The sequence below is a fragment of the Hetaerina americana genome, unplaced genomic scaffold, assembly GCF_022747635.1.
Source record: "Hetaerina americana unplaced genomic scaffold, ioHetAmer1.1.p SCAF_148, whole genome shotgun sequence".
Taxonomy (NCBI): domain Eukaryota; kingdom Metazoa; phylum Arthropoda; class Insecta; order Odonata; family Calopterygidae; genus Hetaerina; species Hetaerina americana.
Window position 1 is genome coordinate 259650 of NW_027286603.1, and position 72089 is coordinate 331738.

General features: G+C 42.1%; 1 protein-coding gene across 1 annotated transcript; it reads right to left on the reverse strand.

The window, feature by feature from the left end:
- Window positions 1-24193: 24193 nt before the first annotated feature.
- Window positions 24194-39257, reverse strand: ple (tyrosine hydroxylase ple). Its single transcript, XM_071583729.1, has 12 exons — window positions 38871-39257; window positions 29868-29979; window positions 29513-29560; window positions 29285-29380; window positions 28988-29041; window positions 27645-27793; window positions 27021-27394; window positions 26704-26900; window positions 26476-26611; window positions 26218-26344; window positions 25844-26073; window positions 24194-25632 (listed from the first exon to the last, which is right to left on the reverse strand). Exons 1-12 carry the CDS (start codon window positions 38934-38936, stop codon window positions 25461-25463), a joined length of 1761 nt encoding a protein of 586 aa, XP_071439830.1. The 5' UTR covers window positions 38937-39257; the 3' UTR covers window positions 24194-25460.
- Window positions 39258-72089: the final 32832 nt, after the last annotated feature.

Here is a 72089-nt window from a genome sequence, read left to right on the forward strand (position 1 = left end):
GACAATCAGGGTTTTCTACGGGGCACTGAAAGTCTGTCTTCTTTGGAGTGGGAAAAAATATCCACTTCACCGCAAGAGAAGCGAGGATTATGAATATCAAGGCAGCGATGATCTCGCAATCTGTTACGCGGTGGGTGCTGGTTCTTGCAAACGAGATGGTGTCTTTTTTTGTTGGATCTTTACACTCTGAAATGAAATAGAAATTGTTGGAAAATTTTTAGGCCTTAATATAAGGAAATTTATTAGTTGGGGTGTGCAATTTTAAGCCATAGTTAAAACTTATCATGGACTCCGTGTCGGGTCTTCCATAAATTTTGTTAGGCTAAAGAAAAACTTCATCGTGTTTCCGGAACTACAATAAGCGTAGTCATCTAATATGCAGTTAAAGAAAGGAAAAATAAATGTAGTGATGCAATTTTGGATGAAAGAGGGAGACGCGATTTGGTAGTCATTCCTACCATCAATGTGGATCGCGCATTATGTGTTCTTGCGACCGAAGTGAAGAAAGGTTCAAGTTTAGTCTTGTTCCGCGTTAATGAAACCAAGAGCTTTATCCACAACCCTATATTGCTACTCCAGGTTACTCTCCCGACTATTAGTCATAATTTCTGCTTTGTCTTAGTTTTCTACATTTATTCTACGAAATATTCACTGGCACGTAGGAAGGTACAAAAACCGCTTCTTCCATTCGCAATTTAAAGTAATAAAAAGTAGCTTCATAGCATCAGTTCATTCACTATGGTGTTCGTTGATTAAACTGTATTCCCCTCAATCTGCAATAAAAATTACACTCTATGAGGTTTGGACTCATGGTGATAATGGAGCGGCGGCATTATGGGCACGGTGAGCACGTCGGGTTCCCTGGCACAATATGGAGGAAGAGTTAATGAGGTGATGATTATGATGGATCTTAGGCACGGCGTTGTTTAATTTATGTATTTCATATGCAATGACTAAATCAATGGCACACTTACATTTCTGGATTCAGGGCGGCAATCATTTGATTAACACTAGCAAAAATACCTCTTAGGTGACAGTGAAAATATTTTTAAACAGCGACATTAAATTCATATTTAATTAATTGATATACAGCTACATCTACGAGAAGTTATTACGGCAGAAAAATTACTTGTACGCCATATTGAATGATGGAATAATTGGTATTTGTTTAAACATTTCAACAATTACTGTTGGCGTACTTACTTTTACAACTTTATATAGGAGTGATATCCCCAAACTTAATTAAATCTTTGAATTTGATGGTAGATATTTAGGAGTACATAAACGCGGAAATAAATAAGAGCACTCATAAATTAAGGAACGATCCCACGTGAAAGTAGATCGCGATTCTGTTTAATGAACTTGACGTCCAAACTCTGGGATCCCCGCATTACAAAGGCTGCAACTTTCCCAATCCGCAATTAAAGTGAATTTATTTTCAGTCACGAAGTTATTATTATAAATAATGTTAAGTCTTAATTTTCACATTCATGGTTAATTAAGATGCTGCAATAACATTTACAAAAGTGTTTTTTAATGCAACGTACCTTGAGTTCCAGAACGTGTTATCTTGCATTCTGCTGTGACAATTGCGGGTTGACAGATGAGGTATACTATCGCTGTAATTATAGTTGGGAGCGCATATTTACATAAAGCAAAATGTTTTCCCCAATATGCTAAGCGTTTAATTAAGCAAATTCAAAAGTAGAGCATTAATTTTATAAAACTTACTTAAAATTTTGATAATGAGAGGCATTGCATCTTCTTGCCTTGAACTACAAATATGTTTCGTTTGTCAAAACAGCAACGGCAACAATGGGAAATTGTTCGAGTATTTACGATTCAAACCAAAGATAAATGACATGTAGAATCTGTATTGAGTCAAACAAGGCTGTTGACTACAGTATTATCTATATCTGCATGGTATCCTGCTAGCCACCGCATGGATGTGTCGCAGCGGGTGCTTACATACCAGACTACTTTTGACCCAAAATATTTTTCTCCCTAGTGCGTTCGGATAACGTTATTCTGATCCCTCATCGTTCGTGGGAAACATGACCTCTTCAATCTATCTGTTCTATATTTAATCTCTCATTTTTTAACGTGGTCTTTCCTACCGCAGTGTAATGGGGTTCATCGTACATTTTCAACATCATCGCTAAAGAGACATCATTTCTACATCATTCTCCCTTATAATGGATTGATTTCACAAAAGAAAGCCAACCTCTTCCCTGGGGAAGCATTTCGGATAGCTTTTTACTACACCAAAAACTTAAAATCATTCATGAATACTACGAAAGACAAAGTGGAAAAACAAAATAAAAGTGGCATCTATAAGTTAACTTGTAAGGACTGTAGTGCTATCTACATAGGCCAAAGGGGAGATCATTAAAACGCGAGCTGAGGAACATAAACGCTGTTTTAGGAAATGTGACTTCGCACAATTTCACTTTGCCAATCATCTGTGGTAAGAAAATCATGGAAGCGATTTCAACCCGGAACTGATACACCAAATGGACAAAGGAAGGAAGAGGGACGAGAGGGAAGAGCTGGAAATCAGAAAGAATTTGAAAAAGAGTCCTTTGGTCAACGATTTATTGTCTGAATACCTCTCCCCGATCCTGGAAGCATTGTTTTCCTTCACGGAAAGACCTAACTACCCCTCCCCTCCCTTGTGAACCCACCAATCGCCTTTCCTGACGCTTCCAACACCGCTCCCCTTCTTCCCATCAACGCCGATCACTACCCCACCTCTTTCTACTCCTCTCCTTCCCTCCCTCACCCACCCCTCCCCCTAATGAATGGCATATAAATGAACCCCAGCTTGACTACTTTGTACCTGATGATGAGGCCTAAGCATTGAAAATGGTAGTACCAAAATAAAGAACAGTGAAAAAATACATTGTTCTTCATTATATGAATACGAATATCTCTGCAAACCACAGCATTGTCGGCAAATAAAAGTTTTATAACAACCACGGAATTAGTGTTGTTCATGCAGAGAGGGAATGAAATAGGCCCGACAACAATTGGTGGGAGAAGAGCTGAAGTGACCTCTTCTCCCTCTACTGCATTATAGCTTGCACCCTCTATGGCTACCCTTTGTACACGACCATTCAGAAGATATTTAATCCAACCCAGGATATTTTTATCGATGCCATAGGCTTCTAGCTTTGTAAATAGTTCTCTGTGAGGTACTTCGTCGAAAGCGTTTGTAGTATCTAGAAAAACCACGTCCACTGAAACATTATTTTCTCCCAAACCCAAAATACCATGAACACAATTAACCGAGGGGCGCTTGTGGCGTACAAAATTGTTAGAGAGCTGGGAAAGGTCGATCAGTCGCTATGAAGCACCAGATGAACCCTGTTCATCTGTGCACCCCTGTCCCTTCACCAACAAAGGCGGCATGTACCTGCTTCACGATAGGAGAGATCATGTGAATGAAATTAGAGAGATCAAGTGCAAAAAGTTAGATTTAAAACGTCTTTTTTCCACAAAGGATAAGGGATCAGGATAATTAATTATGATAAACTTAAAAAAGGGTGTAGTGATGAAGTTTTGGAAAAAGAGCAATTCCCTCACGAACGCCTACTTCATCAGGAACATGCAAATGGAAAGTGTAGACTTGACTAAATACTTAGGCAACACCCTCACTCATGACCTCTTCTGGGTGAAAAATATATGGGGATTATGTGGACAAGCTAACATAAAATTAGGATTTATTAGAAGAGTACTGGGGAAATTAGATGAAAAGGTTAATTAGCAATGTTATCATTCACTAGTTAGGCCTCATTTAGAATATGCTGCTAGTATATGGGATACTCATAAAGTTGGATTGATTGCCGAATCAGATCGCGAGCAGCATAGAGGAGCTAGATATGTAAAACGTTGCTATGATAAACTTAGTAGCATAGCCAAAATATTAGAGGAGCTAGGCTGGGGTTCTTTCACGGAGCAAAGATTAAATTAAATATCAAATTTCTTACATACATTGGGAGGATGTCTCTTCAGCGATGGTGTTGAAAATGTATTATTAGCCCCCTTGTACTCTGGTATTAGAGATCATATCTATTAGTGAGGTTAAGTGTAGAGCAGATAGATTTAAGATGCCATTTTACTCATGAACCATAAGTGATCAGAATAATGTTGTCCGACTGCTCACTAAGAAGATTGAATAACAAGCAAAATGTTTAAGTACTACATCTACTGGTAACCTTTAACAATGAATTGAGGTAGCCTCTTCCTTTTTCAATGACCTAAGATATTAGCACTAGTGAAGAAAAATATTGTGTGCCAAAAGTAGTCTGTTGTGTAATCATACCCTGCCACACACTCTAGCAGTGGTTTGCAAGGTACCGTGTACTGCACAAGGGGAATAAAAATAAGAGAGGGAAATGAGATTGTGAAGAATTAAAGAGAATTCATATTATTCAGGGAAAGAAATGGATACCTTCATAAAAATGGATACCTTCCAAGTCTAACCCTACATGCATGGCAGACTTTCGACATTAACTTTAGGGTGGTAGATATCTTTGAATAGCCATGGCATGCCCAAGATTTATGTCTCCTTAACCTCCACCCCTTACTCAGAACATGAAAGCTCTAAGGGAGAAAATTTCCCTGGAAACTGCCACAATCAAATGTTCTCCCTGCAACAGTCGATCTCATGGTCTCCAGCCATCCAATCCCATATTCATTTCCAAACACATCAACACACCACTTCTCTCTTCATTTACAGCCCCACCCTGCTGAATCTCACTTTTTGGCAACATTTTAATTTATCTGATAGATTTTGCTGCAAACAGTTTTCCTGATAAGCTTAAACTGTTTGTTTATTAAGAGTTTCCTTAAAAAGGTATGTTTGCAAATATTATATATTTACACCTTTAGTTTTCATGCCATCATCCCATTGATGATTGCTTCAGGGTGAGAGAGTAGCTCATAGATTTTAAATTTAGTTTACTGTTGCGTTTTAGTTTAGTTTTAGTTTAGTTACTGTTGCGGCATCTCCCGCAGTTTCTTTGGAATTTGTCAAAGTGAAAACACCATAAGTGTTTAAAGTTGGCTTTAACCTCGTGGACTGTGGCGCCTCGCGCACGACTACGAATGCATGTGACATTGTATGTATGGTATTTCGTCACAACATCTTGTTCCTTTAAAAGCCCCAAAATTTCAGAGTTTAAGAGGACGCCTCGATAGCTTAAGTGGCTAAAGCACTCGACCGGATATTGAGGGATCTGGGTTCGAATCCCAGTCAAGGCGAATGATTTTTACACTCTGAAATTGTTGCATTGAAATGCACATTAGCGGATGACTCCGTTAAAAGTTACTGTTGCGGCATCTCCCGCAGTTTCTTTGGAAAATTTAGTTTATGTTAGAGACAATCATAAATAGCATTTAACTATCAAAGAACATTAGACTCTTAATTCCAAGCTGCAGCGAACTGTAGAGTATAGATTTTCTTCTAAAGATTTCTGGTGCCATCTTAAAAATATGAATTGCATTTTCTCATTATGCATTTTTTTCCAGCCATTTTTCTCTGCCATGCATTGAGTTTGGTCATTTTGGGATACAGATAGGCAAGCCCTCCACGTGACCTACTATCCCTACTGTGCATTATTGAGGCTGAAGGTGTTTTATGTTACCCATTATGATTCTGTGAATTACTAATTGAACCAAATAAAATTATTGGTTAGGATTTTGTCTTATTTTGAAAGGTTTCCTATTTTGGCTTTCACAATAAACATGAAATTTGATGGCATATAATTTACAGGCCATTAGAGACAAAGCAGTGAGTAGTTAATTCATTCTCTATGCTGTTATATTAATGGGTTTTGAATTGATATACAGCTACACTACTCATCTCTTAGCATAAGTGGAATCCAAACTCCCGTCACATCAACAAAGATGTTAAGAAGGTGCGAAAGGGGCAGCACCAAGAATGTATGCAGCACATTTGTCCATCTATTGTCTGAAGTTCATTTCACATATTTACGTGTAGGACCCAGTTTATATTGCAGGTGAATGAAGAAGAGTGAGCAACAAGCAGAATGTGTAAGTACTCCATCCAATGGTAACCTGTCACAATTAGTTGAGGTAGCCTCTTCCTTTTTCAATTACTCAAGACATATTAGTAGTGGGGACATTCAATGAACCCAGCTGGAACTCATTTCCTTAATTGCTTCTTGTTTCTCCCATTTCCAATGCATTGATTTAGTCAGGCCATGGCTCAAAAATCAAGTAAAACTTGCAGACTACAGCTGAACTGCTCTGCCTCCCTGGAAAATTAGGCCCCCTTTAGTAGTAATGCAGATGAATGTACCCAAGTGTAGTGCAGCAACATTCATTATTAATATTCATTATCAACTCTTGATTGCAAGTTAGAATCTGTAGGAATGTTCTTTGATTTTTCTGATGCATTTGGCTCAGTAAATCACAATTTACTATTGCAAAAAATGCATAAATATGGCATTAGGGGCAATGCACATGACTGGTTAGTCTCATATCTTCAGGGCCGTCAGCAGCACGTGGTTTTGCTCAATGATGGAAAAAAATTCATCTCTCCTGGTAAAGTTGTATGCCAAGGTGTCCCACAGGGTTCAGTTCTGGGTCCTATCCTGTTTCTCCTCTACATTAATGACTTACCTGAGAATATAAGAACCAACGAAAGGGATGATCCACTCCTATTTGCAGACGATACCAGTATCATACTCACTGCCTCTACAGTCCAAAGTTTAACAAACAATGCTAAACAAACCGTTCAACATCTGAACTCATGGTGTAGCAGGAATCAGCTGAATTTAAATGTGGAAAAGTCCCAACTACTTTTCTTTGCTAATAAAAACAAAAACATGGCCACTTTTGCAATTGAATCAAGTGGAAAACTAATCCCCCAAGCGCCCCATGCAAAATTCCTAGGAATAGTTCTAGACGGGCGGTTGTCCTGGTGGGAGCATATATGTCACCTGGGCAAAAAACTGAATACCATTTGCTTCCTTATTAGAAACATCAGGTTTACCGTAACAATGGATGTCCTCATGTCAATATATTATGCAAATATCTACTCCAGTATAGTATATAGTATCCTTTTCTGGGGTTCTTCTCCGCTTGCAGACAAAATATTTAAAATTCAAAAGCGAGCCGTACGGCTAATTGTCAAAGCAGAGCATAATGCTCCTTGTCGTCCATTATTCCATAAATTGAACATTCTACCTTTGCCATGTATTTATATCTATGTATTACTGGTGTACACCTTTGTAAACCTTTCAATGTATGACACAAATTGTGGTATTCACCACTATGGGACCAGGTCTAAAAATGATCTGCACCGAACTTACGTAAGAACTAGAACCACCGCACTAGGCCCTAAATCTATGGGTCTCCTTATGTTTAATAAGCTAAACGAGGACCTGAAATCCAGCACAAACATTTGTCTATTTAAAAGAAAATTGAGAGCTTTTCTTCAAAGGAATTTGTTCTATTCTATTAGGAATTTCATGGAACATGAAACTTAGAATAGGCATATGTATTTACATTGTGTATTATTGTATATATTGATGTGTCCTATACTATGTGTACAATTTTTTTGTATGATGGTCTCTGGACAAATAAAAATTATTATTATTATTATTATTATTATTATTATTATTATTATTATTATTATTATTATTATTATTATTATTATTATTATTATTATTATTATTATTATTATTATTATTATTATTATTATTATTATTATTATTATTATTATTATTATTATTATTATTATTATTATTATTATTATTATTATTATTATTATTATTATTATTATTATTATTATTATTATTATTATTATTATTATTATTATTATTATTATTATTATTATTATTATTAATATTGCTATGCTTTTATTGGTCATTTCAAAGCTCCACTTCCCCTCACAGTAGGGTAAACTCTCCAGGGTAAAATGCCATATTGCACCTGACTCCCTAATAGGCAGTCCCGCTGGGCGCTCTTGAGAGCAGTCCTTTTAAATTTAATGCTTTAGGCGATCCTTAGAGTAACTCTTTACATTATTAACATCGATGACAGTCATGGTACATACTAGACACTTGTGAGTGGAATGATGCAAGTATATCAAAGACAGCATTTTAAAGCATCAAATTTTTTCCAAACATTGGGAATAAAATGTTTTAGCTTTTTGTCACAATACTGTTGGCTGTGTGCCAACATGAAATCTTCAATGCCAAATGTATTTGCTACAAGATGGAAAATGTCAAGATTCATTTAGTTAAGTTTTAGGTACCCTTTTGTGACATCACATTCATAAAATCCCATGCTAGTCCATGCCATGAAGCAGCACATTGAACCAAGCTCTCCTTTCTTCTCTTATGATCTCTTTTGCCAACAGTACCTATTCATTTGGAGTGGCTCACACTTGAGTTAATTCAACTGATCAGGGACTAATTTGCTCCTAGGAGCAACATGCAGAGTATTGTGTCTTTCCGTTTCATACTCTAAATGCTTGCATAAAGAAACATTTTGGCATTTAAGCTCTCAAGACTTCAGCAATTAGAATCATCTAGAAAGATATTTGTCTCCTAATGACTAGAAAATTGAATCAAGTGCTTTCTCATGTCAAGCTGGATTTAGTTTTATCAAATTAACTGTACTAGACATGATGTGAAGTTAATGATGAACACAAATGGTGTTGTGCATTTACTCATTCTTAACTATCAGAATATGCATTTCAGCTCCTAAATCCATCAAACTATATTATTGAACCAGAGCAAAAGTTTAATCATAGCTAATATTTAGTTTAAACCGTGATCTACTCACAGTTTCCTGGGAGCATCTTTGGATTCAGATCACAAGTTAGCATACTTGAAGTGTTATGTTGAAATTTGGAGAATGAGAAAGGGAAGGAGTATAAGAAAATGCAATGCAGACTTAGCTGGGGTAAAAAGGCTGGAGTGCCAGAAGGCAGCTGATAAGATTCTGAGTTAAAGGATAAAGAGTATAAGAAAGATAGAAGTATCTCAAACAGGAAATTAAGAAAGTGGAAAATGAAATAATAGGAACACAGAAAAAGGTTTAGAAAACCATGGCTTACAAAGGAAATGATTAGGAAGATGAATGAAAGAAGGAAATATAAGAACATGAACATGGAATTAGGAAGAAAAAGTACATATGCTAAACTGTGAATTTTGGTGCAAAACAGTCAGGAAACAGCGAAGGAAAAATGGCAAAAAGAGCAGTGGAAAAATATGGAGAATGCACAGATAGAGCAAAATGGGTGCACTATACAGGAAGTTGATGGAATTGATAGATTTAAGAGAGAGTATTCTAATAAATGAAAAGGAAACACTTTGTTCCAATCCACCACTTTATTTCAGGTACGACTAGTTTCGACGCTACGGCATCATCCTCAGGTGCAAAGTTTAAAGTCACAATCATTGTATATATACCCTCTTCTGGAAAGGGTGGGGGAGTTGTGGGAAGAGGGGGCGGGGAGGGGAGTACGGGGGCAGGTACGAAGGAATGTGGGAGAGGGTAGGAAACACCAGGAAAAGCGTTAGTGAGCAGGGGGGATTGGAAGGTGGGTTAAGAAAGGAGAAAATTTCATTGGTCGGTATAATTTGAGTTAATGGCTAATGGGGATAAAGGTACGGGTTAGGAGTCAATGGGAGTTAGGGGGAAGGGATTAGAAGTTCTGTTTTTCTGTTATTGCTAGGGAGGCTTCCAGGAGAGGTGATGAGTTCTCAAACAGAATGTCATTGAGTAAAGGACGTTTCTTCGTTGTTCTCCGGATCTCCAACTCTTCCTTCTTGTCCATCCTCCTCCCTTGTGTGGTGGTGGATTGGAAAAAAGTGTTTCTTTTTCATTTATAAAAATGAACTTCCACAAAGTTGAGGCTGAAACTTTTGAGAGAGCATTCTGTTTACACTATTAGAGATGCAAGGGGTAAAATATAAATTGAATAAGATGAGGCTCTTACAAGATGGCAATAATATATAAATGCTTTACATGATAATGACAATAGGCCATTTGGTTATGAATATTGACAGGGAATATGATGCCAAAAATGATAGCCTAGGGCCATATATATATTATTATTAGGTAATCTACCGGTTAAGGTAGGTTATTGGATGGACAAAATTACTAATCCAACAATTTGTGGCCCCTAGCAAAACACAACATCCCACTCTACATCAGATCTCTCTTCATCTCTGAGTACTTTCTTCCTCCCTTCATCCCGACCCACATCCCTATCCTGTTCCTTCCCTTTCCTCATTTGCCTAACATTCTCCCCTCAATCACAGTCTTCAACATCCCACTGCCGGTCAGTACACCCTTCATCCACTTTTCCTGCCTCCATAGGATTTCTCTCAACAAACCCCTCTCTTCGCCCACCATACCACGTACTTCCTGAATTGTTTTCTTCTCTGTCCATTTCACCTTCTCCATTCTTCTCCACACCCACATTTCAAAAGCCTCCAGTCTACGTCTATCCTCCTGCTTCAATGACCACGTTTCTGCACCGTACATAGCTATGCTCCATATCAAAGTTTTTACGAGTCTTTTCTTAACATACTTACTCAACGTCCCTGTTATCAACTCCCTCCTTCTTGTAAAAGCCTCTTTGCCTAGCGCAATTCTTCTCCTTACGTCCCTGCTACTTTGAACCTGTTTGTCCAAAACGCTGCCGAGATACGTAAACTTTTCCTATACCTGCTCTAGTTTTTGTCCTCCTATTCTAATGTTTAGCTTAGCCTTTTTCTTTCTAGAAAATTGTATAACCTTTGTTTTATTAATATTGATTCTCATCCCAAATCTGTCGCACTGAATTTCCAATTCATTCAGCAATGCTTGCAGCCCCTTGGCTGACTGACAAACTAATGCTTGGTCATCAGCAAACCTAACTGATTTTACGAATTCCCCACCCACTTTCATTCCTACCTCCAGTTCTTCCCATGCCTCTTTGATCATGCCTCTGCATACAGGTTGAACAGCAACAGTGATAAAGGGCAACCCTGCCTTACACCTCTTCCTAACACTGCCCATCCGGACTCCCTGTTTCCCACCCGCACCTGAGCAGTCTGAGACATGTACAGGTTGCGGATTAGCCTCCGTTCCCTCCAATCTATTCCTATTTTCTGCAATATATTCATTATTTATTCCCAATCCACTCTGTCGAACGCTTTTCCGAAATCTACGAAACAGGAAAATATCTCCTGGTTGTGTTCTATATTCATCTCGATTAATAATCTCATTACTGCAATAGCATCATGTGTACCTCTCCCCTTCCTAAACCCAAACTGATCATCCCCTAAGTAATCATTTGTCCTACTCTATCCTTTTGTTTATGATCCTGAGGAAAACTTTAGCTGCGTGGGATATCAAACTTATATTCCTGTAGTCCTCACATGATGTAGCCTTTACCTTTTTCGGAATAGGAACTAAAACTGATCTAACAAAGTCTTCTGGCCCGATTCCTTCCTCATAAATACTACAGATCAGCCCATATAGCCTCTTCCTTTCACATTTTCCTAAACATTTTAAAAGTTCTGCAGGAATGTTATCCACCCCCATGGCCTTATTTAGTGTCATCTCCCTTAATGCCCTTTCTATCTCATTGTCTAGTATGCCTGGACCTAAGCTGTCTTCCTCTACGTCATTTTCTTTTTCAATGTCTAACTTTGTTGGTCTGAGTTCTTTACTATACAGTTCTTCTATATACTCCTTCCATCTCTCTTGGTTCTTTCCTGCGTCAACTATTACCTTACCCGCCTTATCTCTAAATGTTAGCATAGATCTTCCTTTCCTTCCTTGTCGATAAAGATTTCATTTTGCTGTACAGCGCACCAATTTCACCCTTCCTCTGCAAACTTTCCATCTCACACTGCGCCTACCATCATGCTTCCTTTGCTTTATTTGTTGTCCAACTCAATTTATTGTTTAATTCCTTGTACTTCATTTTGCCTAACTATGTATTTACATTCTTCCATTTTTGCCGCTCATCCATCTTTGTAACCATCTCATCCGTGATCCATGGTTTCCTAGTCCTTTAAGTGTTAATGGTTCGAATAGTGTCTTTTGCGGCTTTCAACAACCCTCTCTTGATCCTTTCTCATTTTTCTTTGATAGTACTTAGCTCTTTACCATCCTCCATGATTTCCTCTACCGCCTGTTTGTATTCCTTCCTTTTCAAACCGTTTAATGCTTCTACATTCCATTTTCTAACTCACCGCCCCTGCCTTACCTTTTTGAAATGGACTCTACATTTCATAACAACTAAATTGTGGTCTGAGTCCGCATCCGCTTCCGGGAAGCTGTGTGAATTTATCACACTGTTCCTAAACCTGTGTCTAACCAGGATTTAATCTAGCTGATACCTTTCTGAGTCACTCGGCATTTTCCATGTATACCTGCGTGTTTTGTGGTGTCTAAACCAAGTGTTGGTGATGACTAACCCCTGTCTCCTGCAGAACTCAACTGCTTTCTCCCCGCGGTCATTCCTCGACCTTAAACCGTAGTCCCCGACCTCGTCACCATCTGTTCCTTCGCCTACCGTCGCATTCCAATCCCCCATCACTATCAAATGTTTCCCTGCAGGAACACACGAGATTATGTCCTCTAACTGATCGTATATCCTATCGACCTCTTCTTCCTTATGGTTGCTCGGCGGCATGTATACCTGAATAATAACTAAGTTCGTCGGTTCTGCTTTTATCCATAGTAGTAGTATTCTATCCGTTACCTGCTCTATGTTGACTACGCTCCTTCCTACCTCTTCATTTAATACTATTGCAACCCCTCGTTGGCTCTCGTCCCCACCGCTGTATATTATTCTATACTGATCACTCCAGTAATTCCCGCTATCCTTCCATCTCACCTCGCATAGACCTAAAATATCTATTTTTCCCCTTCCCATCTCTCGCTTAACATTCTCCAATTTCCCTGTCCACATCATTGTCCTAACATTCTACGTTCCTATTCTAACTAATTTGGTCTTCTTCTCCTGCGTCTTCTGTCCTGCTACTGCTGGTTTTCCCTTGCAAGGGTTTCGAGGGATGACGACCGCAGAAGCCTTGCATCCCCCGCAGCTGGTCACGACACACGGCCGATTGGGCCGAACCCTGTAGTTGCCAGGACTCAAAATCTCTGTATAGTCCATCATGTTAATCTTGAAATGATAATTGAGGTGGTTTCTTATTGCCTTCCTCAATAGTGTTTTTAACGTGACACCATCACTTACTGGCCGCCCCTCTGGGGTCAGACACCATTGCTGCCACCTCACTGAGGAACAGACGCCGCGTGGCCTACCTTTCGTCTGGCTCCTAACCTTCGACCTATATGGCATGAGTGACCCTACCAGGAGCAATTAATATTGCTCCCGCCAGCACAGCTCTAGGGGTCATCGGAACGCACAAGCCCTTCCAACACGTCAAGGTTGTAGTCCGGGGAGGGAGGACCATAGATATCTAGCTGAAATAGAGAAAAGGCATTAAAGGAAGTGAAATTGAAGGAGGCTTAGGGAATGCGTAACATCCCTACAGAAGGGCTTAAGAGCTATGAGAAATGGGGAAGGAAGAGTTTTTATGAGATTATGCATTGCATTCATGAGAGAGGAATTTGACCATATGACTCTGCTTGATCAGTACTGAAAACATCCCAAAAAGATAAAAGCAGCAATATATGTAGGCTACATGACTATAAGTTCGTTTTCACACATGAAAAAAGTATCATGGAGCATTATCCACAAATGATGGAGAAGAGAGACAATTGATACTAAGGGACTGATCAGCTAGGATTTATAAAGGAGTTTGGTACATGTGATACCATAGCAATAATGAGGTCCCTGGTGTATAAAGGAACTAAAGAGTAATAATATGCCTATGAATATTTTGCAGAAAGTATAGGCAGACTGGAGAGATATATAGGCCATCTGGAATTTGCACATTGCTCAGACTGAACAGTATGCTTGTCATAGAGGCATTTATGAAGAGGTGGGAGTTGAAGACTAGACACCTTAATTAATGATTAAAGGGAAGAAAAGTGAAAACTTTGAAAGGGAGCATCATTTTGTATGGTTCAGGAGCTTAGTTGTGGAGGCAGGAAGATAAGCTGGAGGTCTTTCAGATATAGGTGTGATGAAGAATGGAAATTCCAAAATGGACAGAAAGGAAAACTAACCATTTTGATACAGGTCTTGTAATGGAAGCAAGATGGTTGGTTATTGGAAGTAGCATGAGGGCAGGACAAGAGGTGGATGCCCAAGTTACAGAGGGGAAATGAAGTGCTGAAGTATGTGAGTTGAGAATGCTGGAAAAACCGAGAAATGCTGGAAAAAAGAGGTGGAGGGAGGAAATGAATGAGTATTTTGGTTGAAATTAAGGGATGTAGAAAGCATGCAGTGCTAAAGAATGAGTTATTGTGAAATGTAGTATGAGGCCAAAGGATTTTTGTGCTATGTTAGCTAGGGCTTAGAGGTGTTGTAATATTTATCCTCAGGGCTCAAAAAAGCAAATCCTAAGCCAGAAGACTATTAACAGTACCAATTAAGAGTTAAATAGTTAATACCTTTATAGTTAATGAAACCACTAAATAAGAGGCTTACTTGAAATACAAAAGAGATTATAATAATTCAGTTAGGTGTGCAAAAAGTAAAGCTTATAAGGATTTTATATAGAATGCAAAAAATAAACAAAAGGCAGCATGGAGAGTACTCAATGAAGAAGTTGGTCATGGTAATGGAATAGAAAATCTTCCTTTCACCCCAGATGCTGTAAATAATTTTTTCTTAAAAGCTGTTGAAAACAATTTGTTCTCTCAATACGTTGATGCTGCCAATATTGGCAGTTTGCTGAAAAATCTTCAACTGAATAATTTAAATTTTAAATAGAATTTTGTTACTCCATTTGCTATTATATTAACTGTTACAGAATTTAAAAAATCTAACTAAGGATATTTTGGTCTGTCTAATTCCCTAATAAAGGACATTATTGTGTTCATTAAAGAACCATTAGCTATGTTAGTCAACTTATGTTTTGAGACAAGAGATTTTCCAACAGCTCTAAAATATTCCAAAACAGTACCTGTCTATAAGAAAGGTGATAAAGATGATTTAGCTAACTATCGCCCCATTTCGATAATCCCAGTTTTTGGTAAAAATTTTGAAGCTATTATGAAAGATCAAATATGTAATTTTTTTGAGTCGAATAATCTCTTTTCCAAGTAACAGTATGGCTTTCGATCTGGGAAATCAACAATTTTGGCAGTAGAGTCCATAATAATAATAATAATAATAATAATAATATTTATTCGTCCAAGAGACACAGTGCATAGTAATAATACTGGCAAGTGCATAGGATTTGTCAAGTACAAGATTTACAAAAATAGAAATTATTACAAAAATAAGAAATATTACAAAATTAGAAAATGCTACTAATTTATAAATTAGGCCTCAGGTATTCTTTGACACTATAATAACACTTTTCAATGAGCAATTCTCGAACCATTTTCTTAAACACAGGTACACGTCCTTCTCTTTTTATACATTCAGGTAGATAATTATATAGTTTTATACTCATAGACTTGGGGCCATTTGTAGCCAAGGTTAAATTAGTTGACCTCACATTTAGGTTGTAGTTTTGTCTCGTATTATATAAGTGGATGCTGTTATTAGTTTCAAAGTCAGCGCTATGCAATTTAACAAGTGTCACACATTGATAAATATATACACAAGGAACAGTTAACAATTTTAACCTTTTAAAAAGAGGTTGACAGTGAGCATAATATTTTTCATTGCACATAACTCTCACCATCTTTTTCTGTAACTTCAGGATACTGAGAAGGTGAGAGAGTAGTCCCCACAGTACAATTCCATATGAAATTCTTGAGTTGAATAATCCATAATATAATGTCATCAGTACATTTTGGCTTACAGAGTGTTTTAATATAGATAGTAAGTAGAATTAATTTTTTAATTTAATTAATTTTTTAATTAGGTTACTGTGTTTAAGTTACTACCATATGTTGTTAAAGAGTTAGTGTCAATTATGCTATGTGAAGACGAGAAGACCATTGCTTGAGTTTTTTCAACATTAAGGAGCAACCTGTTTCCTTCGCACCATGTAGACATACATTTCATCAGTAGGTCACCAGCCACAGCCAGTTCACATAAATTTTTACTGGATGTCATTACACTCACATCATCAGCATACATAACACATTTTTTTGTACCATTGATCTGCAGCTGCCCATTAAGAACATTAATTAAGATCAAAAGCAATACTGGGCCAAGCACTGACCCCTGGGGAACCCCTCTGTTGATTTCCAAGGGATTGGAGAGTTAAATATTCCCATCACTTTTGTAGGCCACCCTTTGGTGCCGATTAGCAAGATAGGACTTCAACCAGCTTAATGCCACACCCCTAATGCCCAATAGCTCACATTTTGAGATCAGCTTACGATGATCAACAGCATCAAATGCTTTGCTCAAGTCATAGAAAATGCCCAGGACCTTACATTTACAATCAATTTCTTGAATTATAAAATTTACCGCTTTGAAAAGAGCAAGATATGTTGACTTCCCCTTTTGGAATCCAAACTGGTTTTCAGATAGCACATTTTGATTTTCAAGAAATTCTAACAATCTTTTACAAAAAACACACTCTAGGATTTTACCAAATTGTGAAATTATAGAAATGGGTCTGTAATTATTCAAATCATTTCGGTCCCCCTTGTTCTTGTAGACAGGTAAGACCTTAGCCATTTTAAGGGTAGTTGGATAGATGCCCTCAGCTAAGGACTGGTTTACCAGCATTAGTAGCGGTGCTGGAATAAGGTCACCACAGTCTTTTAATAACTTGCAAGACACTCCATCAATGTCAGCAGATTTCTTTTTCCCTATCTTATCAAGATAAAGGCGTAATTCACTCTCATTGCAGGGTTTAAGGTACATTCATGCATAAGTTACTCTATTGGATGGCATGGGCCCAAGAGACACAGGATGAGGGGAATTTGGCAGAGACAGAAAAGCTTTGTTAAAAGCATTGGATATTTTACCTGGTTCAGAGATTATGTTGCCAAAGTTATCATTTACCTGGAGAGGCAATGTTATGGAATTTAGGTTGCTGTTGCTTTTTATGATGTCCCATGCTATTTTTGAGAAATTGGAGGCATTCGTAATCCGCTGATCATTATACTCTTTTTTTGCATGTTTTATTAGATACCTGTACTCTCTTTTTTGCTGGGAGTGGTGTTGATATGTTTTACTGTCACAGGAAGATTCTCTATGTAAGTACATTCTTTTCAATTTTTGTGACATAATGCGGATTTCGGGCGTGAGCCAACTTTTCATGTTACCACTCCTGATTTTCACTGGCTCGTAAGGAAAAGCAAGGTTTGGATAATGTATGAAGTAACTGTAGAAGACTTCAAAATTTTCATAGTTAATTATATCATTAATGCATTTGAAGAGAAGGAGTCAGTCTCTGTAACACTATGTAATCTTAGTAAGGCTTTTGACTGTGTTAATCATTCAATATTAATAACAAATCTAGAATATTATGGTATTAAGGGAATTGCACTGAAACTAATGAAGTCATATTTGGATGATCGCCACCAATTGGTTGAACTTGATGGCTGTCAATCTACAGCTCTTAAAGTAAAATGTGGTGTACCACAGGGCTCTGTGCTTGGCCCAATACTTTTCATCGTCATGATTAATGATTTGCCCTGTTATATAAAACCTACATCTGTTTTATATGCTGATGACCCTACTTGTGTGCAAAAATGTCAACATCTAGAAGATGCAAAGGTACGATCTAGCGCTACGCAAAGACAGGCTAAGGAATGGTTTGATGTTAATCATTTACATTTAAATACTAACAAAACTCAGCATATCGTGTGCAGCCTTAAACAAAAAATAATTCATGCTGAAACTGTTGAAATATTTGGAATTTATATTGATACAAAACTTAACTGGGAGACTCACATCAGTCAGATCTGTAATAAACTGAGTATGGCTGTTTATATTTTAAGAAAGCTCAACTTTCTCATTTCCAATGAGTATCGTTTAACACTTTACCATGCCTTCTTTCAATGTCATTTAAATTATGGTGTTGAGTTATGGGGTCATTCTGCACATGTTAAACAAATTTTGCTGCTACAAAAGAGAGTTATTCGCCCTCTTGCTAATATACCACCACATGATTCCTGCAAACCTTTTTTTATTAGGTACCGAATCATGACTGTATTTAGTTTATATATTTTTAATGCTCTTATTCATGTGAAAGTCAATAAAGAAACTTACCAATTAAGATCTAATATCCATAACTACTCCACAAGAGGTAAATCAAATCTAAATACTACTTATTGTAGATTATCGTCAACTTACAACTCATTTCATAATATGAACATATGACTGTATAACTATCTGCCAACTCACTTGAAATCTGACGGTATCCAGAGTTTCAAGAATAGAGTATATACCTGGTTACTTGCTCACCCACTTTACTCATTGGATGAATTCTTTTGTGATAATCTTCATCGCATTTAAGAACTTATGTTTAAATGTTAAAAAATATTTATATTGATGACATTTAATATGGTTGTACCATTTTTCAAAATGAATAAAGTATTATTATTATTATACTTTGTTCCTTGGGATAATGTATGCATGCAGATATTTGTTATGTTTATCATTAAGTTGAATTTTGATCAAATTATCCAATGAAGGCATTTTTCTCTCATTTTGGGAACATATTGTGATGGCTATCTATCATTGTCAAAACATTAAAATAATCCATTTCTCATGTGGGATACACTACTCAAGTAAAAACATTTGAAAAAATTAATGTACATTTTTCTTTTCATTATTTTTTATCATATACTTATTCAAAGTTTTGCTGAAGAAACAATTGTTTTTTTCTTCCATTCATGACCCAATCAGATTCTTTTTTCTCAAAAAACAGTCTATCTGTACTGAATTATTGTTTTCAATAATTGTCACCAAATGATTCAGAGTCAGCCAAAATGCCCCAGAAATTCTTGAAGGTAAAATTCTGTGCCTACTTAATTCCAGCTTCATTTATGATATTTGAGACAGAATTTAATATTGATATATATTAATGATATGATAGATATATTAAAAGGCACTTGACCATTGTACTCTACTGTTTTCTTCATCATAATAAATATGCACCTGAAAAAAGTAGCCTTATAATGAACAAAAAATGAATGAAATAATGCAGCATATAAAAATGAATCAATAATAACTTTTTATTCTGATAAAGAACGAAAATAATTTTTGAGATACAAGTCCTTGTTGGCAGATATAAATAGCAGTACGCAAGCAAGGGTATGCCAAATCGTGGTGGTTTAGGGCATTACTCAGTAATACATGCATGATGTGAAGTTTTACAGTGATTATTTCTGGCATTACAAGAGTTAAATCACATCTTGCTTGCATTCAAATGTAAAAGTATACATTCCTCCATGCATTCATTACTAGCATGATTGATTCACTGGTAAAATATAGTTTACAGTAAGCATTATATTTTTCATAGCCAACATCATTGCATACCTTTGGCATCCCTGTGCAAGTGAAGCTTATAACAATAAAATCAAAGACCAGGATTCTAATAGTCTTTCATTTATTCTCCACTGTTCATTCTTGGTTATTTGAAAGAGTGAAGAGGTGAATATGAAGTTAAAAAAGGAAGTATTTTAGATATTATGCCTCACACATGACTTGGAGAGCTGATTACAAAAATTTAAAAATGAGATGTAATTAATACCATTAGGCAAATTATGGAATACTGTGTATTCAGCACTTCACTTCCATTGGTCCCAATCTATTTCAAGGTCAGACTGTCACTTTGAAGGTGAAACTACAACTGTAACCTGTAGATGTGTGCTCATTAAGATGATAGCAGCTGGATGACGATAATGAAGGAAGAAGGATTTGGAAAAGGGTGCAAATTAAGGAATAACATGGAGATTTGGTGTAAAGAATGCTTCCAGATTATACAGAGTTATATTGTGTGGCAAGGGGGTAAGAGAAGGTGCGAGAATGAATATAAAACATTGAAGTCACTGGTAGAAATTTAAACCATGTCATGTCTTTAAAAAATTACTATTGAAAAAGATTGCTTCAAAATTTGAAAAGTTATTTTAGAAAACTAATTTTTATCCTACGTATGTTAATTTTTCAATTTGACCTACATTGCAGTAAAATTTTATCTAATTTTGGTAAAGTAAAAATGACTATCCACTACACCTACTTTTATATTCGTTGACCCTTGCAGTGAAGTTCATCAATGTTTGTCCAATGTAAACCTAACAGACTACATTTGCCAAAATTTAACATAGAAACACCATATATCTTAAGTTTCCACTGAATATTTTAAATTATAAACTCACCCAAGGTAATGGGTTTATTCCTAGCAATTTTGAGGCAGAAATGTGTCAAGAAGACTGATAAATCATAATAAGTTTGCATCCCAAATGATAGAAAAGCAGCTTTAAGTGAGGACACTAAGACAATACATTTGATTTTGCGAGCCGCAAAGGTAGTACTTGAGCTCATCATCATAAGGACAGAGAAGAGAGCACATAATTACTCAGGAGATTATCAGGTTGAGTTCAAAAAGGGGAGAGGAAGACATGATGCTATAGCAGTTATGAGTTACTGAAGGAAAGAAATATAAAATACAGGCAGGACATATACATATGTTTGCTTTCTGAATTTTGTGGAGGTCTTCAGCAGAGTAAAGTGGGTAAATTAATTGATACATTATAAAATATAAGAGAAAGATGGAAATAGAGGCAACTTATCTGCAATCCCTATATGTATATCCCTGGCTGCTCAGGTGTGTGTGGTGGATGGATAGTGTTAGGAAGAGGGGTGATGGTAATCCCCTCATGATGGGGTGAGAGGGATAGTGTTCATTATCACCTGTAAAAACTGGAGATATGAATGAAGGCAAGTGGGAAATTTTATAAAATCACTTGGATTTTGGCATGATCCAGCTTTAGTTAGTTATTCATCCAAAGGGTAAAAATCATTACTGAGCATGCCAGAAAATCAGTGCAATACATATGCCATGGAAATAAATGCAAAGAAAACAAAGGTTTTGAGGTTATTGAGAAATAGGAAGGCTCAGTTATACTTAAAAAAGGAAAGGCATAAACTAGAGCAGTTTGCTTATCTAATCTAGAAGGCATTTTGGATGAAAATGGTCACAGTGTAAGAGATTCTAAGAAGAATTCTATAAAGAAGCTGTTATAAAGTTGAGGGAATTGATTTCCCTTCTAGTAAGTAGGAGAAAATTAGAGAAAACCTTAATGAAGCATATGTTGCTTGGGGAGCATAGTTTTGTAAAACATAAAAACTCTGCTTTAAAGATGAGTGGAAACGCATAAATGGGAGATTTTTGAGATGCAAGAGTGAAGATTAATGGAAGGTAATATTTATTGAAGGGAAAACAACTGAGGAAAGTGCAAGACATAGTATCGAAGGAGAGAGAGATAAATACAAAGAAGGCTATAAAAGAGGATGTGGAACACTTCGATTGGTTTTGGGATTTTGTAGAGTAGAGGGGGGAATGTGAGTTAAGTGAGGTAATGAAATGAATGGAGGCCAAAGAAAATAACTTTTTGAGCAGTTTTATGAACAGCAATGTATCTACCCTATCAAATGGATAATATGTAGGAGTAATTGTATCATCTTAAATTGACAAGATGATAATTTAATGGCAATTCAATATTAATGGTTTAGGTGGAAATTGAATCTTTGTTTTAGCATTTCAATGAACTATACAACTATCCACTTAGATAATGTATTTGGCAGTTTCCTTGGAATCCTCCTTTGACAGTAAAATTCATCTGCTGGTGAAAAATGGGCTGATAAAATTAATCTGTTGGTGAATATATTGGATATTCACTTACTTTTTGAATTAAACAGATATTTTAACTGATGATTGATTATACTTCTATCATTAGTAAAGTAGTGGTCAAGAGACATGTACTTAATGGTATTATTTCTCATCATTGCTCACATACCATCTGTAAATGTCTTTCATGTTTTGCAAATCAAATTTCTTCTTTAATTTTATGCAATATTTAAATACTCAGTAATGAGTATGCAACTTTATGTAATTTATACCCGTTTGTAAATGCTTTTTATAATTGTGGAACCAATACATGTTTTTTTCCCTTTTTTGTGTAAAACGGTTATTACCATTAAATAAATAAACCTCACAGGTGACAAACGGTAACATGTCCCGAAAAACTATGTTAGCCCAAAGTCTTATCTACCTATGATATGCAGCTCGATTCTTACAACTACCAAGTATATTTTCATTCCTCTGAACACAAGTCTTCAATGTAATCTAAAACTTTCAAAATTTCATATGGTAGAATTTGGCAAGTAAAACACAAGTAATGAACATTATATTACCATCCAAACACTCATGTGAAAATGAAAAGAAATTTTAAACTGACATTGAATTGGGCAACACAGCAATGCCAGGTCCATTGGGTATAAATACATGGTATGCCTATTTTTTCTCACTACTTCAATTTGCAGCCAATTTTGAAAATATGGTTAGTACTGTCAGAAAATAATTTCCCTGGCATTAATTGTTGCAGTGTGATATCTGAAATGTAGAGCCAATATTAAATGAATAACTTTCCTCTCACTCCACATCTTTCTATATAATTATTAAACATCTGCCCAAGGTACCTGTCAACTATAAAAATCAATACAGCTTTAGTCTTAATGAACAAAGACTGTAAATGCAACTCCACCCAAAGTCCAAACTTTGAGGGGTTGAAGAAGTTTCAACAATACCCCAGGATTTCCCCTGATTATGGCGACTTATTTATTGAAGGGAATAACTGCAATTGCAGGTATGCAGCTTTCAAATAGGGAATCTGTTTATCTTATACTTGCAATGTAGTATACGAGATATTACATTCCATGAATTAGAAAGCCATGCATTGTACAAGTTTATTATTATAATTATTTAAGAATTAACTCGAATCCATGAATAACCAGGATTGGAAATTGTATTCTTGACCAGAAAATAGTAAATGCAGAGTTTTATTAAAAGTTAAGTTACTTGAAAGGAAAACTTGATTTTAATGTTTGTAATCAAAACAGTAGTTTGCTTTTAAAGAGAGAAGTTCTAAATAATCATGAATTATGATGGAGGTAATAAAAGAGTTTGACCAAAAATATGATTGTATTCAACAATTGGCTAATTAAATTAATCTTCTATGTATCCTATTCCTTGGAAGTGCTTCCATATAACAAATTCCCCTATCCAAATGTTCCACCAAAAGCAATTGGCCAATTTACTGAAGAAAAGACTGCTTAGGCAGTATAATCAGGCCACGAGTACAAATGCAGTTAGGACTAATTATCCACTACTTTCAGTTCAAGCCAAATTTCACATCTTTGCTAGAAACTAACTCTAAAGGACCTGTTACTTAAAATTGCAGCATCAAATTACTTTCCTGTTGTTTGATTTTAATAATATTCTAATAATCGATGCATAATATAGTAAATTCAAATATGCCAGAGTTAATGGGCACAAGAGTCCTTCATAAAACCATCTGTTGACATATTTATCAAATTCTTAACTGTATTGGCTGTGTTGTATGTGCCCATGTAATTTCTTTGCATTCTCATTCTTTTGAAAGACCCAAGACTTTTTCAAAAGAGACTTTCTTCTTCCCGAAACTGAAGAGGCCCATGAAAGGATGATGCCGCGATTGACTAAAAGACTTGAATCGAAACCGAATAAGATCACAGAAATGATTTTTTGAAGTGCCATGAGGATCAGAAAAAACGTTGCCATGAGTGTATAAAATCTCATTGAGATTACTTTGAATGGGACAAAATAGATATTCACAAATAAATAATTTTTGAAAAAACAAGTCAATACTTTTGAACAGACCTAGTGACTTCACAAATTGTTGTGATCACATTGATAAAATTATCTGAAACTAGTTTCCAAGGTAAAATTACTGTAAGATGCCACCATTGATCATCAAATATTTGCTTAATTCAGTGAACCAGAAACTTACACTTAAAGCCCTGGGCTTACTTCCATTGCTGCATGCCTGCACACTGCTAAGAGCAGACAGACCTTGAGGCAATTTTTCCAGAGGAACAGAGGGTTATAAAGAGACAACATTTTGCAATTTGATAGTCTGAATATATTTTCATGTTCTGTACAGATTGAAATGAGTACATTTGAAAACACTCTGGATTTTTAAATCCCTAGTAGACAAGGCAAAGTCATAAATATACAACACAGTCATGACTAAGATGAACCTGTATGCATCCACACAAAAAAACCTCAGTACATCGTCTGATAACATCCAAGCAGAAGTGGATTGGCACACAACAAACCTTTATTTGGTCAAAGCCATCTAATGTTTAATTTAGGGTTGTTGACATCTATTTACATGCATTTGTGGCACAGAGCCATGTTTTTAAGTGCAGCGGTGTCTTAAGTGCATTTCTTGTATGCTGACAATTGTGGCCAGAAAGCAAGTTACTAAATTATTTTTTAAAATGTTTGGGTGTTTGGCCCATGCTTGATGTTGGCATGGATGTCACTATGTTGACATAAGCAAAGACTATCATGTTTTGACAAGATATTGACATAAAAAAATAAAATAATACTTATTTGGAGTAATACTCATTTTGAGTCATATGTACATGTGAAAAAATGGAGCTACCTCTTTTTTTGGATATAGGTCTTTTACATTTTTGGTAGAATTAACTTAAATGAAAGGAATACTTAAGAAATAGGTAGGTACTTAAATAAGATGAAGAAATGAAATTCATTCATATGGGAAATATTCCATAAACTGGATGAAAGAAGATAGCTGTACAAGAGGTTTTGCAAAAATTCCTAAACAGGCCAGCCATGCGTTTAAAGATGGGAAAGCTCTAAAAGACAAAATAAATATTTTCAACAGCTAAGCGAATTCCTAAAATGAGGAATGGGTTCTTTCAAGGAGGAAGTGGTAGCATTAAAAATAATGCAGTAAAAATTTCCGGAGAATGTTACACCAATGGTGTGAAAACAAGTGGGTATCACAGTGAGCTGCATCCCATGTATTTGATTAATCATATTTTGAATTAAGTAAAATATGATGCCATTGGTCTTTAAGTAAGCTGTTATTCAAGCTCCGATTTGATAAGGAAGCCTATGGAAAAGAGTGGAAGTCTGGAAAATCTTCCCATGTCAACTTAAAAATATATGTACATGCAAATGAGAGGCAGTGGAAGGCTGCATCTGGAAGATACAAAACCAGTCGCAAAGGAAAACTGGTATTATTAGTTTGTCGCTGCGAATGTGGTCGTGGCAATTCTACAACTATCTGCGCAAGTTATCCTCCCATTGGCCTCTCCCTTCAGTCTCTACTTAAGCAACAGGTGTTGCCAAGTTTTAACACCCAAACTTCAATTTTTTCAAAGCATTGGTCAAGTGGAGCATTTCAAGGCTCATCTGCGAGATGAGGGATTCCAAACTATCAACGGAGTCTAGGATTTCCACTCTTTCTGTGTGTGGGTTGAATCTGACTTCAAATGGTCGGGACATGCAGGTAGAGGTCCACCTCCTGTTAAGAAGAAAGATTATATTAGATCGAGCAGAAGAATTCATTGAGGAGGCTGTCGCATCCGAGTTATCAGAAGCAGACCACCAGTTAATTGTTTGTATCAAAGTGCCACAAACAGGATCTTATGGATGTGGATGATGTGAAGGCAGGGTTGGAAGTTTGGTTTGAGGGTGGCGACTCTGCTGTGGCAATTCGTTTTTTTTAGGCTAACCTGAACTTCTCCTTGGCATCTTCAAAGCTGTCTGCAACATAGTAGACTGGTTGGTACTCTTGGTCTTGATAGGGTTGGACAGCAGTGCTTGCTGGTTCGAAGGATCGGTGTTCAGGCTTGTCGGAAAGAGCATGGAGGAGCTCACCATAGCTGGACAGGAGGCCAGCACCATAAGCCTTCACATCTCCACCCTCCTTGCAAAGTCCGAACTCAACCGTGAACCAGTAAACCTAGGAAAGAAAAAAATCGTGGGGTCAAGAGAAAGGGAAAATGATGGGATGCAATGTGGTGGACATAACAGTCCAGTGGACTTGAGTAAGTGGTCAAGTGGTTCGTCCACATCAAGGGAGTAAGAGGTAGCTGGCAATGCTTACCGTGGAGAGCTTTTCAATTTCTGCGTCAGATGCACCCAGGGAAGCCAGTCCAATCTCTTGGGAGAACTGAGCAAAGCTGGGGTCAGCGAGGAGTGGCATATGTCCAAGGAGTTCATGGATGCAATCACTGGGCGGAGAGGAAGGATGATAAATTTATGTAGTCTTCAACGCAAAGGTTTGATATCTAGTAGAAAGCAATTGGTGCAACCTAAGTCAGGATGTCCCCAATGTTTGAGGCACCGCAGAAAAAGTACTTACGGTTCTGGGGTGTGGTATGGGGAAGACGTGTGCCTGACGTACTGAGTGCTCTGGAAGACCCTGAAGGCAAGGCTTGCAAGGAAGTCCCTCGCAGTCAGAAGTCCCGCAGCAGGTCGCAGGGTGAAACCAGTGTGTTCTGGAAAAAAGGAAGCAGAGGGTTGCAGTGAAGGGGTGACGTGATCCACAGGCAAGTGCACGAATTCCTTGTGTTTAGGAGCTCATCCTTACTCTTCAGGAAAGCAGACATGTCCTCAAGTTGGGGAATGCGGTCCTCACGGAAGATTCCCTCTTTCATCAGGAGGGCAAACACACCACGGAATTGGGAGCAGGCATGCTTTGGCATCAGGTCAAGCACTTGACGGAACACACCGGTCCAAGTGGAAGTCTCCGTCTCAGTGTAGTCTATGCGGGGAATGGGCTGGCCACTGCAAGAGAGAGCGGTCGGGTGATTGGTGCAACGGATCAGCCAATATGTTGGCATCGTATGGCATTGCTAAGCCGCGTGAGGAAGTAAGAAGAAGTAATAGTTTCGACGTGGGACTTACTATTTGTATTGGAAGGCGATGGCTGCTATCTCTCGCCTCCTCTCCCTGTACACCTTGTCGGCGAATCCAGGGTGGTTCATGTCGAGTTCAGGTTCATACTTTGTCATGAGGTGGTTGCAATGGTCCAAGTCTGATGCATGTCTGGGGAACCAGGGATCTTTGACAGTGACGGAGTTACCCGCTGCGTTGGATGGCGGGGCAGGGGTGGGGTCGGCGAGAAGGGAGACTCCGGCCAGGGATGAAGACTGCCGCAGGGAGCGGAGCAGGTTTAGGAGGCAGGAGCGTGGCATCTGCACTCGCACGAGAACGTCAAATTGCACGCCCTCTGATTTGGATGGGCGGGATTCCACGTGGGTGGCCGTTCCCTTCAGGTTCTGTGGAAGCAGAAAGGCGCCTTGTTACAAGTTTGGGCCTTCGACTGTAGACTATCAGTAATTTAGGCAAGCGACTATGGAACTAGAGGAATGGAAGGCTGTTCACGATCGCAGTGTGGGTGCTGCGAAGTTGTGATCGTGTTGATGCAGGTGCAAGTGTTAAGTGTGTGTGGACAAGAGTGAAGCAGTTTTCCTGCAGGCAGTTTTGTGGGCGATTGTGTGAACGAAGAAGAGACTAAAAGTATCGTACCTCGATGGTCTTCAGGATCCGGGCGAGAGAATTGATTCCGTCGCGCATGCGAAGGACTAGGGCTGCCCACTGCATCAAGTCTCCTTCGGCTTCATTTCCCTCCTGGATGACCTTCGCAAGGAATGCTTCCTCTTCAGTCATCCCCTCGTCTGGACAAGAAGAAGAACAGGTAAGTTGCCAGTTCACTTTTGAAGACAGTTTACTTACACGAGTATTACTTTAAGAAAATGGCAGGAACAAAGCAGGGTTTCAAAACCAATTAGGGAAACTTTCACATGAAAGCGGCTGTTTGCACACTTCCGGAGAGGATTCTCTCGATTCTAAGATCGCCATTGTCCGAGGAGAAATTTCCAAGTCGCAGCCGCGTGGCTTTTTCAAGTTGTGAGAGGTTGCTTCAGGGGGTTGCTGAATGTCTAGAACGTTAACGAAGTGAGCGAATGATCTCATGGGTGCAATGTGGAGTACTTTTAAGATGGCCGGGATCATGAGGTAATAATATCATTCGGGATGAGGGAGAGTTGCTCCACAAAGCCGCCCACAGCGTGACGGAAATGCGGTATAATATGGCTTAAAGTTGCGGAAAGATCGCGCAGCTGAGTGTGGTCCAGGGGGGGGGAATTGAGTGGTGGAAGTGTGTGCCGTGCTCTGGAATTGCAGAAGAAAGCTCCCTTCGGTTTGGGGCTCCGGGGAAAACGTGGCGTGGAGACGGAAAGGCTCGCACTCCGGGAGATGTAAAATGGGGGATTGGAAGTGGACGGATTACGTGTGGATGGGGAGGGGCGGGGGAAGTGGGCGAACTGGCGCGCGTGACAATGGATCGTAATGGCCACCCCGTTCTTTTAAAAAGCCACCCCCTCCCACACCGAGCTCCAGGGATATTTCACGAGGGGTCGCCCCACCCTGCCACTCGCCAACCCTCTTCAAAAAAACGTGCCGACCTTTCCCAACTTCCTCGCTGGGAGATCACCCCACCCGTGAAGACGCAGTGTGGCAGGGGCGGTCGATAGGCACCCTTCCGCCGCCCCTGCGCGCCCAGCAGTCTAGGTGTCTCCCTCCCCCCAGCCACGCGCCCAAAGGTCTGGAGGCGCAGTAAGTGGTTTCTTAAAAGGAGCCCCCGGCAGCCCCACTTCGCCCAGCCATGAGCCACGTGGGCTTAAGATCATAATCCCGCGCCACTTTTGCCACTATTCGCCTTCAGTGGGGGCCGAAGCGTGTGGACGGCTATTTAAGGCAATTAACAGAATTCCTCCAGATATTGCAAAACTGATTAAAATTTGTGCTGAATGTAAGAACGATGCGGGGGAACGTGTGACGGTAGCCAAAGAAATAAAGACATCCCTTACCAGATTCATATTCCTGTCCTGCAGGGGCAGCGTCTTTGTCTCCAACGGCATGCTCTGCGCAACAAAATGAGTACTTAAAAAATGTACAACAGAAAAAATTGCATTGCAAATAAAAGTTTAGCAAATACCTTTCGGGGAGTAGGGGAATAGTAGGAGGAAGGGAAACTTGAATTTGTTTGCGAAGCAGGAAGTATGAGATCTGCTCTTGATCGAGCTGAGACTTACGCAGGCCGGGAGGTAAAAGAAACAGAGGAATCGGGAGCAGTGTTAAGGGTATTCAATCGAAGGAGCTCTTACCGTTGGCATCTTTCTCAGCTGGAGCGTCATGGGCGTCTCCATTGGCGAGGTTAGTTTCCCATTCTCCGTGGAAGACTTCGTCATTAGACGGACACACTGCGTTAAAGAAGCATGAAAGGACAAGGAAGCGGGTAAGTGAAATGAAGTTTAAGCGGACGGGTTAAAAATCATAAGTAATGCATGAACGAAATCAAAGGTGAAATCGATAGAAAGACCCCCGCTCTTTACCTGTCTGTTCTTCGTCGGCTGGGATCACATAGGACTCGGCAGAAGAGTCTGTTGCAAGGCAAAATTAAACTAGTTAAATGTCGCGAATCCAAAGTAGCGAAATAATAAAATAAGGACTTTCCAAGACGAAATTAAGAACTATGCATATTTTTAAAGGCTTTAAGGTAGACATTTTTTTTGAGAAAATGAAAAAAATGCTCGGACTAAAAATCTAGACTAGTTTTTAAATGAAATGTAATGCCGGTTCTAAGAGAAATAAATGTTTTGATGCAAGTGCTGTTGTTGTAGGCTGGTTCACACCAACCGCAGCAGGTTCGCTATAGTCGACCCTCGCGGAGAAGGTCCAAGATCTTACCATTGCAGCGCTGGCGCGCCTCTTCCAGTACGGACTGCTTGGTTTGCTTCACGACCAGGGTCTCGAATCGGGCGTCATCAACAAGTGATCGTCGCCGGGCCGGGTAGCCATTCTGAAACGAGCAGAAGATAGGAAAATTTCTTAGACCAGCTTTTTTGTCAAGGGTCTGCTGAATTATATTTTAATTCGCCGGATTGTTTAGCACAATGGGAACTTTTGAAAGTTCTCGACGGAAGTGGCAAGTTGATGGCAGTTGTGGGAGAGTCCCCAAGTACTAATGCGGGAATGTCAGTAAATCATCTGATTTTTCCCTTCCCACGAACCCAAGGGGGATTGCTCTTGAGCCTTTCATTCGGGCCCGTACCCCGGATGCGATGGCGGCGGCCAGAAGAACCAATAATGTGAACGGATCCCGTCTTATGGCGTCGAAAACGAGTCAGGACCCCCAGCGCAGATTTTTAGAATTCCCCCGGGGAGATTTATGTTCTCCTGGGATCGCCACCGATGATTGGGGCGGGGAGGGGGGGGGGGCAAGGCAACAGGTTGAGACTGAAACAGTTTCAGTCTCAAGGCGGGGCCAAGCGAGCGGGCGAAAGCGCTCGTGGATTCCGTCTGACCGCCCCTCACCCTTTGAAAAGCGCCCGTCGCATGCGTTGTGTTGCCGTTAACCACCCGGTCGCACATGAAAGTTATTGTTGTTGAGAAATAGGAGGGGTAGAATAAGAGTCTTCGAAAAATCTGTAATGAGATTTGAAAACAATTTGATTAACTCTGCAATCTATTCACGAACCGAAAAACTTAAAATTTCGAACTTTCTTTTTTTTCATTTGGGTGTTGAGCGGAGGGAGGGCGTGATGAGAGCTATTTCACGGTGCTAACGAAATTTGCGAGGCGCCAGCGGCAGTTTGACACCGAGACACGCTGCCACCACGGGCCATCGAGATTAAATTCCCGTTCCATTAGTCCGGGCCTTTGAGGGGTCCTCCCCCCTCCTCCCGCCGCACACTTCCGTGCAGGGTTCGGGGAGGAGGGGGCGAGTGGGGAAGGGGTTAAACTGGGAGGATCGCCCCGGGCGAAGAAAGGGGGTTTATTGTGGAAGACAAAGGGAGGGGAGCGGAGGGCCGGGGCGAGAGGAGAGGGGGCCGCTCCCCTGTGGATGACACTCCGGAAAGTGTCTCCGAATCTAATTTCCCATCTCTCTCTCTCTGCCCTCCACACGCCGTTCCCCTTTCCACGCACCCTCGCATCGCCCCCCCCCCCCCGAGGCAAAGTGAGGACCCTCTCCATATCACTGCTTAAGTGGAATATACCGAAATAAACGCACTTCAAAAATGTTGCGACTGGCCCTCCTGGGTTTAATTATTTCGCGCAGCGAATGGCGTGCCAGTTTTCTGCGGATCTTATGTAGAAATGCGAGGCAGGAATGGTGGTCCTACTGCAGTGAACTTTATCGCTAGAAAGCAAACCAATAAGGCAAACTTGAAAAATGGTAATGTTGCACTTTAACCTGGAATGAACTGTCGCGCGGCTGCAAGGGATGCTACGCTCTAATTATTCTGGATGCAAGTAGAACAACAAAAATTGTGTTTTTGGCCATCCCGTTTCGTTTCTGCACGAGCATGCCGTTTCCGGATCGACGAGCGAAATTCAACTGAAGGAAATTACTCAGCCAGCCTCCCGTACTTAGTCTCACCTTGAACGGAGGCGTCTGGTTATTTTCAACTCTTAGGGAAAAAGGATTACACACTATTCTGACGTCTGAAAGAATTGACGGTGCTCTTGAGAGAGGACCGACTCTGGAGGATTGTCTCCGGCGCTTGTCCGCCCGGAATGTGCAGCACTCTAGGAACGGGGGGGGGGTACGTGAAAAGGGGCGATTTTGGAAGGGGGGCGCAGGATGGAAGGTGGCCTTAGGTCCAGGGAGGGTTGCGGAGGCAAACTTGGCTAGGGGTTAAGGCTCAGGGGATCGTATCGTTCGACGGGGGATCAAGCGTTCCAAATCCCTCAAATCCTCACTGCGTGCCTCGTTGCCGCGCGTAGGATTTTTTATACGGACTGCCGTCAATCTTCGCGAAGTGCGACTGGATCACTGCTAGTGGAACTCAAAAGCGATGGCCTCAGTATTTGAAGTCATATTCCAAGTTCGAGACACTTGCAGGTGCACAACCTCAAGTATTTGGATCTTTGTACAACCCAACGGGTCGGACCGAAATGCGTCTTGAGACGCGGACTTGTTTGTGAATATGCGCAGCTTTCACTGTCGCAGATATTTGCAGTGGCTGCCTTTAAATTCAATGGATCTTTAAGCTTATGATGTCAAACTCTTTAGAGCCAAGTCGGCCGTCGAAACTAAAGTGAAAATTGTTTTCCTTGGAATGTACAAAAAGCGCGGCGAATGGCGGGAAAAGATGGCGAATGCGGGTAGAACTCTCTTGACGATCCGATTTGCTTGTACGATGAAGTCCTCCTGAATTGTTTGATAACTTGTACCGTTATGGACTCAGCAGTCTGGAGGTATATAATTACGCATGGATTCTAAAAGGGAATGCACTATACGTCAACACATTCGCGTGGCAGAATTGCAAATCATTTTCGGCATAGGCTTTGTAACGAAGCAGAGTTCCATTTCAAAAGTGCCACTGTAGCCTCCGAAATATGCACATGTTGCAACCAAAATCATGTTTATTGCTCGTCGACTGCGCCTAAATAAAGAGAAGCCCTTCGAATTGTGGAATCGGTCCATAAAGAGTTAACTACACCACGCTTTGGCACCGCAACGTATTCTCCCAAAAACCCCCCACCCCTTTTGCTCAACGTCTTTTCTAAAGCCCTTATCGATCGCGTGCTCGTGTTTTATTGCGCCCCGCTACCCCCCCCCCCCCCCCCGCGTTCCCCACGCGCTGGGAACATTTTACGAAGAAATCCCGCATCTTAGGAATGGTGACCTTTTTTGTCAGTGGTGCGGGGGGGCTGAGTAGAGAGGATTTGAAGGGGTGTGGGGGGGGGGAGAATCCCCAGGGAACGGATTTCGGTGTCGGAGGAATCGAAAGGTGGGGGCGGGGACGCGCACCGAGTCGGGGAGGAGGGAAAAGGATAGCTAAGACGAAGGGAGCAAAAGGGGGGGGGGTTGACGACGGGGGGCTAGCTCTCGGGAGAGAAGTTTCCAGTCAAATGACGATCTCTCTCCTCCTCGTGGCGGAGGGTGGCTTAATGACGACCTTCCTTCCTGCATCCCACTCGGTGTGGTCCCATTGAGATCTCCCCCTCCCCGTTCAGTTCCCCTGCCTCGCCCACCCACCGAATCTTCCGTCGTTCGATCGAAAACCTTTCAATTCCGAGCCATTTGGAGATCGCTGGGAGACTGGTTGAGCTCCGCCCGCGCGGCATCTCTCGAAACTTTAAGACGCACGTACTCTTCACACTCACTCGGCCCCCGAGACCTTTCCAGCCGATGTTTTCCGAGAGGCTGCCTATGAACTGTCAAAACATCCCCCCCGCTAGTATTTATAGCCGATTTTTCGTCGGAGGAAAGTATTTCAAAGTGTAAACAGTGCGGCACAAAGCCCGCTTTCGCTCCTGCGGAACGCGCGACAATCCATCCGACGAGCGTCGGGCGTGCGACGAGGGACGACCCAAGTCGTGCGAGGAGAGCGAGCTTTTCTTCGATTGCCTTCGTTGCCCATGAACTTTCAGCGCGCAATGCGTGGCAGGTCAAATGAATGATTGGAAAGAATTCATGCATAAGGCATATGTCGATTTTAAATATTTCTCTACTCGAATCGGTTGGCGAGAAGAGGCACTTTTCACGGAGGGAAGCCTTTGACAAAATAACTGTAAGAAACGGGTTCCACAGAAAGGTGTCCCACAGGTGTTTCAAAGAAACTCGTCTCACACAGGCCTGGCTCGCTCCGAGGCCCTGGAAAATTTCTGGCCGACCTTTAAACCCAGCCGTAGAGACCTTTTATAATTCCACAGAGGCAACTAGTTCGACGCTCTGCACCCGACCTACCCTTCTGGGAGAGCCTTCCGTGGAAGGGATTCTTTTTTATCAAGAGCACTCGATTACTCTTCCTGCCGGCGTCGCCCCCCCCTCATTTTCCTGAGACTTGATTGATGGCAAGCCGAGAGAAACTGTTAGGAGCGCCCCCCCCCTCTACGACGCGCCAGCGAGTGCAGTTCAGGATTTTGCCCATGGGAGCTACTTCAGACAATCACTTTGTACCGACCAGGAATGTTCTTTCCCCGCGGGAAAGTTAGCAGTGTACGTTTGACGAATATATGAAGACTCAGGACAATTTCCTCGCCGTTGCATTAAAGCATGTTCAGGTTCAATGCGATGACAGGAAAAGAATCGTCATGGCGTAGCTTTCCCACTTGGCGCTGAAAATATTGGCACTTTTGTTCACCTGTACGTGATAATACGGTGGATGAATAGGTCAGGGAACTTGACTAAAAGGGAGGCAATTTCACGATTTAATAATTTATTAATATGCTGGTTTAAGTAAACAGCCAATTACGGAACCGAATACCTTGTCAGTATTTCTCCACGAGCAGCCGAGTAAGGAAGTGGCGCGCATGTCTAACGGGTCTTCCGTCGCTGCGGGACTAATTCGAGCTATGATGAAATAGACGAAATGTGCAAATGCGAAGAGTCACGTTTTTCTCCGATATGCATTAATGAGCAATTTATTCCGGGAGACGCTGGGGTATTGCCTTTGCAATGGCATCGAAGTTTCGTGTCAGATTGTTTAGAGAAATATAGTTACACCTAACTGTCGGGATGTCTGTTTTCTTTGTCACGCATCACACTGATCCGAGCAGTTCGAGGGAAAGGAGGAAGCGTCCAGTTAGTGGAACCCTTTTAGTAAAACTCTGTTGGGAATCCCGTTAAAGTATGAAAGGATATCAGGCAGCGGAATCCGAGGAATCGAATCCTGCGAGGTCGTTAACTTGTCATCTCTTCTTCGGCACTGCGAGATAAAACGAGGCGACCGATGACATTTCGATCACAGTAATGGCAAATGCGGCGGACAGTTATCGCCCACGAGAATTATCTATGAATCCGCGAATACCGCCTTCCAATGAACTGTTTTATCAGTTCCCTTTCCGCTCGAGACACTTGTTACGGCACCAAAGGGCCGTCGCTGGAAACTGCGGAGATGGCTAACGTCACATCCATCTCTTTTACACCACCGCTCTGCCCCTTCCCGTCCAGTTCAGTCCACCTCCTTCCCTTTGCACTTCAACCCTTCCTCCCACTTTCAGTTCGCGTTCATCTGCCTTCGCGTGGCAGACTGAAATGAGATCATACTCTGGATTCGCAAGACTACCCAGAAAGAAAATTGCCAGCCCTGTGGTCCCAGACGTTCTCCATTTTCGAGGGAAGTATTGGAGACCATTGGAGCCAGATTGTCTTAGAATGAGAATGGAGGATGGGGTCCATAGTGGCGTCCTCAAGTTTCACGCTAATGCCGGAGAAAGAGAATGAAATAATAAGGGATTCATCGTGGAGGTGGTAGAAAACTGACCAAAGATTCGTTCAGATCTCAGAAAGATCATTCAGACAGTCAAAGTTAAGAAGTTTTAATGTACGCTGTGCGAGAGAACATTTAAATTTCCCGAGAACGGAATTGCCGTGATTTGTATTGTTTACCTTTGCCTACCAGCTCCGATTATGTTGGCACCTAACGCCAGGCGCAAATTATTGTGCGTATTAGTTATCAGTTAGGAAAATTCAATACTGCTAGCATGATATCTCTCTCTCTTCCGACTGTAAAATCCATGCTAACCGAGGATGGTTGTAGGAAGGATATATGTAGCTTTCTTCGAGATAGGATGACCAGCCTGGCGACAGTTTTGCAACAACGGTGTCTAAGGCCCCTGGAAGAAGGCTCTCCAGGCGAGTGGATCGTGGGTCATGCATCGGTCGAGTGGGAGGCAAGCCCTTTGAGATTTTAGAAGCAGCCCCCGTTCTCGACGCGTCCTTGACTTTCCCTCCCGCGGCGAAGCACCTTTCACTGCCACTTCCTTGGCCGGGACTGCGGACGGGTGGAGAAGGGGACGGGGTCCGCGGTCATTTAGCGCGGGCGTTGAATAAGACTGGGTTAGGTGAAAACTGGAATATTAATACGAGGATTGAAAAAAACTTCCGACTTAAAGGACAATCTGGGTTGCCGTGATAATGTCAAAACATTTTTGTTATGGCCGTCCGATGACGGGACCGCACCTCTCTCTTTTGAGTCGATGGCCAACCATCCACTTTCGGGGTCGCCTCTGGTGTCAGCGTGGAGCGAGTTGACCTCACTCCCAATTTCGTGTCCGCGGTTTCAATAAATTATTCCCGCTCCCCAGCTTATCCTCCTCCCGCAATCGGATGAATTGCCTCCCGGAAAGGACGACTGACTTTACGTTTTTGAGACTCCACAGCTTCCACCGAAGGCTTTCCAAAAGCCAAGCTTTATAAGTTTGGAAAATGCAAACTGTGAGCAGACTAACCAGTCAGCATTTAATTCTTGTACGTAATACACCTTTGCCCTCAAAATATGTTGTCATCGTTCCACTGTGATCGGAAGGAAGGAACCTTATTAGCACGGGCTGAAACATTATTCGTTCGAGAATTCTGATCAACTAACCGCCTCACAATTAAAAGGCAATCCACTTTGCAAAGGGAGAGAGCGACGTTTCTACCGTTTGAAAGCATATTGCTCTCAGTGGACAATGTTTCACTGATACGGCGGACTCATTTCGTCATTAATTTCAATTAAAATTGATAAGCTACGCTCGAATCTGCTTCGGTTTCCAGATCGCAGTTCCGATTGCCGATTTTCCTTTCTAAAATCCTCGACCTCCTCCCCCGGTCAGCCTTCCATTCCTCACTTATTTCGAGTGGCCTTGGGACCTTGGGAGAGTCTCTGGGAATCTGCGCTGGGATAACGGGGAAGAGGTATGAGGGGGGAGCGGCAGGGGGTGGGGCCGGGAGGCAAGTGAAGTTGAGACTAATAGAAAGGGGTGGGGTAGGGCGAGAGGGTGCTAACCAGGGTGAAGGCGGGAGAGGGAGCGGCGGCGCAGGAGGGAGAGGGCAATTTCTAAGCGAGGGGGTGGCAGGGGAGAGACGGTCGTGGGGAGGGGGATTATTACAATACGACTGAACGCTAGAGTGTACTCGATTGTGAGGGGAGGCGAGCTCCACAGGAAAAAAACCAACGATCACCAACACTTGCTACCAGAGCATTGCATTAGCTTGAAACTATATTATTCTTTTTTCCAAGGTTGCCTGCAACTTTCGTAGGAATGCAGTTTGAGCTGCAGGAAAGTTGAATCGGACAAGCTCCAATGGTGCCGGGAGTAATTTGGCTACAGTAGTCATTTTTGCGAGATCAAAAAGTCGCGGCGAGTCTAGGAAAATACAAATTACCAACATTGCAGCGATTCTAACGACGTGGAAAGAATGAACCACATTTTCCCCAAATTTGTTATAACTATATCGAACTCAAAAGAGGCAACACGTTTCGAGCGCCCACACCGAAATACTCCTCTGCGAGTGCCATAGGAGAACTAGGCCATTTTACTTTTCTCGATTTTTTCATCTTTGTCAAGGCTACCTGGATGCCCTCGCTCCCGTTTCCCTCGCATGGGACGTGCCCTTCCACAGAGGGCAGGTTTTTTCCTACGATGGATCAAAACAGTCAACCGAGCGTTGCTAGCCAAAGGCATTTGCCCGTGTAGGCTTGACGGGAGGGGGATATTGAAAGTGCGACATGCTTCTACGGAGGAACCTTTACGAGTGGAAGAAACACCAGTGGCTAAATCGTGCCTTTTGTTCTACTTCTTCTAAACAGCCGCGCACAAACCCAAGTTGGCGGACAATCCTGAAAATTGTCGGGAGCATTTAAAATTACCATCGTCCGCCTTCCCAGCTCACATCGTTTGAACATTACACTTCCGCCAGCGGTCAAGATTTTCCCCAGAGGATTTCAACGCCCGTCCTCCCCAAAAGACAAGGACGGCCTCGTGCCGACGAGGCATTTCCCGAGAAATATATATGGAGCCTGGTCCCGCATTAATCCCACTCGATAATGCTTGGAACGAGGTCTCTCTGAGGAAGAGAGAACTGTGATATCCTTCCAATCTTATTGACAACTGAGAAGGGAGCCATGCGTTCAACACCCAATTTTTCCGAAATGTGAATTCCTTGACCCATTGCTCCAACAGATAGCAGGCGGAAATATGACCCTCTGATAACCAATAATGCGCTCATCACCAATGGAATAACTTTGAAGCATTTAATTCTTATCAACCTCTTTTGGCGTCCGATTGAAAATCCGGCCGGTCCATTTCTAATCTCATTTACGTAACCGCACGTTTAATTGCTTGACTCCTTTCAAGTGATTGAACTGTTACACTTAAGCGGACGCTTTATTTGCGAATAGCTTCCGGTGTAATGTTATCACCACTTGCCACTGGTGGTTCCCCTCAAAAGGTCACGTCGATAACATAGCTCGTTTTATGGAAGGGCTACTGCGGGGTGACGTTTGCAGCACAAATTCGGTACCGACAACAAATTAAAGAGTTTTATGGACAAAATCGCAGCAATACGAAAGAACTTTTGTACATTTCGACATCAAGCTCACTTACATCACTTTGTAAAATTGGCCACTAGCGTAATTTAGATAATCAATTTCTCTAAAGTCTAATAAAACGTGTTACATTTTACTCTATTTAGTCTTCGTCGACCCTATAACGAGAAGCACTTGAAAAGGTCCTCAAATAGTTCTAAGTTAGAGCAAACAAGTGACACTAAACGATTCAATTAATACTGCTGTTAGCTTAAATTTGTAAAAACTACTTCGGGATATTTTACAAAAAGCAAAAACTATGACTTCATAAGGTGAAATGTTTTACATTACACTCCTAGCAGATCTCTGAAAGCAAAATATGATGCCGTTGCGGAAAAGGCTCGGGAAAATTATTAGAAAGGTATTTGATTATGTAAAACTTAATTACCTCAATACTGTAGGATTTCTTGATGGCGAACATCTCGCGGTTCTTCTGTGCTGCCACGGCCATCATCTTGTGAGCGGATTTCTTGGACGTCGATCTAAAGTCGAAACTCAAAGAGCGCAGATCACCTCCGCAAGACTATCAAAGTTTTCCTCCGTCGGAGTACGAGGAGCTAAAAATTCTATGAGCTCTCTAAGAGGCTATCCGCGACAGTGCTCAGCAAGTCTCGTTGACTTAAGATGATCCAAACGCCCAGCAAACTGTATGGTCTCCGTTCAGCGGTCCGCTCCTGCCTTTACACTCTGGAGTGCAAACTGCTTTGATGGATAAGATGATGGGTGCGGCAAAATCTACCTTCCCACAGTCCGTACGACCCTCCTTCTACGAGATCCCAAGTGTGTCTGGGGTCCCAGTCGGTCAGGTGCTCCTTTTAAACAACGGTAGGGGCGGCGCAGCGCCATCGCCTCGCCCCGCTTCGCCCTCCCCCTTCGATCCTCCCTCCGAACTCCCGCACTGGCCGCGGGACCCCCTCCCCGCCATCCCACTCCCGAACTCCGCGGCGACCCCCACCTACCACCCTCCTCCGCGACCATTCTCCTTCACCCCCCCTCCCCCTTTCCTCTCTTCACACAGCACCCATTACGAAACTGATCGTTACGGCAGGAGATGGTCTCACTCGGGGACAATCGTAGGTGTCCACCCGCACCGTGTCCCCACCCTTCAGGAGTCAGGGCCCCCTCCCTCCATTACAAGTAGTCCAGTCCACTAGCGTCCTTTCAAACTCCCCCACCTCCCGAGGGTCGCCCAAGTCTTCCCTCTTTCCCCTTTACGTATTCCACCACCTCTCTCTCCCCCCCCCCCATTCCCTCCCTCCCCCACATCACATCCCTTTTTTTCCTACCCCTCCGACCAGGAAAAAACCCCTCCCACTCTGCCCACTCCCCCGCCCCGTGCCGGGTCGAGCGAGCGTAAAATCTCGCGACCTCTAAACTGTTGTCTCCAAATGATATGGCCCTTGTGTATGATTGGAAATGCGTTGCGGCACCAAAGTTGATGATTTCGCTGCCAGCCGGAATCATTCCCGTTTCGTTAATTCCCCGGCAGAATATTCCCCGCTTATTTCATCTCCTTCTGGCGTCCAGCGGTCGAGGGGATTTCAAAAGACGTGCGTAACTGCGCGTCGGATGAATGGCTCCGTGCGTTGGGTTCGCGATATCCGACGCGCGGGATTCCCGTGGACTTCGACCCTGGCGGAGTTCAAAGGACCGGGGCAAGTTTCCATTCAATTGTGCAGCTTATTACGGCTCCGAGTTGGGTGAACGAGGCTCCTTATGCCTTCGTGAATGTGGTATCTTTGTCGGTACTGAACGAAAGGGAAATTCCAAGTTGTTGGCAGCCTATCGCTTCGTTGAGTTTGCTTCATCAAGTGAGTGATAATGTTTCTATTAATCGAAGATCATCGATTGAAGCAGCTGTGTTGTTCATCGTTTATTCCGCTCGTCATTTCACGATTATTTAGTGCTTAATTCCGAGAGGGTACCAGGAAACTATTCTTGGATTGTATTTTGAAGAAACGATAGATATATTTCGTCGCCAATTTATTTTTGCCTCGCACATTTGGCGGTAGGTGCTTACTAAGTTTGACAACTGAACGTTGGCGTCATGAGGTCTGTAAGAGGTCGAACGGTATTCCCGTTCTTCGAAACGGTGGAGTTGATTCAGCACAGTCGAATCGGGATCTGCATCTGCACAATTCTCCGCGAGCGACGGCAAGGGTGTGTGGCAGTGGGCCACATGCATGTGGAGTTATTGCATGTGTACTCTTCTCAATGCATGCCTGTTCAAATTAAACTTATGCACGCATGCATGCCTAAATGCATAATTTATCAATCGCAATATTTGAACAATTCGTGCAATTGTAGCATTCCAGTTTATTTGTTTCCTGGATCTTGGGTTCGAATTTGTTCTGATTGCTCATCGTGCGAGGGAAGAGCGAGTGATGGAAGCACTCGGTGGCGACGTCCGTATCTGCTATTCTAGCCCGGTGGTCGGATCTATCGACACACGCATTGGCGCTATAATACTTCCCTCTCTGTCGCAAGAACACTCAGATGTCCCGTACCTTTATGAAATCCTCCAGCCCTCTTGGTGAATCAAGGGGCTCCCAACCGAAATCCTTCAGCATACCCTTAGCTCTTACTCGCCTCTCGCAGCAATTTTCAACAAACCTAGCGGATTTTCTCGCGACCGCGATGATATGAAAAGCGAATTCAAGAGAGATAAGGAAAATACGAAAATATCAATTTTACGATGATTGTGCCTTTGATCGGTCGGGTTCCCGTGATTTTGAAAGAATATGAAAGTAACTATTAATTGTTGCCTATTATTAATTATTAAAATTCGACGCCCTGAGCGTGGTAAAGAGAAGAAGATGGCAGTCGTGCTCTGCACGTGATATAAACCGGATGCAATCAGTGCAATTGCGTTAATGTGCTCTTCACATGTCAGCACAAACAGCCGTCGTTGACTGTTTCGGATTACTGATTTGCATTCGGCGTCGAATCAAGGCAAAGACCTTTATTGCTGATCGAAGATAGGCGTGGTAACACAAGGCGGGAACTAGCTATCTCGTGCTAGTGATCTGCTCAGGTCAGTGCAAATGTTTGTTGCATACTCTCTCGTCAAATAGTAAAGCATTCGTCTAGTTATGCGCAGGAATTCAAAATGGCGCGGGCGTGTTGCTGTTGTCCGAGTATTAAAAAAATTATTTAATTTCTTTTTGGGCGGGAAAGATGGTAGCAGCATCCCGTGGCGAGGACGAGGTATTTCCGCGGTTGCGTGTAGAGGGATGTTGTAGTGAAAAAGTGAAGTTTGTAAATATTCAATACTGTGATGCGGCCGACCTTATTCTGCGTAGCCACGTTCTGGTATATGTTTAATAATAATAACTTTGAAGATTTATTACGTAATATTACGATTGTCACATAACAGAATGGCAATCTGAATTACGAGTTCTTGCATCGGCACTGAGAAGTTTCCTTCTCCCGATTGATGGAGGGTAGAGGATTATTCAGCCCAAATACATTTCCAAAGCTCTCCAAATTCATGCTTCTTTCGTGCGCATGAATTCGTGTGATCACAATTTGAATAAAGTATGAGGCTCGTAGCGAATTAGCACTAAAGGTAACAACGACGCTACATTTTTGTCTCTCAGATTATCCGATCATTAATGAATGCCTTTCGTTGACAATTGGCGGGTGATTGGCAATGCCTGACGGGGAAAATCGTGTGCAATTAATCGAATGCCAAGATATTTGACTAAGTGGAGCATGAAAGAGCTTTGCTGTGATTTACACCATGGATGAATCAGATTTAAAATACGAAACACTATCATTAAAACACAACAACGTGCCCTCATAACCAGCAGCGAAATTGTAGGAAACCGCTAAAGACGTTTTTCAAATTGAAGTGCTTTAATAAGTACTCGTGCAAATGGTGTCTGAAGTTGAAAATACCTCGGAGTCAGGGCAGTCCAACCGTTTCGGTTCCGGAATTGAGTATTCCGGCGTCATTTCAAACTGGTCGTTTAGTTTCCACACATAATGCGTTCAAATGCAAGTGATCTTCCCTGTTCGTTAGTTTCAGAGCAATCTATGGATAAGGACTTAGTTGCCAAAGATTTAGTTTTCCCTCAGATTAATGTCATTCCAAAGAAAATAACATTTGCGACAAGTCTGGCCATATAGTACGCAGATACATTTTCCCTTCCCCATTCCACACCAAAATCATCACACGTAATTATCATCGAATTGAGGCCCCTTTGGATGAATGGCATTTATTTCGCACATTTATTCATCGCGTTATATTCTCGCCATTAATTTATTCTTCCCCGGTAAAGTAGCTCTTTTTATGCGTTGAAGTAAGTTACTTACTCGATCCAGTCTTGCATTTTCGAAAGGACTCGGCCCACGCACGCCACCCAGTAATGCGCCACCCGACGCCCCCTCGCGAGAGAGGAAAACCCTGTTCCCGTTCCACCCCCGAACACCCCACCCCCTTCGACGACCACCAGCAGAGTCAGTCACGGCTCCCCCACCCCCAACCCCTTGGCTCCCGCCTCCCACAGCTCGGCCACGCCCCCTCCGCCCGCCCCCACTCCCCTCCACTCTCCGCACGCGCTAACCTGCCTCCTGCAACCCCATTGGTCCAGCCGCGGCACCCGGAGGTGGCGGGAAGCGGGATTCCCTGCTCCCGCCGCGCTTCCACCCCCCGGCCTCCTTTTCCCCCTTCCCTCCGCCCTCCCCCTTCCATCCCGAGGGGGAGATTTCTTGTCGATGCGATGGTATGGAGAGCGGGTGACTCATGCGTGCCGGGCTCGCTTTGATGAAGGGCTTTCCTGCCATGCGGGAGCGACGATATGGGACCTAGGCTCGGCCAGGTTCGGGGAGGAAGAATTGGTGGTGTTGGGATGAGTTGATATTCCTCTTCCACCGCCACCACGTCACGGAATCAGTCGTCAATGAACTTTCCAATGTCTGCCGCCGATGCGCTCGGCTGTCGGGCGACGCGGTCGCTTTCGGCGCGCGGGGCAGCGCTTGCCCCGGGGCGAGGATGACGTCGTGGGACTCGTTTCCCTCTTTGTCGTCGAATCTAATGGACCCCCCCCCTCCCTCTCTTTCGTTTCCCCTTGGAGTTCGAAGGCGCATCCATCGAGGCCCTGGCCTTCCCGTGACGTCACTCGCATCTGTGGGTTCTCGTGCGCTGCGGGTCCACAGGGGAAGGGGGACGCACTCTCCCCGACGTTAGAAGGATTGGGGGAAGGGAGAGGTAGCACGCAGGAAGTTATGAAATAAAATTGATTCGGATTTGAAGAGTGTTGGCCCTTTCAATGAAGTAACCCGACCCGTCGCGGGTGAGTTGAAGGGCAAGATGCGAGCGAGAGAGCTGGAACTCGGCAAAAAGCAAATACCTGTGTTAGACGAGTGTTTGAAGCATCATCGAAGTTGAAGTTGCTCCAAGGGAATAATTCTGCACTCCTCCCTCACTATCTTCGTGATTTTTACGTGACATTTTACAAACCAACTGGACCCATGCGTTAATCGTCTGTAACTGCTTCGTCAATTCACTTAAGTGAAATATGTGGGAAGGAACACGCCCTTAGATTTTTGGCACGCCATGGACCAAAATTGAAGGTTTTTAATCTGATGATCAACAGTGAGTTACAATTAGAAAGGAATTAAATACTGTACAATTTTAGCCATTGATTCTTTTGGTTCTAAAAGAAAGCGGAGGCACTGCGTGACTTCGCCCGGACATTCCCCTTTCCTTTATGTGATCATTGCCTGCACATGTCCATGCACTTGTACAAATGTTTGTAAAGTATAAATATTTCTGATCTCCCACGAATGTTTCCTTTGCCAGGGTATGTGATGTACTCATTGTCTGCGAATCCTATGAACCTTAAATCTCCCATTATGTATTCGTGATTGCATCTTCTATTTTGAGAACTGACCTGCTTCATATTTCTAAGTATACTCTAACTTAATCTGCGACGCATAATTGCGCACTCGTGCCTTATCGATCAAAGGAAATTTCACCTACCCTGAACTTCAAAAAACCCTAGCGATTCACTATGGAGTAGTGCCCTCAGCATGTTCTGTTGCAACTGACCTTTGCCGTCTGTCGCCTCCCCTAATTGCTACGTCTAAAACGATCGCTAGTAATGTGTGGTTTTATGCCCATGAGGTCTGTGTTTTTCTTCTTTTTTGCCAAGGCTGATTTTTCTCTGAGAAATGAGCACAGCGGAGAGAGGAGGGATGTGGTGAGGTGAGCCTCCCATTCACTCGCGTCTCTTTCCGCCTTCCCGGCACGTCCTCGAGGAGCGGATCGAGGACCGCTCGTGTCCCTCTTCAAAAGGTGGTGGCTGTTACCCAAGGGATACGACCGCGGATGAATCCAGATTCATTGTCGGGAGGACTGATTATTGCAGCGAATGCAAGATTCTCTAATCCTCGAGTTAAGAGTTGGTGGAATTCCTAGCGTGCCTTCCGTCAGTGAAGAGGACACCACAAAAGTGAAAATATAAAAATCAATATTTAATTGATTCATGAGCAGGATTTTAATCACGGCGCATTCCGGTCGTCGGGCGGTCGAAATGCGGCCAAGATCGTTCAGGAAAAGTCGTTGCGTTTTATTTAATTTGCAATCTACATTCCATTGTGGCTATGAGGTTTCGCGACTATCGTTAATACTTTATCCATTTGAAGAGGAAAAATAGGCGGTTTTTACGTCATTTTCTTGTATGTGTCAAGTTTGAAAGTGTGCGAATCTATTTGCTCCACTCTAGGGCGGGTGTCTCCTACCACTTCAGGCTGCCGCGAACTGATCTCGATATCACCCTTCATTTCCGTCTCAAGAGGTCCTATAACTTGATTTCCCCGAGCAGTTTTGACTTTTATCATGTTTATTTTTCTGCATGTGCAAAAAGTGAAGTAATATTTCATATTACTCGTAAAATATCCGAATCCTTATTACTTAATACTTTAAGAAAATACAGCTGTTAAGTTAGGAATGAGACAGAAGACAAATACTTTGACTGTTTGCCAAAAGTTTTGTGTCAGTTAACACACATTCGTAATGTTGGTAAGGATAGGCTGTGTTTTAAGTGTTGTTTCTAGTGATGTATCATCGGAAACATTTTCATACGAATTTATCGAAACTATAGGATGCATAGCCTACAACAGTGATGTATGAGTATTTAGCGACATTCATACCCTATACGCGACGCGAGTTTTGGAAATCGCAGTAACTTTAAGTATTTAGCGCTTTATAAACTTACATTCCAATTTAATATGCATCAAAATACTGTCATTTCCGCTTATACAGGGTGAAGCAGAATGGACTCACTGATTTGACGGCTAAACTGTAAAAAAACAACCAAGGTAATTAAAAAAGGTTTTCATTTCTTAAAACTGCATTTAATACCATTTTGTTTTTATTAGGTTTTGAATAATTATTTGATTAAGGTGGTAACCTTGGTGAGCGACGCCCATGTTGAGCCGTTCAAAAAGGTTTTCGAAAACTCTCCTCAGCATATCTTTCGTGTTATTCCAGCGATGACATCTCTGTAATTGCCTCCTTAAGAGCTTCCAAGGTCCTTGGTTGAACTTTGTAAGCCTCAGCTTTAAGATATTCCCATAGAAAAAAATCTCAAAAAGCTCAAATCCAGGGAGCGAGGGCCCATGGAACATCCCCTCCTCGTGAGGAGATCAAGCGGCCGGAAATTGTTCTTGCAGGATTTGTCGTGAACGACGGGCGGTATGAGCCATCCTGTTGAAACCAAAAGGCTTCTGTGTTATATTCCTCACCATACTCTTCCATTTTGGGGAGTTAAAGGTTCTCCAGCATCTCACAATAGCGCACAGAATTCACAGTAAAGGTAGAACCTCGAGAGTAAGAAAAGTAAGGCCCAACAATGCCTATGGAGGACACAGCGCCCCAAACTGTCACTTACTGAGCACTGAAGAGGTCTCGGGTGAAGTTTCCGAGGGTCGCCCATTTGAAAATTTTGCTTATTTACTGAGCCGGGGGGGGGGGTGAAAATGCGCTTCATCGCTAGACCACAGCGCCCTCTGCGTCGCCAACGTACTATCATTGTTCGTTTCTACGTCTGGTGGGGAAATGTAATGAAAGAGTTAAAGAGAGGTGTTATTTTGTTCTAGTTAGACCTCATTTGGAATATGCCGCAAGTATTTGGGATCCTTGGGAGAAAATTTGGCGAAAAGAATTAGATAAAGTCCAGAGAAAATCCGCTAGATTCGTTAAAAATTGTTATGATAAGAACACAAGTGTGACAGGTCTCTAAGGGGAATTAGGCTGGGAACCACTTGAAGTGCGGAGAGAACAAGCGAGGCTTAGACTTTTAGAAAGGTTCAGAACAAACGAGTTTAACTATGACACTGAAGGAATTATAATGGCCCCACACTACTTAGGTAGATCAGACCACAAAGATAAAATAAGGGAGATAGATGCAGATACTCATTCTTTCCCCAAACAATCAGAAATCATAATAGTAAGAAACCGAAGTCAGTTTAGAATTATTAAAAACATTTAGTTCAAAAGTCGGAACACAATTAAATATCGCAAAGCTGTTAGGTATACTTTCAGGTGCATGTGTATGTTAGTTGGTAGTTTGAATGTTTGCATGTGTGTGGGGTGTAAGTGTTCTTGCATGAATGTATGGCATGTTTTTTTGTGGATGTATGAATTTGTGGTTTTTGCATACGGTTTTTTTCTTTTCTAAATTACGGGTGGTGTCCTAACACCCCCCGCCACACGCCTTTGCGGCGGCTTGCGGGGTATTAAGTAGTTGCACATGCAGATGATAACCGCTAACAATGATGTCGTTTTTCCCAGCTAACGCCACAACCCTCAAATCCTACTAATTCTCCTGCGCGCTCTTCAGTGATTTTTTGAAACCAGGGAGTTCATTCCGCTTCACCCTCTATTTTGGCATCCGCAAAGTTTTTCATCAACTGCTCTTGCATCAGGACTATGTAACGTGAAACAAAGGCAATGTTTTCTTTTGAAAGGCCCCGGTCTATAGATTTCAGTACTGATTTACGCTGTTATTATGTTTTATGGGACGCAGCAGTTCGGGGGTAAAGCGTTGGGCCCTCCAGCGGGGGGCCCGGGTTCGATTCACGGGCCCACCTTTCTGGGCACCCTCTGCTACATCTAGATATACATCAACACAATACCCCGTAAGCCGCCGCAAGGGCGTGTGGCGGGGGGTTGTTAGGTCGCCACCCGTAAACTAGAGCAAAACCACATGCAAAACTAACCATATCACTTCTACTTCAATATTAGTTTGTTCTTGCACTCGACAAAATTTAATCACACGAAAGAAATCACTTGCATGCAAAAATATTAAATTACAGGATGCGTACATTCAAATCATGCTGCAGAACTATTAAAAAGATGAGTTTATTAAATAAAAAGAATAACATGCAGGAAGAAAAAGGCAGGATTTAGACAAAATATATACACTACCAAAGCTAATTAACTTCTCCGCGATTGCTGTCGTATCTATTATGATCTCTGGTTGGAGGAAAAAAAACGACATTTTAAATCTATCCGTTCAACAATAAATCTCCCGGATTTTGCGTTGGTAATCTGATCTACCATAATAAGTGGGGGCCTGTACATGTCTTTAATATCCTCAAATAAGTAACCTGCCTCAAATTCACGGAGTAAATTAAACCTGTAACAGTCAAATAGTGGCTCCCATCCTAATTCTTCCAATAGTGTCGCGACAATGCTACCTTGTTCATAACAACTTTTCACAAACCTAGCTGCTTTTCGTTGCACTCCATCTAGTTGCAAAATTAAGCCCACTTCATGAGGATCCCATACAACCGTAACGAATTCATGGTGGGGCCTAACTAACGTGAAATAACAAAGCTCCTTTACCCTTTCATTACAATTCCTAAGTATTCTTTTATGAATAAAAATGTTAAATTTATGAATAAAAATTTATAAATGCTTCACTCGAGCTGCGAATTTTTTTGGATTCTAGAGTTTCCTGGGAAATCATAGGCGGCACAGACAAAAAGGATTCCTACCCTGATGTGTGAATTTCACACGCCGTTGGGCTTAGTATTGGGTGAACTCTACCATCACCTATCAAACCGACCTTCGGGTTGATTACTCTGTGTATGTTTAGTGATGTTTTAGCTTGATAACTGGTATCATTTCAAAATTTATCGATAAGAAATGCTTGAGGGATGTAAAGCGAAATCTTGAGGCCGGAATCCAAAGATATTCTCTCCGAGGGGCGGTCTCCGAGATTTTTATTTTCACCCCATTTGGGTTGTTGCACATATGCCGGTTCCTCGACTGCTGAAGTGGGCCAAAGTCTTCGCCGGTGGCCGACCGCTTTCTTCGCCCCTCCCTTTTCACATCAATGTCTAAATCTAATCTTCAACTTCTATTATTCCTTAGAAACAGGAAATGTAGAAACTGGGAAAGACGCTGTCTTTAGAAAGCGATACTGTGTACACTATGTAAAATTTGGTTCGTATTGACCCCCGGTTAACAGCAATTACGATTACATAACAGAATAAATGTTACGTAATCTCCACTTTTGCCGTGACTTCCGGCTCGTGTGGAATGAATGGAAGCAGTGTTGTGGTCTGTCAAAAACGTTGGAAGTTCACCCACTTTAAACGCATGCCCAGAATAGCACTCGGCACAGGTGGCCGATTGAGGGGCTGGTAGTGGACCAAGTGGAAGAACACCAAGAGGTTTGGAAACCCGGGTGATTACTGTGGCTATCCCTACTGGTGTGTACGTGCCACTCGTTAATCAATTATCCATTTAGAAAATACGAAACCCAATGACCAAACGACTTCCGATCATTGGCCACGTATGCATCCGTTAAAGTAAAAATCGCCAACGGAACTTAGCATTCATCTGGAACCTGGCCATCCCAAATCCATGGAAATTCTGGAAAGTATGGGATTTTATCTTGCAAAAGAAGAGCCGACAAAGCCAAGTGATGTCTTTGAACTCACTGGAATCAGTCTGCTCACCCGTAAGAGTCACTGAACGAAAATGGGAGAGAGAGAGAGAGAGAGAGGGTTTGGTGTTGGGTGTGTCCAAGCCAGTGGTCGTTTGGATACGTTTATGTCCAGCATGCAGAACATTTCATAATTTTTTAATGAGTTTTTTTGTTCATGGAAATTCTCTTTTAAAAAATTGATAACTTACACTTATCTATATCTGGGAATATATCAAGCATATGCATCACGACACTGTCTTGCGAAATCATTGGTCAGTTTTTTCAGGAATAGATATAATCTGGTCGGTTGAATCGAGTTCGTTTTGCCAAAATTTGAAAATTTATAACTTATAATTGATTTTTCGCTAAAAAATTCAGCAAAGTTCATTGAACTCGTTACGAAATGGACCGTGGGACATTTGAAAAATGTCTCACGGTATATTCAAATTACATGGTACCTCGTTGTCTGGCACCATTTGTGCACATTTATCTTAATAAAAGAAATGGAAAAATACCATCTTTGGCCTTGTAAACCTGTCGAAGAGGAATTTCGTGTATATTACACTGTTCCACATGTCACTGAATTTCCCGCAGTTTATGTGTTTCAGCTGTTGTAAATAAATGACCTTTAGGCTTAACCGCAGGTATCGCGGCTTCAGCAGTGTTAATCCGTAATGACTATCGATGTATTCTCAAGATATAATTTTACTTGAAATCTTTAAACTGGGAGGTAAATTATTCAGTCTTGTCATCATTTGCCGTCACCATCCATTCATAAATTGACTGCGGAGGTTGAATTGACTCAGAGATATTAATTTAACGAAAGTTTATAATTGCCGTCGTCTCACGCACTTCTTGATATTCGTGAACATTCATATGGCACGCGTGAGAAATTTACGCGGTTTTATGGGCTATCAATCAATTTCTCGCTCGCCGGTGAAGTTACGAGGTGGCATTTGAAGCATTCGCACATCGATTGCATAAGGTACCACCAAGTGCCTGCCCGCGAGCACTGACGCACTTGTCGACATCTTTAATAACAGGTTCTACGGTTGTTCCCCGGGAGCGCGTCTCTGGCGAGAAGCGGAGGAAGAGACGAAGAGAATTCTAATCACTTGCTCCACGCGCGTCAATGCTTTTCCACGGATTTTCGAGGGCAGTCGCCGCAGGGGTTTTTGTCCGATGACGGGGTTGCGGAGAATGTCCCTCCATTCCCCCCGCCTCCCCCGTCCTCTATTTGCGGGATGGCGAGGATAAGGGCCACTCGACAACGCAGGTGACCGAGGATGAAAGGTTTAAAGGGGCGGGGTTGATGACAGCGGGGGTGAGGGGGAAACCCCAGCGCCCCCCCCCCCCCTTGCTCTCGCTTTGATCGATGGGGCGCCTGGGATTGACTGCACCGGTTCGCGTTGTTCGAGGTGGAATGGTCGAGAGAGAGGGGGGGAAGAGGGTTGGTTGCATGCGTCAGCGTCGGGAGGGTCTTTCGTCCTTCCCCCGCGACGGCAAGGTCTTCAAATGTTGTCATTCGAAGGTGGAGTCGTCGGGTGGGTGGTGACTGGTGTTTGGGGGCAGCGTTGCCGTTTCGAAGCTTGTCACATTGCATTTTCCACCCTCTAAACCTGGTGTGAAATGCTTTCACCATGCGCTTTTCGTCCGGAAGGCTTTTGGGATTGTTTCGCCATCATCTTTTGTCGCGTTCGAGGACGCAAAAATTAGACCTAAAAATTCTCGAATTGAGCGTACCTTAGCTGCGCCTCGTCTGGGCTCTTGAGTGACCTCTCGTACCACTCTTCATACCGCCATACTCATCTTACATCGTCATACTCTCTGCATCCGTAATGCGTTGGAAAAAATGCAAAGCTGCGTGTGAATTTTTTTCAAATGCTAATAAAAAATCAAATCTAGTCGTAAGTGGAGTGTGGAACATTGAATCACCTGCAGATTCTCTCATGCGTCATGGCCGTTCACTGAATTCAATCACGTTGATGCCACTTCGTTTGCAATTTCAGGATTATCATTTTGTCATGATCACATATAGGATTTGATTTTATGTCGCCAGTCCATTTAATCGTAAACGATGATATTGATAAGGTCATGCCATAAACTTATGTAAATGGCAAAGAATAATTGAAAGGTTGTCTGGCTTGTTAGTGGTGCCATTTAAAATGAATTTCGCTACATCTGAGTGCCTTCTGAAGGTCGTTCTAGCGGGATATCATGCGGCAACGCTGGTCGGAAGTGAGGCGGGAAGTGCCCGTGGTCGCCTGGAGGTGTGGGCGCCGCGTACTTGAGGGATCTTTGTTTTCCAAGTAGCAAGTATGATTTACCGAGGAGAATTTCCATGGCGGAATTTTTTATATCAAGCCGAGGAGTCGTTCAAGGGTTTCCGCGAGAACTTGTTCGCAGTGGATTTTATACCTTTCCGATTGCTTTTGATGAGTTTATAAGGAAAGCGGCCGGCTGTGCTGCTATTTCACGGGAAAAATACCACGTGTGTCATATGTTTCTATGAGGCGGTCTCGTCATAAGCTATTGATTTACCTTGCAGTTCCGTGTTGAGAATGGAGAGACTCCTCCTCGGGTGTCTGGTGCTTTTCCGCTTCATTTGAAAAGGGAAAATGCGAAGTGGTTGCAATCTCTCATTTCTTCAATAAAACAAAATAATTGAAAAAATTGCAAGTCGATATCTGAAAGCCTCACTGTTACAATAAAGAATACATCTGATGCCCGTTTAACTTGAAATTTCATTCTGCTACAGCATGAAATTAAACCGCTCTCTCTCTCTCTCTCTATGTTTTGCCGAAGAGCAATCTTATATTTAAAACTTAATTGCATGTAAATCATGAAACTTCTATTCAAGTCGGTTATTATAACCGTCACATGCGAAGGTTCGAAAAATGATGCGGGCCCTTCGGACGCTGAATTGTGAAAGCAATGCAGGGTGGGCGTGCATTACTTCGCCAATCAGAATTTGTTTTCATTTGTGATGGATGATCGAACCTCAAGGGCTTTCATTTTCACTCTGGACGTTTGGTGGAATGCGATCCTCGGCATCATCTGGCTTCGGGCTCAGCACTGAAAGGAATCACCAGCCGGCGCCCAAACGGTCGCGCGTAAGTTTATCAAAACAAGTCCATCGACATGGAACCACAAGTCCCAAAGAGGAGCTGAGCGATCAATTTTTCCATATCTTTTAAATGATTCCTTATGAAAGACAAAAGAAAAAATCTCAATTAGCCAGCGAAACGACGGTGCGCACGTGAAAGTCCGTAGAGAGAGAGAGAGGGAGGGGGGGCGGGTGGGTTCGAGGCTTGTTCACGTGGCGAAGCGCCCTTCAGGGCCGCCCCTGTTCTCTCTTCACGTGTATCACCTCTCGTCCTACGAAGGCTGCTCAGCAGGGCCATAAACTTTCTATTCGCATAATTTATTGAACAAAAATTTGAATTGGAACCCAAAAAAGTTTAACATGCTCAGTTATCTCGCGTCAAACGATAGATGTAACAGGCGACGAGCAATGTGCTCCATTGGAATTTCCTTTCGCCTGAACAGATCTTCAGCCGAGTCCAATTGCTCAAGGCGAGTCTTTTATAGTGTGGTTGTGCTAGGAGGTGGTTTGAAAGGTGCGAATGGGGTTGGTAAGAGAAATCCATAGGTAGGTGAACACTGACCTCAAGTCACTGCTCTCGCAGAAATAAAGACGAACACCACTGCTGCCATTGTGAGATCAGATCGTCGAATAATGTTGAGAGCCCTATCTGAAATAATGGAAATTTCATTTTGTGCCAACCGCACGTTGTCAACAGAAATAAATGTGAATGAAATGTGTTTATACGCCTCGGGTTGCACGGAACCGAATTTGCCAAAAACCTCGCCAAAAGCAATGTGAAATGCTTTTGCTAATCCCTACCTACAGTCCAGACGTAGTAGACCCATGTGGTTTTTTCCTCTTCCCTAATGTGAAGAAACACTTTCGAGGAAATCGCTTTTGAGATCAGAAGCAGGCCTAGGCCAACTAAATATGTTTCAACATTCAACGGCTGCCGCTGAAGCAATGCTGCATTCAGATCAATGGAACTTATACCACGCATACATTACATGCTAAGCCAACGGTGTTACAAAATTTTTGCACGACGAATTATGCGAATAAAAAATTACGATCACTCTTTATAGAACGGCCCTCGTACTTGCACTTAAGACGTATGAGTGAGCTGTCGACCTCACCGGCTCTGGGTCGTTCAGAAAACGTTTGACCTTTGAACGAGCATACATTTGCTGCAACGAGACTGCTGTACAGATTCCCACCGAAAGAGTAATTGGTCTTATTTACTTTTAAAAATTTCCTTCACAATACAACAAAAAATGCTCACGCTATAAATATTTTCCATAAGAGGAAGAAGAAGCGACCTGAAATCTCATTGCAGTCACAAACAAATTGATTCCATCTCACGTAATCGGCAATAATGTGTGAGTAATCCTATGTTGCTACTATAATGATTTGTGATACTAAAAAATTGTTTTTTTCTCAGTTTTAATGGTACTCTTTCGCTCTTCTCACCCACTCATTCGTGGCAGACTTAAATCAGTGAATTTTACAATGTCATATAGGTTGGATGTGAAAGGCAATAGGAGAAAGTCTAGTAATCAGGTCAAGCTAATTACAGATTCCAGAGCGAGTAAAAAAGTGAAAAAAAGTCTCCTTCGTTCTACGGAATGCCTTTTCGTTCACTTGGATATAAACCAGAAGCGTAAACTCCAGGCAGTTAGGACTACCCCAAAAATCTTGATCCACGCGTTATATTCCCATCAGTCAATCTCAACTCCGCCTGTCTCGCCTCGGACTCTTCGAACAAACCCAGCTTCCCTTTGAAGGAACTTCAATTCAGGCCACATCAATCGATGGCTGGCGCATTTGAATACTCAAATATTGCCGATTTCAATGACTCTTGCCCAGACGTTGTGAAAACTGCAGGCTGATCGGCCTCCGGCAAAACCTTACTAGCAAACGATTTTCGGGCCGGCCATCAACCCTCTCGATCGGTGTTGGTGGTCGCTCATCACGTACTCGGAACCTTAGCGGTAGTGACAAATTTCAGTTTAAGCTCCTCTGACGTTCAAGGCTTGACCACTGCGATAGTAGCATCAATTCGTTGCTGTTATAATAAACAGAAGCAACAGTTTAATATAATTGCAAAGGACGTCGCGAAAGATTCTTTTTTTCTTCTGCTTCAGGAAAAAAGGCAAAAAAACTAGTCATCGAAAAACAGCCGGATATGGAACATGAATCATTGAGTGGATGGACTGGAAAGCAGTCGGCGTGATTGCCACTCGAAGCCATGGATTCAGTGGTGAAGCTTGTTGAAGTGACAAAGTCGGAATGGTGTAAAGAGAGGAATGGTGTGGCCAAAGTGGAAGCGATAGATTAGCGGCCTAATTTAACGTTTGCAATGGGATACTATACTCGGGTGGTCGAAACATTACTACATTCAGGAGTCGAATGCCAGAGGACATACTAATAATATGGCACATTTCTAAAGCTATCCCGGGTCATACTACTTGACCATTCTTAGTTCATCTCCATGAAGCGTAGGATGCACCCTTTAGAGGAGAAATGAAATCCTAGCGCGGTATGGGCTTTTTCATCAAACTTTAGTTCTCCCTCCCTTAACAGTTTTTTATTTTTATTAAAACATATTTTAGTTGCAAATTAACCCGTATAATAGAAAACATCGTGACGTAATTTCCTGTACATTTTGCGTCTCACTCCGGAGTGCACGAAATCATTCCAATCGACGTCGCCTCCGCGAGATCCTCTCGAAGGAAGTCTTCGTGTCGACATCCCTGAGTACGGGCCCCAGAGAGAGTGGCCCCCAGTGGAGCCCCAAACTGTGCGGACCTGCCTCCAGATCTCTCACTACCCATTTCAATGAGTGCACGGAGCGGGTCGCCAGATCTGGAGGCAGGTCCACACAGTTTGGATTTTCTCGAACGACTGCCGCCTCAGGCTTCGTCCCACCTATATACCATGCCGGACGCTGGCGAATCGTAGGCCGACATGGCATAGGTAGGTAGGACGGTCCGAGACGGACGGCCGGCCGGATTTTCCAGGGTGTGGACGTACCTCCAGGCTAGATTGTGTAGCTGTTCTTTTATTAAATCAATGAACAATTGCTTTACTTCAGCGACATACATTACAAGACCTTTTCCCTTTGTCAGGGAGTACATTGCGGAAAGGTTGTCCGTATAAATAACAGCATTTGTTTCGGGTGGTGCCGTTGCCGCCACGCGGTGTGCTGCCATTAATGCGGCCCGTGTCTCCGCCTCCAGAATGGGCTTTTCTTCTCCAAATGCCCATATCTCAGTGCGTTGCCACTCTGGAATGGCCCACGCTGCTTGGAATGGCGTGGCATCCGAGAATGCTTCGACGGTGATGCTGGCCGGGGAGAAGGTCCTCTTCTTCTTCCAAATACCACAATCCCATAATTCTACTAGCCATCGTGTGTTTCTACGAAACGTATCCTGTATCAGAAAATATGGGAGTCTTAGAATGTACACACACCAGGCGATGTATCCCGCCGCCTTCGGGACATCACTAGATCTAATCCTTTTTATAACACTGATGACGTCACTCACCCGCTTGAGGGCACTTTGCGTAAGGCGCAAGGTCATTTCTCCTGTATCAATATGTACACCGAGGTATCTGAGTTTCTATGTGGGGTATACAACGCATTTCGGTTCATTGATCCGAATGCCGAGGTCGTTCTTAAGGAATGTTAATATATTTTGCATGTAGTCGGGAGTGTTTTCTGGAAATATGTGGAAATTTCCAGTTTCTGGAAATATCCGGTACACCGAAAATTAGCTTAGGGCTGGATGCGCGCCCGTGGGAACCTTGATCGAGTCGTCGTGGACGTCATTCGGAGACCCACTCCAGTATAAACACCGAGGAGTCAATCAAACCCGGACGGGGTCACTATGGCATCTGAGCTAATTAACTAAAAGTTGGCTGTTTTCGGATTAGTACCAAATAAAAAATAAAAGCGTACTCTTACGTGCGGGTAGTGCAAATTTTCCCACCTTGAGTTTACAGGAAAAGGTGAGAAAATATGTGCTCAACTAGGAAGCAAGCGATTTAAATTCGACGAAATTGGTGGTTGAAATGTATGTTACCTATCTACTTTCTCGGTCAAATTAATTAATAAGAAGAAATAAGTATATGGATAAGACACTATTGAGCCCAGCAATACACGGGGGTCAATTTGATTGCAATTATATTAAGAGTGAATGGATCAGACCACAAAGATAAACTAAGGGAGATAGATTCCAGGACAGATAGGTACACATACTCATTCTTTCCCCGAACAATCAGAAATCATAATAGTAAGAAACCGAAGTCACTTTAGAAATATTGAAAACGTTGAATTTGCAAGTCGGAGCAAAGTTAAACACTGCAAAGCTGTTAGGTATACTTTCAGGGTGCATGTGTATGTAAGATGTAGATTGAGTGTTTGCATGTGTGTGGGGTGTAAGTGTTCATGCATGAATGTATGCCATGTTTTTTTTCTTGTGGATGTATGATTTTGTGGTTTTTGCATGCGGTTTTTTTTCTTTTCTAAATTACGGGTGGTGTCCTAACACCCCCCGCCACACGCCCTTGCGGCGGTTTGCGGGGTATTAAGTAGATGTAGATGTAGAATGGCTAACAAAATGTGATTTAACCTGACTGTAATTGCTAAAGTGACCTGTTAAATATGATTTTGTTAAAGTTAAGCGGAATATTTGCGAGAAAATGAAAGGAGGAAGTAAAGACATGAAAGTGAAATGGAGAAAATATATTACAATTCAAAGTGGAACCTTTGCAAAATGCTTTTGCTTAGGATTTTGAGTGAATAGGTCGGATGAGGAGTTGGGGTGGACACGTTAAGCAGGGGAGTTGGTTGAATGTCAGAGGAAATCGGACCGCCCGGACAAGCAAAGTTCGGCAGAGCGGTCGGTCCATTATCACTCGCACCTTTTAACGTGTCCGCGGAGGAAAGGGAAGGTAGTCTCATCTTGAATGTTACGCCAAGCCATTAATAGTATCTACATCTACAGAATACCCCGCAGATATAGCAGAGTTCATCATAGGTGTTGGTAGAGATAGGCTATGTTTTTAGGCCCTCATATGTATTCCGAAGTGAATACAAATCTAGTCGTGCCATTTTCCTTATTCAAACCGAAATTTATGTAATTTGATCTGGACTATTTTCCTCGTCGTAAGAGCTCCGAAGTGGACGCTGAACTTAAGTTTTTGGAGAGGACTTCTATAACTACGGTGACGATAAGCAATATAGATGAATGTTTATTTATGACGGCCTATGTGGGCCTAACATCGATAGACACCTAGTTCACGACATATTAGGCCCGTCCGTGACTAGAATGCCGTACCATTCCCGTAGCGGCAGCTCTTGAGTTAGTTTACACTGAGCTCGGATTTACAAATTAGTTGCCTTTGAAATTTATAGATATTTGATGCTTATGGATCTTCCGCCTTCTTGCTATCTTGGTTGATAGCGATGCGGGGGTATGACCTTGGTTGTCATCAGCTCGGTACTAATATCCCGAAAAAATTTGAGTTGAAATGTGTGTGACGTTAGCTGAAGAAAGTCTGTAATACTGCGCTTTTTGACAATGAGGAGGAGGTTGGATTCCGTCTCTTTGTCATATTATTAGTATATTAAACCTAATATGAATTTTTAGAATTCTCTTCTCTGTGGGCATATCGATTGTCAGGTGATCAACAGAGCGTTCGAAGAGTCCTGGGGCATTCCCAATCGTCATAGGGCCAAAAATGTGGCACAGCAATGCAGTTTTTAATTTTTTCATTGTTATAGAAAATATTACAAGGGTAATGCAAGAATACGTTTAGTGATGTATCATAATCTCCTAAACATGAACAGTAAGCTGAAAATCCGGCAAAATAAACCTCTGCGTTTAAAGAGCGCCCTATCAAATCTGACGGAACTTAAAGAATGCCAAACCTAATGTAAAAAAACAAGCATTTCTTGACATGACGTGAAATCGTCCGAAGACGCTCAGTAAGCGATCTCGTTATAATATGAAGACAGCCTTTCTTTTTAGTATTCTCAATGCGCAAAAATTCATGCAGGCAAAGACTGCGGAAATCGCCGAAGCTATTGGCTGAAAGCCCAACAGAATATAGAATACTGATTGAAGAGAAGTTGTTTCTAGAGTGGCTTATGGAACGGGAATAAGGATTTGGAAGGTAAGCATTCTATCACATTGTAAACTATAGCCAGCTAATTACTAATCGATAAAGCACTCGTATCATAGGAATTATGAGCCAGCCAAACCCAAATCAGTTCAACTCTAAATTCTCTATAGTTGATGGAGGGATTTGCAAGGCTCTTTTTACGAACTAATGTTTAGACAAAAATGTGGATAGGTTTCATTTACAAATTCGCCGCCAGATATGTAAAATTAAGCCATAGGATCAAATTGTGTTGAAATCGAGGACAAAGATGCCTTTGAGACAACGTCCATTTGAGTGCATCGTACGCTAGTATGCCAGTATCATACTATAAGCACGAGGAACGGTTGGATTGCGTGACTCACCTTGCTCAAGAGCACTTTTTGCTGGCAATTAGACATGCCATATGAGTCGGATATTGAATGAGGAAAAATGTGCAGCCCGGCAGACACTAAATACATTTGATTCTCCTTACAGTCCAAGTGCAGTCAGAAATAGAGACGAAGATCAGAAATAGTCCTGCCATGGCATAGTTCCGCCTTCGCGGGGCGTGGCGTCCGGCCCCCGGGCCCGAAGGGTTTCTCGGCTAGATAATAGTTTCCCCTCCAGCGGCGGAAGGTGAGCCCTCACTCCAGCCGGGAGAGGAAAGCGCTGCTGCGGGGGCAATCAATCGATCAATCTTCGGGCCGAGGCGAGGAGAGCCCGCCCCAGCGCCCTCGACGTCGGCGTGTTTCCCCTCCGCAATATTGACGACAGAGGCCGGCCTTTGCCCTCAGGCGCTTCTAAACGCGGCCGCCGCGAACATCCTCGCCATCGCCTCGGTTCCTCCGCCCCGTCACTTTCTTTGAATTTCGCTATCTCCTCAGACGCACCAAATCCATCGCCGGCTGCCTGCTTATCGTCCAGGATTCGCGCCAATACTCGGCGATAAGCGGTTTTTTCTAGCTCACGCCCGAGACCAGTGGAGTTAGTCGATCTGATTTTATTGCTTTGGTATGGGTTCGAAGTTTCTAAAGATGTGACGTCTCCGAGGCCGGGGGGGGGGGGGGATCACACTTCTTCGTGATTCGCCACCGCCACCAGTGACCGGAAAATCCCTGCGAATCCCGTGAAGGCTCCCCTCGCACAGAACGCGTGTGGTTTCAGTGCTTTGAACCGCACTGCCAATCATGCACCGAGACGAATAACTTCATACGTAAATGTGTCCTCATGATAAACTGTGAAATGCAAGCAGGCCTCGCCCCCCTCGTGGGTTTTCTAATGCCCCGGAACATTGCGGATTCTGACACGTGGCGCCTTTCGAATATCTGCAATAGAAACAAATACGTACCCTAAAACAAAATTAAAAATCACTCATGGGAAAAATAAAGGGAATGCTCTTAAATAAATAGCAGTTTCATTGGGGATACTCCATATTTTTCATGAACCTGGGATGCAACGATAGTGAAGGTCAATTAACACAAATTTGAAGGAGTGATGGAGGGATGCCGGAGGCTTTCATGTACATCGATGCATTCGCCAGGGTGAAAAATGGAGGCAGGAGTGAAGAGAGATATTTCTCGATCTGGGGATCGATTTCGCCGGCCTTTGTTATTTGTATGGGCGGGAAGGGGGGAGTGGAGTGGAGTAGATTGATTTTCATACTCTTAAGGCTTGGATTTTAGATGTCCTTATTAAGATTTGATACTTAGATATGAAAGTCCGAAACCTGGCTATTTTCGGATTGGTATTAAATAAATAAAATAACCCACCAGGCCACCAGATGATCATTGGGTAAGGTGAACTAGGGAAATAGGGGTCAACTCCGAAAAAGGGGTTAAGGCAAAAGAAAGAATCGAAAGTTAACAGTTGCATATTGCTTGATTGATTGTCTGAAATTCTTCATTGTACTCATTTGAGACCCCTCCTCGGACTACAACCTTGACTTGGTGGAAGGGCTTGTGCATTCCGATGACCCCTAGAGCTGTGCTGGCGGGAGTAATAAATTAATGCTCCTGGTAGGGTCACCCATGCCAGATAGGTCGAAGGTTAGGAGCCAGACGAAAGGTAGTCCACGCCTGTTCCTCAGTGAGGCGGCTGCAATGGCGTCTGACCCTAGTGGGGCGGCCAATAAGTGATGGTGTCACGTTTAAAACACTATTGAGGAAGGCAAAGGGAAACCACCTCAATTACCATTCCCAAGATTAACATGATGGACTATACAGAGATTTTGAGCCCCGGCAACTACGGGGCTCGGCCCAATCGGCCGTGTGTCGTGCCCGGCAGCGGGGAGGGCAAGGTTTCCGCGGTCGTCATCCCACGAAATCCTTGCAAGGGCAAACCGGCAGTAGTAGGACAGAAGACGCAGGAGAAGAAGACCAAATTAGTTAGAATAGGAACGTGAAATGTTAGAACAATGATGAGGACAGGGAAGTTGGAGAATGTTAAGCGAGAGATGGAAAGGGGAAAAATAGATATTTTAGGTCTATGCGAGGTGAGATGGAAAGATAGCGGGGATTACTGGAGTGATAATTATAGAATGATATACAGCGGCGGGGACGAGAGCAAACGAGGGGTGACCATAGTATTAAATGAAGAGGTAGGAAGAAGCGTAGTCAACATACTACCTTGATCAAAAAGTTCCCGGAATAACCACCGTGTGGCGCTCCCATCGTTCCGATTTGAGTTCTGTTTTTTTTGTTAAATTGGTACATCTGTTGTTGATATTCCCTTTAAATCTTAGTGTCATAACTTGACATTTGCAAAAGTTACGGTCGGTTTTCGGTATGTCCATCAGTGCTTCCTGCGATTTTTCCATTACTTCCTCTCGGCTGCTAAAACGCGTTCCCCGTAATGGTTTTTTAACTCGATTGAACAGAAAGAAGTCACAGGGAGCCAAATCAGGTGAATTCGGTGGCTGTTGGATGGTATTTGTTGCATTTTTCGTCAAAAAATTACGAATAATGATAGCACTGTGCGACGGTGCGTTATCATGGTGCAAAATCCACGAGTTTTCTGCCTACATTTCTGGTCTCTTTCGGCGAATTGCTTCACGCAAACGTCTCATAACGCCCAAATAATACTCTTTGTTTACTGTCTGGCCTTCTGGCAAAAATTCATGATGCACTACACCGTTGTAATCCATGAAAACCGTCAGCATTGCCTTCTTTTTTGACTGAAAACGACGTGGTTTTTTTGGTCTCGGCTCATTTGGTGAACGCCATTCACTTGCCTGATGTCTGGATTGCGTGTCGTACTCATAAACCCACGTCTCGTCTCCAGTAATGATCCTTTTGATGAATGTGGGATCGGATTCAGCCTCGCAAATCATGTCTTTTGCGACGTCAACACGGTCTCTTTTTTGCATGAAATTGAGGTACTTTGCTGCTACACGACGGAAACCCAAATCATTAACCACAATGTCTTGGGCGGATCCATAGGCAATGTTCAAGTCCTCCGCTATTTCTCTGATGGTTAATTTGCGGTTATTGACCAACATTTCTTTTACTTTATCAATTTTTTCACCGACTTTCGATGTCGATGGTCTGCCACTGCGTTCATCATCTTCGATTGACTCACGACCACTTCTGAACCGCTCGTGCCACTGGTAAACGACCGTTTTTTTTAGAGAATCGTTGCCGAAACACTTTTCCAACATTTCCAACGTCCGTGCGCCACTAAATCCGTTTTTTACGCAAAATTTAATACAAGTTCGTTGTTGCAAATTTAAATCCATTTCTGCAATTGTAAAAAATCGCCAACACACACAGAGATAGATATACTCTTGGCTACGTAACTTTTGCAAATGTCAAGTTATGACACTAAGATTTAAAGGGAATATCAACAACAGATGTACCAATTTAACAAAAAAACAGAACTCAAATCGGAACGATGGGAGCGCCACACGGTGGTTATTCCGGGAACTTTTTGATCAAGGTAGTACAGCAGGTAACAGAAAGATTATTAATAGTAGAGATAAAAAGAACCGACGAACTTGGTTATTATTCAGGTATACATGCCACCGAGCAACCATAAGGAAGAAGAGGTCGATAGGATATACGATCAGTTAGAGGACATCATCGCGTGTGTTCCTGCAGGGAAACATTTGATAGTGATGGGGGATTGGAATGCGACGGTAGGCGAAGGAAGAGATGGTGATGAGGTCGGGGACTACGGTTTAGGCACGAGGAATGACCGCGGGGAGAAAGCAGTTGAGTTGTGCAGGAGACAGGGGTTAGTCATCACCAACACTTGGTTTAGACACCACAAAACACGCAGGCATACATGGAAAATGCCAGGTGACTCAGAAAGGTATCAGCTAGATTATATCCTGGTTAGACACAGGTTTAGGAACAGTGTGATAAATTCGCACAGCTTCCCGGGAGCGGATGCGGACTCTGACCACAATTTAGTGGTTATGAAATGTAGCGTACGTTTCAAAAAGATAAGGCAGGGGCGGCGCGTCAGAAATTGGAATGTAGAAGCATTAAATTGTCTGAAAAGGAAGGAATACAAACAGGGGGTAGAGGAAATCATGGAGGATGGTAAAGAGCTAAGTACTAAAAGGACTAGGAAACCATGGATCACGGATGAGATGATTACAAAGGTGGATGAGCGGAGAAAATGGAAGAATGTAAAAACAGAATTAGGCAAAATGAAGTACAAAGAATTAAACAATAAATTGAGGCGGGCAACAAATAAAGCAAAAGAAGCATGGTGGAAGACGCAGTGCGAGGATATGGAAAGTTTGCAGAGGACGGGTGAAATCGGTGCGCTGCACAGCAAAGTCAAATCTTTATCGGGAAGTAAGAAAGGGAGATCAACGATAGCAGTTAGAGATAAGGCGGGTAAGGTAATAGTTGACGCAAGGAAGATCCAAGAGAGATGGAGGGAATATATAGAAGAACCGTATGGTAAAGAGGGTCGACCAACAAAGTTTGTCATAGAAAAGGAACTTGACGTAGAGGAAGATAGCTTAGGCCCAGGCATACTCATCGATGAGATAGAAAGGGCATTAAGGGAGATGAAACTAAATAAGGCCGTGGGCGTGGATAACATTCCCGTGGAACTTTTAAAATGCTTAAGAAAATTTGGGAGGAAGAGGCTATATGGGCTGATCCGTAGTATTTATGAGGAAGGAATCTGGCCGGAAGACTTTGTGAGATCCGTTTTAGTTCCTATTCCGAAAAAGGTAAAGGCTACATCATGTGAGGACTACAGGACAATAAGTTTGATATCCCACGCAGCTAAAGTTGTTCTCAGGATCATAAACAAAAGGATAGAGTAGGGCAAATGATTACTTAGGGGGTGATCAGTTTGGGTTTAGGAAGGAGAGAGGTACGCGTGATGCCATTGCAGTAATGAGATTATTAATCAAGAGGAATATAGAACGCAACCAGGAGTTATTTGCCTGTTTCGTAGATTTCGAAAAAACAATTGATATAGTGAATTGGGAAAAACTAATGATTATATTGCAGAAAATAGAAATAGATTGGAGGGACAGGAGGCTAATCCGCAACCTGTACATGTCTCAGACTGCTCAGGTGCGGGTGGGAAACGGGGAGTCCGGATGGGCAGTGTTAGGAAGAGGTGTAAGGCAGGGTTGCCCATTATCACCGTTGCTGTTCAACCTGTATGCAGAGGAAACGATCAAAGAGGCATGGGAAGAACTGGAGGTAGGAATGAAGGTGTGCGGGGAATTCGTAAAATCAGTTAGGTTTGCTGATGTCCAAGCTTTAGTTTGTCAGTCAGCCAAGGGGTTGCAAGCATTGCTTAATGAATTGGAAATTCAGTGCGACAGGTATGGGAAGAGAATCAATATTAATAAAACAAAGGTTATGCGATTTTCTAGAAAGAAAGAGACTAAGCTAAACATTAAAATAGGAAGGCAAGAACTACAGCAGGTAGAACAGTTTACGTATCTCGGTAGTGTTTTGGACCAAGACGGTCAAAGTAGTAAGGCCGTAAGGAGAAGAATTGCGCTAGGGAAAGAGGCTTTCAAAAGGAGGAAAGAGTTAATGACGGGGACGTTGAGTAAGGATGTTAAGAAAAGACTCATTAAAACTTAAATATGGAGCGTAGCTATGTGCGGCGCGGAAACGTGGTCATTGAAGCAGGATGATAGACGTAGACTGGAGGCTTTTGAAATGTGGGTGTGGAAAAGAATGGAGAAGGTGAAATGGACAGAGAAGAAAACAAATGAGGAAGTACTTGGTATGGTGGGCGAAGAGAGGTGTTTGTTGGGTGAAATCCTATGGAGGCAGGAATAGTGGATGAAGGGTGTACTGATCGGCAGTAGCATGTTGAAGACTGTAATAGAGGGGAGAATGTTAGGCAAACGAGGAAAGGGCAGGAACGGGATATGGATGTTGGACGGGATGAAGGGAGGAAGACAGTACTCAGAGCTAAAGAGGGACCTGATGTAGAGTAGGATGTTGTGTTTTGCTAGGGGTCACAAATTATTTAATTAGTTATTATGTTTATACAAAAACCTACCTTAACTGGTAGATTACCTAAGAATAATAACTCGTTGGAGATGTTATTCGTCTCGGCATAGCTTACGCGAATAGAAATGCATTCGGTCACTTTCAACGCGATACATTTTAAACTATTATACGCACCAAAAGAACGGTGGAATATGGAATTTTTTACCTCAAATTATTCATTGTGAAATCAATAGTAAATAAACGGAAGTGTCAGGGACGTTGAAGTGTCGACGCCTTTTCCTTGATAAACTTGACTCAGGTTATTGCCATTAGTAAACGTATGGGTAAAAATGTTGAACTTGAACTTCGAATGCAAAACCATTGCACTGGCAATAATGTAACCCCAATTTGTGATTTAGTTGTGCTATAGAATGATTTAGGCATGAATATACGGTAAATATCAGTTAAAATTTCAGTGAATTTTTCTGAATTGATAACATGGGGAGTAAATATTATCTGCGGCGTAGGAGTAAGACGTTATAGTGAAGTTGTCTTCAGATATATTATATATCAGATCATTTATATTTAGATTGAATTTTAGTCACCATGGGATGTTATTAGGTCATCTCTTCATTGGTTTGCCGAATTTAATTGATTTCCTTTGTGTTTTTAGCGATATTAATATCAAATGACACGTATTTTCCTCTAACTTTACATATTTATCCAAAGAAAAGCTGATTAAAATTAAGTTTTCGACTCAAAGTTCCGAGGATTCGGCTTGGATAGCTTTGTAATTCCAAGATATACTAGGACTGTCGTATATTTTTAAAAAAGTCCAAATCTTACTTATCCTCGCCATCCGAGCGTTACCCTAGCTTACTCATTCCTGGCCATTGCATTGTGTTGGGAAATAACGATCTTCTCTTAAAGAAAATATTTTCATCATTCAATAGGAACAACATTATGAATAACCGATGGAAGCACTTTTCTACTTGATAAAATTTTTTAAATTTATTTTACGCCCGGGTTTCGATGCATTACATTATCTTCAGGTAACCAACTGAAGTTGTGTTCATATGTGTGTGAACACAACTTCAGTTGGTTACGTGATGATGATGTAATACATCGAAACCCGGGCGTAAAATAAATTTAAAAAATTATCGAGCGGAAAAGTGCTTTAATCAGTTATTCATTATGTTCGACTTCCACCACATCACGCCTGAAGCTACTCAATTTATTAGGAACAACATTGTTTTACAATCAATTATTCCTTTTAACATGACTTATCAAGCTGCACTAGAGTAAATCTAGCGTTAGAAGGGACCCTTACTTATTTCGACGCATTTATTTTATTGGTCCAACAAGTGGTAAGGGATTTGTTTAAAGGAAAATTCAACATTACGACGGCCTCGTGAACGGACGAGCAAACAAAGGTGCACATGAGGTGCTTCACGATATTAGTCGATCTTCCTCGGGCATGCCAAATGCGGCGGGGCGGAACGTCGCTTTCCTGAGAGGGCCAAGAAAAAACTCGGCTGTCATTTCGGGTGCTAGGGATAAGTGGCGGCGCCATCGGATAAGTTAAAGGGCGCCATCACTTAAGACTTGCCTGGGTCCAACCGTCGACACTACCCGATTTTCATTTTAAATTGGGCAAATGAGACCAAGACATTTCAATTTCCCGTAATAGTCGTATACAGACGTCTTAATACAGCTCTCAACTCTTCTAATTTTTTAACATTTTTTGCTTCCATTTATGGTTCATTTTCAATCGGCCCACGCCCTAAGTACATTTGAACTCCTAACACGAAACTAATTACTTTAGCACTCTGCATAATAAAAGCATTTTAACTCCACAAACTCCCTATTCCGATTCATTCCTTCCGACATGTCTATCCCTTCTTTGTCTCTAGAACATCCTATTGCCGCTCAACATTCACCGACGAAGATTTTTCCGCCTTCTTCGAATGTTCGTTTGTTTTCAATTGGGGTCGTTTGATTTTTTTGATCCCTCTCCAAAACCACATCCCAAAAGGCTCCAAAGGACACGTGCCATCTTGCTTTAACGAACATGTTTCGGAGCCTGATATAATTACGTTCCATATCAAATTTTTAATAATATTTTTTCATATCAACTGATTAAAAAATATAAATTTGGCTTAGAGTATGGTAGTAAATATAGTGAAAATCAGTTGGTCCCCGTAAAATGCTACATTAACTCCTGCGCTATCAAAATTTTCCATTTCTTTTATCTCCGTCGCATTGCTCTCAGGCGTTCGCAAATATCGTAAAGATTTTTTATCCCTATTTTAGCCCTTTGGGGTCCAATCGATACCATAAGTCACTTGAACTTCTATTGTTGAAAAAGTCCTTTGGAAAATATAAAAAAATATTTCAGATACATCCTTAAAACCCACTGTAATTTATCCTGGAGCGTTAATCCGTTCGGTGATATTAATCTGGAGCATTAAATCCAGTTGCAGAATTGTTCTAAAAATTCTTGGCTCGAGAAACCGTTTCATTGACCTCCGAATTTTAAATTCCCCCATTCGTGGTATTGTGTTCGAGACGAAGGCTCCATCGGAAATTCTCGTTTTGGGATCACCCGGACTTCTTGAGGCCATTCTTTTTGTTAGTCTCTCTTACGCGGGCGCACGTACTTGCTTGCTTGGGAGTTGCTGAAAGCGACGATTCAAATCAACCCGAGTGACACGAAATTAGATAATTAAAATTAAAAAAAATAAAATAAAAATTTAATATGATATTGGCCGATTTTGTGAAAACACACCAATCTAGTAAACATAAAATAAAATTATATATATATATATATATATATATATATATATATATATATATATATATATATATATATATATATATATATATATATATATATATATATATATATATATATATTCAAAATGGAACTCTCTTCGGCGACGCACAAATATATAAAAACAAAGTGGATTTTTGCAACATAGAAACACAAAGAAATGACACTCACATATGTAGTTTTGACGTTTCGGCGGCACGGCCGTCTAGGGTCGTGCCGTCAAACTACATTTAATTGATTTTCAGATCAAGCAGATCTTCCTTTGTAACCATAACCGGCACAGGAAAAGGAACTGGCCGCCCTACCCTGACGTGTGATTTTTCACACGCTTTACTACTGGGTGATATCTACCATCACCTTCCAAACAGACTTTCGGGTTATTTGGTGTGCTTATGATTATATATACATCTAAGTATATACGAGGGTCATCCGGAAAGTAGTACCCGTTCGTGAAATAAAGACACAAAAGTAAATATTAACAAACATAAAAAATTTTATTTGAAAGAGGATACTTTAAACTACTTCTCAACATAATCTCCAAGCAAATTAAGGCATTTGTCATAACGTGTGACAAGTTTCTGTATTCCTGCTGCATAGTCCTTCGCCGCCAGCTCATTGAGATACGCGAGGGACCCATCTTGCACAAATTTTTGCATAATGCAGATGGTGTTTAACAATTTCATGAACAATTGTTCGAGAAACATTGGGAAAATGCTCACAGATGTCATCAATTGTGACGCGCCGATCGTTCCTCACGAATTCGTCAACTGAGCTCACCAGTTGGTCTGTAATGACAGACGGTCTCTCCGAACGCTCATCGTCGTGTGTGTTCCCCCTCCCCATGTTGAAGTTGCGACACCACCGCCGAACAGACGACTCGTCCATTACATTGTCTCCATACACCTCCTTTAATTGGCGATGAATATCACATGGGCGAACGTTTCTTGCATTGAGGAATTTAATCACTGCCCTCACTTCACAACTGGCGGCGTTCTCAATTTTTTTAAACATTGTAAACAATCACAGAAACAACACAGGCAATGCTAGCGTCACGCAACTTGGCTCAGAGAAGGCAGACAAGCCACTGAAGCTATCTGACCTCGTCCAGCGGCTACTCGCGTCGTCAGCACTTCATGCGGCACGAACGGGTACTACTTTCCGGATGACCCTCGTATGAACACAAAACAAAGAATTGCTATTGCACCAGTTATGCAATGTAGTACTCGCTTCGATTTCGGAAATAAATGGGAAAGTTGTTCCAATTGAAACTATTCTTTATGATTTTATTTATTTTGTGTGGTTTGACACATCTGGAAACTACTGCGAATCCAAAACAATGCTTCGAATGACAGGACACCATCGGAAAGGTGGTGGATGCTGACTAAGCCGTGAGATGTTGGCTCTATGAATTATTTTGAGGAATATACGCTTTTTATATATTGTTATTATAAAAGATAATCATGGCATTTTTATGTGTCACAAGCTCGCTTTTTTAATTTTAGTACTCGGTGGGCTCTACTCTCACCTATCATGCGTTGGTACCGACCTTCGCGTTCTAAACTGTGGCTTATATCTGGGTCTCGATGGGAAGAAGTAAAAGCAAACATCGCCCTTCTTTTGTTACATTCATTTTATCGATTGATTTTATGGAGCATGCTTCAAACAGACGTTGTCAAGTGGCGAGAGGCACGTAGGTAACGAAGAAATTCTTTTCCTTTTCGCTTAGCAACCAGGCCTAACACCGGCAATGAATATATTGCACCCTGAATCTTGTGGCAAACTTATATCTGGAGGAGCTTTATCAAAATCCTCAATGCTTACGCAGAACAGTATCCGAGTTACCGAATACAACGCCACGCGACATGTTGCTGTACAACGACAGGGGTGTGTTGGAACAGAGAAGGGTTCATACTAATTACTTTGGAGCCCCTTTGGAATTAGTGAAGCGATGAAAATGAGAAAATCTGCCTTTTGTCCTTACAAACATGGAGAATTATTTTTTAACCTCTAGATTTACCGAGCCGAATGGGATATTAGTCCCCTAAATGAGACAATTTCTGGTTACGGTGGTGAATTTGTTCTGTCATTTATCATAAATTAGAATTGAGAGGGCGAAGTCCCTCGGTCAAAGAATAGTTTCTGAATTTTCAAGATGTACAATTCGCCACATGCAGCAAAATAGAATGGAAACTTTTTGCTTTGGTTTTTACAGCAAAGTTCTTTCATTTCCCCGTTGCACCGTTTGAAAAAAGATGTTACCCCGTGGTAGCGGGTAACATCTTTTTCCAACCAAACATAATTTTTTTAACATCCAAACAAACCGCAGGTCGCGGGTTTGAGTCTCACCTATTTGAGTTTTTCTCCGTCTAGAGCTTGGGATGTTTTGTAATTGTTTCTTTTGTTTCATCATTGTTTAAAAGACCATTATAAAGGCCAGAGTGCTCTTTTCTGATTAATGTGAAATAAATAAGCAAGCGAATACCATGGAATAAATACGCCATCCATCAGTAAGGTTTGATAGATGAAATGGTCCATTAAGGTTGTTCTTTTATTTTTTCCGTTCCATCCTGGACTGTTTTCGAGTACAATTCGATTGGCCTTTCCTTCGTGCCTCTCCGCATCGGAGGACGGGAGGGTGAACGGAGTCGAAATCGCAAGGGAATATTTGCACGCTCGCTTTGCGACCGGCATCCGCTCCGCGGCGACCACTTCCAGCCCTCCCCTTGACCAATCTCCGGCCAGACCATCGCCCAAAAGCCCCCCTTCACCCACCTTCACCTCGTTTCTAAAGCAAGGTCCGCGCGCGCCAGAGCAGGTGGCCGCTGTTGAGCGGGAGCCCTTCTCCCGCCACGCGCTCTCCCCCACTCACGCCTGCGCCGAAGACACTTTACCGCGAACTAGTTATTCCGTGCTCCTTGGGATTTTTTCTTCCTCCCCCCCTCCTCCCAGCCTCCTTCCCCAGCAACGCCTCATCTCACCCGATTGCAGACTTGGTGCCCTCAGGAGCAGGGCGACCGAAATATCCCCTTCGTGCAATTCCCAAGGAAATGCTTTCTCCCGCTCACTGAATCGGATGTCACACCACCGACCGTCCTTTTAGCGCATTACCTGTTTCTTTCAAAGTTTTAATTCATTTAATGTAATTAATAATAGAGGCTATTTTATTTTTTGACACTCGTATAATTTGTACCAAGATCGTACGAACCAACAAGAGCCACCTCGGAATCATGTCTCGCTAATTATTCAGGAAATAAACTGTTACAACCGAAAAAATAAAACTTTTATTCAGTTGCAATTCAGAAGCAGATTTAATATTTCTCTAATGATTGATATGCCTTATATATCAGGTTTTCATTTACCATTACGGTAAATATTTTCTCAATTTTAAACCTTCCTACAAATTTCTCTTCCCTTTTTGAATCTAAGTGGTGAGCTTGGTTCTGCCGTGTTCTCCAGCGACCTCGATGAAAACGCACGAAGGAAACGGGAAACAATTGCGTGCGGGGAAATTGTTTCTGAAACAAGAATATTGGTTGAAATGTAATGAAATAATTGACTTTGTAATTCCACACACTTTATTTAAAAAAAACACACGACCCAGGTTTCGACGTTGAACGTCATCATCAGGTGGTCCTCATAGAAGCACGCTGGCTATATATACCTTCTGATCATAGGAGGGGGGGGTTGGTCAGAGAGGGAGGTCGGAGGGGTAAAAAAGGTTACAATGTAGCTGGGAAGAAAAGAGAATTACATTTTTGATTTAGAAGAGTGGTAGGTCTAGGAGTGGGGAGTGGGAGGGATACAAAATTTCGTTGGCAAGATCATCTTTCCAACGGACACATTTCAAAATTTCTAACTACTCCAAAGCATCGAGCCTTTGACCTTTTTCTTCAAAATGAATAATTTTTGTCACAAAGTCACTTTTGTGATCACTTTCGATGAGGTGTTTTGCAAAGAGGGATGTTATGTTCTTATTTTTTACACATGTTTGGTGTTCTTTAATCCTTTCTTTAAATTTCCAAGGAATTACAAAGTCAATTATTTCATTACATTTCAATATGTTATGCAAATTCCACAAAGTTACGCCTGAGACAACAAAAAAGAATATTGGTGTTATATTTTGATACATATTTTGTCGAAGAATGAACTTTCTGGAAACTTACAACATTTTCTATTA

Coding starts and splice junctions, on each gene's coding strand:
- ple (XM_071583729.1), bottom strand. CDS start 38,936: ATGATGGCCGTGGCAGCACAGAAGAACCGCGAGATGTTCGCCATCAAG. Junction 29,980..38,870: donor AGAAATCCTACAGTATTGAG/GTAATTAAGTTT, acceptor TGCTCGTTTCAG/AATGGCTACCCGGCCCGGCG. Junction 26,612..26,703: donor CATGTCTGCTTTCCTGAAGA/GTAAGGATGAGC, acceptor CCTTTTTTCCAG/AACACACTGGTTTCACCCTG.